General features: G+C 38.3%; 3 protein-coding genes and 2 long non-coding RNA genes across 15 annotated transcripts in view; 1 reads left to right on the forward strand and 4 right to left on the reverse strand.

Annotated features, from left to right (window-relative positions):
- Positions 1 to 9,798: 9,798 nt before the first annotated feature.
- Positions 9,799 to 22,506, reverse strand: LOC105677849 (uncharacterized). 8 transcript variants are annotated; one of them, XR_010889887.1, is made up of 6 exons: positions 22,293 to 22,506; positions 19,831 to 21,380; positions 18,772 to 19,748; positions 16,913 to 17,251; positions 10,306 to 14,435; positions 9,799 to 10,037 (listed from the first exon to the last, which is right to left on the reverse strand). It is a non-coding gene; the product is annotated as an uncharacterized lncRNA (long non-coding RNA). The 8 variants fall into 8 exon arrangements; XR_010889893.1 differs by lacking the exon at positions 9,799 to 10,037 and having other exon boundaries at positions 10,098 to 10,956; positions 14,173 to 14,435; positions 22,293 to 22,500; XR_010889890.1 differs by lacking the exon at positions 9,799 to 10,037 and adding an exon at positions 17,361 to 18,050 and having other exon boundaries at positions 13,451 to 14,435; positions 22,293 to 22,501.
- Positions 22,507 to 22,729: 223 nt separating this feature from the next.
- LOC105677837 (uncharacterized) lies at positions 22,730 to 29,792 on the forward strand. The gene is made up of 5 exons (XM_012376707.2): positions 22,730 to 22,987; positions 23,193 to 23,364; positions 27,480 to 27,730; positions 27,856 to 28,433; positions 28,511 to 29,792. Exons 3-5 carry the CDS (start codon positions 27,489 to 27,491, stop codon positions 28,984 to 28,986), a joined length of 1,296 nt encoding a protein of 431 aa, XP_012232130.2. The 5' UTR covers positions 22,730 to 22,987; positions 23,193 to 23,364; positions 27,480 to 27,488; the 3' UTR covers positions 28,987 to 29,792.
- Pvf1 (PDGF- and VEGF-related factor 1) lies at positions 23,387 to 33,906 on the reverse strand. Of its 3 annotated transcripts, none has more exons than XM_012376706.2 (9): positions 33,742 to 33,900; positions 33,479 to 33,603; positions 32,966 to 33,377; positions 32,546 to 32,804; positions 29,882 to 29,996; positions 26,943 to 27,154; positions 26,724 to 26,822; positions 24,991 to 25,175; positions 23,387 to 24,420 (listed from the first exon to the last, which is right to left on the reverse strand). In XM_012376706.2, the coding sequence occupies exons 3-9, from the start codon at positions 32,971 to 32,973 to the stop codon at positions 24,258 to 24,260; spliced, it is 1,041 nt and encodes a 346-aa protein (XP_012232129.1). In that variant the 5' UTR covers positions 32,974 to 33,377; positions 33,479 to 33,603; positions 33,742 to 33,900; the 3' UTR covers positions 23,387 to 24,257. The 3 variants fall into 3 exon arrangements, 1 of the variants encoding a protein (XP_012232129.1); XR_001101614.2 differs by having other exon boundaries at positions 24,247 to 24,420; positions 24,914 to 25,175; positions 33,742 to 33,905; XR_010889884.1 differs by having other exon boundaries at positions 24,320 to 24,730; positions 24,832 to 25,175; positions 33,742 to 33,906.
- A 2,750-nt stretch (positions 33,907 to 36,656) lies between these two features.
- On the reverse strand, positions 36,657 to 42,314 carry LOC105677815 (uncharacterized). The gene is made up of 3 exons (XR_001101607.2): positions 41,860 to 42,314; positions 38,194 to 39,425; positions 36,657 to 37,769 (listed from the first exon to the last, which is right to left on the reverse strand). It is a non-coding gene; the product is annotated as an uncharacterized lncRNA (long non-coding RNA).
- A 19,862-nt stretch (positions 42,315 to 62,176) lies between these two features.
- Positions 62,177 to 72,089, reverse strand: part of LOC105677811 (paired box protein Pax-2-like) — a 17,799-nt gene continuing 7,886 nt past the window's right edge. Inside the window, exons 2-6 of one of the 2 annotated variants that reach the window (XM_012376678.2) lie at positions 70,646 to 70,822; positions 65,804 to 65,944; positions 64,610 to 65,008; positions 63,883 to 64,067; positions 62,177 to 63,706 (exon numbers count right to left, since the gene is read on the reverse strand). In XM_012376678.2, the coding sequence (XP_012232101.2) occupies positions 63,140 to 63,706; positions 63,883 to 64,067; positions 64,610 to 65,008; positions 65,804 to 65,944; positions 70,646 to 70,822 (1,469 nt within the window). In that variant the 3' untranslated portion in view covers positions 62,177 to 63,139. The remainder of the gene's footprint in view (positions 63,707 to 63,882; positions 64,068 to 64,609; positions 65,009 to 65,803; positions 65,945 to 70,645; positions 70,823 to 72,089) is intronic. The other variant, XM_067353780.1, reaches the window with a different exon arrangement.

A 72,089-nucleotide genomic window follows, 5' to 3' on the forward strand; every position in this document is an offset into this window, starting at 1 on the left:
AAAATAACAATTAAAATTTGAAAAAAAAAAAAAAAAAAAAAAACATTTTTATGGAAGCTGATTGATCTGAGAAACATCAAGCATATTTTGAGACTCTTAAAATAGAGAAACACATAAAAATTAAGTGTGCAATTTGTCAAAGTGTAAAATTAAATATGCAATTTGTCATATATGTATATAACTTATATATGTGTATTTTTTCCTTATTTTAATTGTTATTTTCTCAAATCACAGCCATAAAATCCGATTGAAATTTACAGAAATTACGTATAGCACATTAAACATTTTGTACATTTATTTTCAAAAATTTCTCTGTATATACAGCGAGGTAACAAGATCTTAAGATTTTATTGAACAGAATGAGCATGTGTGTTTATTTATTACAAACGTTTTATAAGATTGGGCGACAGTTACTGGTTTTCAATGTTTATATAGACATCGCGATAAAACCTAATCTGACGTGTATGTATGTACATACAGACTTGTTATCAGCTTTTTCTTATCGACTTAGCACGAGGCAGTGTCGAGCTGTTCCGCCAAAACGGGAAGTTTACTTCAGTGAAAAAAAAATCACTTCGAATATTCGCATATTTATCAAAACCATAGCGAGAGAATTTAGAAAATTCTATCCATTTTATTAACAAAATTTATAAGCAAATGCATAATTACAAGCAGAATTTATTCATTAGTGATTACTGATATTTTTCAAGATCTTGCATATTGTATGCACATTTTCTTTTTCTGCTTGCGAATGCACTGCACGAATTCTTGAAGAACTGATTGATGCAGATAAAATAATGAATAACCGGTAGAATTTCATCTTCTTGTAGCATTCAAGAATGTTCACTCAAAAAAATGATCTTGCAATAATAGCTAAAATTTTCTAGGTGTAAAAAATTAACTAAAACAGATAAATGATTAGCAACTGTTGTGATATTGCATATGTAATTACTTAATAAGTTTAGATGACAGAAACAGAATATATATCTGTATTGTTTGTGAACTTGAAAAAGAAAGTTTCTCTAAAGCGCCTATCTATATAAGATCAATCACGTGTTAGATCATGCAATGAATAACATTTAGCAATGGTACCTAAATTTTTCAGAAGCTATTGCTAGAACATTACTGCTATAAATTCTGTATGTGACAAACAATGTTTTCACAGATACGAAAAATAGCGATACATTCTTGTTGCGATATTTAGAAATCTAACTACATCAGCGAAATATTTTTTTGAGTGTTTGCAGTCCGTCTAACTATTCTACTGATTCGAAATTGCATAAGTTACAATATAGCTGCGGCTCACAAATTACTACTATTCTTTTTTATATATGTTCCATCGTAAATAATAATCAAGCCAGAAAATGTAAAAAAACGAGTAGCAATAACACACGTGAGAAGATGAGCAAGAGAAGAATGGCGAGAAAAAAAGGACGGAATACTCAGTTTCTCTCGCGTCTTTACGGGCGGTTTTATTAACGCAGAATCTGAGAACGCTGGGGGATCATCTCGCCGCGCGCACATTGAATTGTAGTTTCTTTCGAGAGTTGCGCGAGGTTAGGAGATTGCATTCCTCGAAGTAATTTCGGTCCAAGGCCCCGCTAAGGTTTCCTCCTCTCTCGATTCGCTTCGCTAGTCGCTGCATCGTGCCTGCGATGCCTCTTACGCCGGTACGAAATTGAAGCCATGAATTGCAAAACGACGCAGGACCGATTTTTAACGTGGCATGAGTGATTGGCATCATTTTGCTGATCTCACTCAGAGAAAATTCCCTTTTAACAGCCGGAAAAATAAGATGATTACAATTTCGGAGCGAGATTCATTTCTGTCACCGCAACAATGTTGCGAGCGGAATTCTATTGGAGGGATCGAAACATCTCTTTAATTGCGTAATTGCAGGGAACGAACGCGCGGACCGAAAGGTTCGTACACGACAGCGTGCGGCGTTGGAAATTACTCGTCTCTTTCGATTTTCTACCGGCGCACAATTTTCTTGTCATAGCAACGGATGTTGGATTTAAAAAAACCGGCTTGGCCGGTGCTCTCTTAGCAACACGGAAATTCTTGACTATAAAAGTTTCCATTGAGAGTCATCCCGCATAGGTCATAAATCGAGTTGATACGCGCCCAAAAAATTTTTGACCACTGATTTCCAAAGCACAATGTTGCTAGTGTTTGAAAACTCTATTTTGACGCTGTGATTCGACTTTATATTTACATACAATTAGGTAACCAAAAATATACCACGTAACGGATCTATACCTCTATATTCGTCAAGGTGACAGCTTTTAATTATGCAAAGTTATGCTGTTATATCGATATCAATTTGAAACACAATATTCGCTTTCAGAATTTTGAGCAGCTGAATATCTTTTGCATATTTATGAGGATCTATTTTGAATTTAAACGAGGATAAATATTGTAAGAAAAGGTGATCGTAAAATAAGCTATTATTAGCAATAGCATTTTTTAACGTGAAGAAATGGTCCGAATAAGTTGATCTAGAGAACAATGTACTCTGTGGGAAACTATCGGGACGGACAAAACTTTCTACGCCGCTGGCTGGTTGGGATAGGCACTTTGTGGCATGAAGGGAATGGTTTTTGTCCGGTGCAACCCTACGAACGATAGGTCGTTGACCGGGAAATGACCTGCATCTCGAGCTCTGTACCTGTTCATGCGCCACGATGTTGCTAGAGTTGATCAAGTAACGAGGGGGAATTTGAAACGGCGGTGAAGATGAAAAAACAAAGGCGTTTTGTTTGATATGTTTTCGCTTCTAACGTTTCGCAGTTTTGTCAAATTCGTAACACGGTTGACATTTTCTGAGAAACATCTTACATACGCGTTTAGTAATTCGTTACATTCTTGTCTTATTTTTCCTTAAATAAACTGTCTTATTTTTTCTTTCTGCATTGTTTAAACGTATTTTTATGCTAAAAAATTATTTTTCATCGATAAACATAATAATAATAAAAAAACCATCATTTATTTCTAAATGTAGAATCATGAACAAAAATGAATGGTTGGCTTATCAATCATATGTATAGATATCTCGCGGTTGTTTCCAGAGGTGAATGCTCTCTATTCGTACGATAATGATCAAAATAAAACAAAGGAAAAGTAGTGAACAGGATCAAGACCTTGGGCGACTCGTAATAACCGAGGAATGACGTTACTATTAAAATTGCCGCCGACATGTGGAAATGTAGTTTTAAGCCGCGCAGCTGCAATTCGCCTGAGAAGAGCCAACGTCTCTACAAGACGCCGGAACTCGAGCAAGAAACCGCGGGATGGGCGATTTAAAGATAACTATGTATATACGTCGTGAAAAGATACGTTGCCACACGAGTTTCCTACTCGCCTTTTTATCAAAGATATGCGAGATTTTTTCCGCGTTGAAATTAAATTATATGGCGTATCTATTTCAATAATCCGTACCCTGAAGAGTACAAACCGGATTCGACACGCACTTCGAAATCTTGAAGCGTTCATGAAAGTTTTATGAAGCTAAAGTTATAATGTCATAAAATCCGAAATGACTAATTTTTAATACTTAAGTTCAGCTGGTTTTTTTGTATTTATACCGTAAATATGAGTTTATTATTGTACTCGATTTATGTAGCTGTCACATTTAATACTTACTAATAGTCCGTAATGTTAATAAAATTCGGCATATTAAAATTTAGTATAGACGGTTATTAACAGAAAAAAAAGAAGAAAAAACTACAGAAAGTAAACGCGGTATATAAAAGACTTGCCGCAATGAAGAACTCACATCAGAATTTTCTGGTTTATTAAAGCAATTATAATCTTCGCCTCCGCATGCAGTTGCGGTTCTGATTGTAAATTACGAGTTCCGAGTCGGGTAGACGCAATCTACGTGTAACCGAGAGTTAACCGCATCGAAACTAGTAAATTCATTATGGAAGACCATTGTGCGTGCGGTTAAGATACCTGGCCCACATAACGAAACACTTCTCACACTATCATGTGATTAACGTGCCGCAGAAATCACGCGATGTTCGAAATCCATTGCATTACTTATATTTTAATCAAATTGAGAAAATCTACTAGAATTTCTATGCGCCAAACGGTCGACAAAAATCAAAATCATTAAGAGATTCTATTTAAAGATTCTCTGGTGTACATAAAGATAAATCTACCGGTGGGGCGAAAATTTCTTAACCACTTTAATACAAAGTACTACTTATTGACGCAAAAGTGACACTTTTGCCGATAGTATCGCCGAACTGAATAATTTAATGTAACGTTGCACATGCGTGATGCGTGTGTAAGATCCCGCCGTGCTGCCTATTAAACGCACGTACAGCAACTTTGTGGCAGCTTCTTCGACCGGTCCGCCCATACCGGCAGTCACGATAATCGTTAAGTTTATCGAAAACTCCTTGATTAACGAACAGTTGCACCGAAGCGCCACGATCGGGATTATTGTATTTTTCGAAAACGCGATACGATCGTTTGCCTAAATTTGCATAAAGCGCCGCGCTGTCCTTGCGCTATGTTGATTATTGCCCAACAAATAGCACCTTCCCGGAAGACCGAAATTCTCTGATGTTTCATGAATATTCAGCCGCTCATTTTTATACGCCGTTCCATTAATCTACCTGCGCCGCATACTGTCAACATGATTATCGATTAATATACGCCTCGCGAATTTATCTTGATTATAGCACGCGTAAAAGGTTCGATAAGGCGCGCGTATTGCCCCGCGTATCTGCAATAATAAAGTATAAAATCCTGCCGCAGTCGACCTTGCGTTACTTCGCGCTGCGGTATGCGCCTACAGTAGTGGTATCAAAATATACACCCTGTGCCACGACCAGATTATCCGCACCATCGCGACGATAATTCGTAACTGGTTTGTCCGCGTACGGTTGCAATATAAGTGCAGCGCGAAGGTAAATTACACCGATATTCCTCCTAGACTTGCTATAACGATCGGCATAAGTGGCACCGGCGCTGCATCGGCATCCGTAGCACGCTTTAATCACATACGCATACGCGCGCGTGCGGGACGATAATCCCGCGGGATTCGATCTTTTTCTGCCATCGGCGCGAAGTCGAGACACGTATCGTCTCAGAATGATTGTGGTCGTGTGATAGATATGCAATCACGCAGTGTTATGTTCGTGATATTATTAATCGAACTCGATATTATCAAGAACGTCGGTTAAGTGCTTATAAAGTGCTCATAAAGAATAAAAATAAATAAATAAAAATAAATATGATGTTGTTTTGTATTTTATTACTATATAAGATATCTAAAAATTATAACTCGTTCGAAAAATTATCGTTATTCGTTAAAAAAAATACAGAAAATGAATATAATTAAAAAATCCGTGGTTACAATCGATTAAAAAACAAGTTTCTACGAAGTTTCAAATATCAAAAAAGATTTAAAAAAAAAAGAAATACTATACTCGTTATTGTAACTGTCAATCTAATAAGCAGAAAAACAGGGAGCTCCAATTAATGTCTTGCCAGTAACGTACGATAGTGCATAAATCACGAGAGACCCTAATCTAAATATGTGCACACAAGGTTTCCTCTTGCAAGATACAGATACATCTGGGCGACCGTGAAAACGAGTGCAGCTGATCATCCCGGGGGCTTCGATCCCGATCCGCCCCCGGCGAGAGAAGCTCGACCCGTATCACCATTTTTAGTCACGATCGGGAGGAGATCCTTGCGATGCATGAACGTTTCTCCTCCGGCTAAAGTTATTTTCATAGCGAGTACATTTATCATTCAAAACGCAAATGTTCGTTTCTTAGAAGAAGAGATATTGTCTCTTTGTATGATCATCAAATTAGTAATTCGGTGATCCAATTTAGTGATTGTATTATAGGTTTTTTTTTAAACTAAACATCTAAAATATCCAATATGTATCTAATATCACTATTTAAATTCTAAATTAAAAATATCAATTTATTACTTATTAGATTTTTCATTCTGTTATATTATATTCATATATTATTCATTTATTCAGCTGATAAATATATACAAGAATATACTAATATTGTAGCATATAAGTAAAAAATATTGCATTGCAAATATTTTTAACTTTTAAAATGCATCAACATTGGTTAAGTGCTAAATAAAGTTTAGACTTTTTGCTTGACAAAGTTAAACCTTTAGAAAATATGTTATCCTAACTTTAAACTGACATAACTTTTATTAATCCAATTTGATTATATGCATATAAAACATTTTTTTAATATACTGCTTGACGATTTCAATATGTTAGATATTTATTACTAGTAGCTCTCGACTAAACCTTGTTTATAAACACCATAGCAGAGGCACGCAGTCTCATAACAATGCAAACTGTCCCGGCAAAGAAAAAACTCGATACATGGAATTGTGCAAGAAACGGAGTTCGGCGAAATACAATTTCGTAAACATGCGTATCGTAAACAACTCACGACGACGACCTCATGTCTATCGCGTTTCTAGCAAGGGGCATTTCTAGGAACTGCTACTGATTTTATGTATTCAATTTATTAAACTTGATCATCGTGCTATTCAAACTCATCAGATTAATTGTATTTAACCACAATTTGCATCATCAATCTCATAATTATTATTATTAAATTATTAAAAAATTAAAAGTGTGTTAAATATATGCGATCTCAATTTGTTTAATAATTTCGCGACATATACTATTCAACGTACACTTTGGAAAAATTGCAATAATATATAATAGATCCATGACACACACGTGTGAATTCCAAAATAATTATTGCATTATAATCATGCAAATTACGTATCTTATTTAGATTTTTAATTTCTTCTTAAAATTGTTTTATACAATTTAAGAATATTTATAGGTATATCAGTTGTAAAAAATTTGAATTTATAAGAGAGAAAAATATATTTTTGTTCCCAGAACAAATTCTACGCTGTGCGAAAAATTAAGAAATAATTAAAAAGCTTTCACTTACCGTTACCGGAATATCGCAGATGACCAGCACTGCCTCTCCAGATTAATCCTGCTGTATCCTGCTGGTTTGTAGTAATCATTAATAATGGTTCTCGATGCTTTTTCATTCACTCACAGTACATGATTACACTCGCGAATAACGCAAAACGCGCGAAATAATACAGCACTTCCGTTATTTCAATGAACTTGAATCGATATCGATTATAAAAAACATGTGTAATTACAATCCGATTATAAGTCGATTAAAATAATCGCCCGTAAACTAATTCGGCACTCCCGACAATAGTGAATATTTGCGTATTCGTAAACAAATCCAACGGAATATGTGATTAACATCAATCACAACACAACCCGATTGAACGATACATTAATTACAAACGTAAATTTATTCGGCACTCACGACTTATTACACTTAACACGTTTTCAACATTATCGTGGCGAACTCGGATGCCGATCGTAAGTAAACGAAATAATCTGTCTTGATTCACATCAGTTGTGTTCTTTGGTGCTCCTCGATTTTCCTTGATAACATCGCTTGTCGGATGAACAAACACTAGTAACACGCAATACTCAGAACACGTATATTCGGAAATAAGTCTTTTCGACGAAACACAAAGCGACGGGCTTGGATTACGAATAATCGAGAGACGCGGCTAATCATGATAGTGTAGAAAATAATACGAGACGACCACCCACGAATTTAATATCGCTCGAGATTTTCATTCGTACGTGGAACTAGTACGAAAGGAGTAAAAAACGCGTGTGAAATAATCGGCTACACACCGGCAACCTACGATACGAACTAACCAGTTGTACCAAAACTTGATCATGTACCTAAGTTCACGCTTTCACTCAACGCGGAAAAATTCCGAATAAAATTCAAAGCGATGAGCACAAATTATGAATCACCGACAAATGTATTAACCATTGTACGAATCAAATAAAACCGAGACGATTGCCTATCGCCTAGATTCAATAGACGCGATACCCGTTCGTACGCAGAATTCACCGTGGAACAAAACTCGGTAGTAAAAAAATCAAAAATCATGGCGGACATAAATGTCGATTTTTTGCAAGTATCGAGAAATGAAACTATCTATCTTGATTCATCCATTGCGACGGATTTCGGATATTCCTAGATGGTTACGCTCGCGAAATTACTCATCGAATGAGCAAACACTACAAAATACGTGAAATATGTATACCCGAAAACAAATCTCTTCGACGAATCTCTTCGGCGAAGCGACGAGCTCCGATTACGAATGTCGAGAGACGCGGTTCGTCGCGTAGGCCAAATAATACATCGAGACGACCGCCCACCGTCATATTTGACAATCACGAAACTCATACGTACGCGAAATTCGCTCGGGAGGTAAAACGGGAGACACGACGAACGACCGCAATTCGATTTTACACTGACGATCCGTAACGCAAACTGACAAACGTTGATTTCGAAATTTGGTCACGTGAGAAGCATAACTTCGTGCGTTCGCGAAAAAATTGCTTAGCCGCGCTATGCCTTATTGAGATATGACGAATATCGAAATTCGCATTAACTACGATTGTGTGATCCAACTGATATGATCGCGCATTGTTAGATATCGTACTTCCAATATTTGTTTACTGAATTAGCTCGGAACTGACGAAAATACACGCGAGAACATAAAGCGATCGCAATACAACAAGTAAAACATCAACATAACGGACGCGAACGATCTCTCGACAAATATCATAGGCAAGCAAGATTACCTGTCTTGATTCATCCATCGTGATGTACCAACGCGATTGTCCGTTGCTAGATTCGATGATCCCGAGATTCATTCGTACGCGGAATTCACTTGGGAAGGGTAAAAAAACGCGATGAACGCGAGGCGGTTGCAATTCGACTGTACACCAACGATCCGTGACGCGAACTGATTGGTAATTTCGAAACTTGATCAAGTGCCTAATTTCATACGTTTGCAAAACGCGCGAAAATTCTTTAGCCGCGCGACATCTATTGAGACATGAATATCGCGATACGCATTAATTACGATTGCGTTATGCAACAGATAGATTAAGATAATCACATTCGTTATTAGATTCAATACTTGTAACACTTATTATTTTTACGCGCGGAGACGGATAACAAGACACGAACGGTTATTTTAGGTTACATGATGACCAACTGACAATGCGAAGAGAATAGAAGTGTCAATATTCAGTCAGGTGTCCCACCTGACTTAATACGGTTCAAAAGGCGGTCAATTTAAATATTAATGAGAATATTAAAATCATTGAGATAGCTAAATTAAATTAAAAGGTTGAATTATATACTCATATTCAGACTTATATTCACTTGACGTTTACCCTTAACAAGTCGCAGCTCGTAAAATGTGCAGCATAGATTTTACTCCGAAATAAAAATCCGATATGAACATTGACGATAAATTATATGATAAATTAATGTCATAATTACAATAATTTTAAGAATATTTGGAAAATTACTTGAACAATTTTGCGTGCTCTTGTAAACTCTTGTAAAAAAGTCATTCGATCTATCTTTATATTCATGGCATATTTATAGCTACAGATTAGAAGATTCTTGTTATCATGCCGTTATCTGTCACTAAAAGTCTATAAACTTCTAGGTTTACCTTAATGACACTGTTGTTGCTAAGAGATCATATTATATCCATTTCATAATCAAAGCTATAATTACCTGCCTAAAAGAAAGAAAATAATGTACTAAAAAATATACCATAGAAATACTAACTTTTGGTATTTGCTCCGCTTTTCTTTTTTTTTATTAACTCTAAACATATCTAAAGTTGAATAAGCAAGAATTCTTAAGAAAACTATTAATATGAAAATTCTTTAGTTGTACCAAATAATTATGCTTCCATACATTATACCATATACGTGCCTCATCGTAGGATTATCATTCTTGTTTTTTGAATTGGTGCCAACAGCATTAACGGGCTACAACTGGTTGTGAACTGTCGACGAGATTATCGCTGTTGCTGAAGTCATCCAAGTTATTCTGAGAATATTTTATGCGTTTTTTATGCGTTGTATTATTGAAATATACCTGTAAAAATTCTATGGGTTATTATAAATGTCATATCAAGAAATAAAAACATTACATCATTATATAAAATATATCAGTTATATTAAGCAAAACATTTTAAATACTGTTTACAAATATGTGTTCAATAATAATTTTATTATATCCTACAAACATTATTTTTTCGTTATATACTAAATAATTGATCTCAGTTTATCAATATTAACTCTTCCTATAGATCATAATTTTCTTTAAACAATAATTGTTTCAAATTTTTTTAAAGAAAGCTTACTTTTCCTATAATTTCCTTCAAATTTTTTCAAAATAGAACAATTATTTTAATTCCAAAAATTTTACTTTGCCCAAAAGACACATGTTACATCTTTGAGAAATAAAAAGTTAGGAGAGAGATAATAGTAGTGGTGATGAGGGCAGAGAAATATTCTTTTCAGGCTGATTAACATTTCGTGCCACTTCATATATTTAAAATGCAAATCCATATGTCAAATAAATCTCTGGTATTCAGTTCGAGCAAAAATCTACGAAAGAGAAAAGGAGAGAGTTTTTGTTCTCTTTTTTTTCTGCTTCTACGATGTGCCTTCAAATCCTGCATTATTTGTTTCTTCGCCCAGAAACGTCGCTATTTCCTACATCAGACGTTGTCAAGCGATATAATCGATTTAACGGGTCGGTTTGATTGGCAGTGGAAGGTACAATCGACTCTGTAATTTTTACTGCGCAGGTTGTTACATAAGTCTCTCATTTAAATATTAATCACTTCTTCAGACAACTGATTCTTTTCAAGACACAGTCAATAGAATGCACGCCATTCACATCTATAATTATTGTCCCAAAAAGTATGTAATCAAAATGATTTATTCTACGTACACCTTTAATGTGTTTTTTTCACAATGATTCATCTTCCCGGTTGTACCGCAATTTACTGAAACAAAAAAAATTGCTCAATTGATTGCTCTGCGAACTTATTGACAGGTACATTCAATTAAATATTTCTTAAAAATCTTTCTCGAAGAATATGAAGAGGCACTGTGTCGAGGACTCTAAGTTCGCCCACGCGACTTGTGACCTTTCTGCAAAAATGCGAGCGAGTGACATCATTATTCTGGCATACTGCTAGCCGATACGACTGACCGGAGCTCTCGCACAGGGTTATGCGCTCGAGCCTCGCGTGTCTATAGGTACGTGTACACACGAGTGTCTTTTTACGAAAGAGAGAGGTCGTGTCCGCATGCATAAGCCCGCTCGATCTTGCCCGTGGCCTTTACGACGTGTAAATCACGAATCCGAGACGCCAACGATCCCTCGTCTCGTATACGACCGCGCTGTTAAAATGTCCTTCACGATTTTACGATGCAAACAGGGGTCTTTTCAGGATACGGTGAATTGAATCAAACGAGCCTGATTCTTTAACTTTAGAAGACGCTTAAGCGGCGCGCATACGAGCCGCAATTCCCCGGGGATGTGCAGTTTCAGTTGAAAGGGTGCAAATATGCATACGGAACGATCACTCAATAAGTAATACGGGGAAACCGCAGTAAACAGTTTACGTTCTTACGAAGAGTCGTAACGGATAAATCATTGCTTTCTTTTCCAAAACGCGCACAACAATTGGCAACATTCTGATCAACGCGAATTAATCTACTGTGTAAAGTAACATTAATCAATTATTCTAAAATATTCCTAAATTTGTACAATTATATATGTGCCAATACTCATTAGTATAGCTCATTAGTATATAAAATATTGAATAAAAGTTATTTATCAACTTAACGTAAAATCTTCCGAGCAAAAAATGATTAATTTAAAAAAGTGATTATTAATAATTATCTGCTCGAAAGAGAATGTCTGGAATAATATAATCCTCTCTAACTGAAATATTTTAAGGCACAAAATACTTTCGCCCAGCAAAACATATTTTTATAGACGAAGGCGCGAACGACGCGAGAAAAAGCGAGCAACGCGAGAGACCTCGAGGGTGAGTGGCGAGACGAACACGAGGACGGGCTCAGGAGAAAGCATAGGGAAATAAAGCAAAACAACCCCGCGAGACGGGTAGACGGTGGCAGGACGTAAGCGTGCTGCGGTAGCCTCGAATCCTTTCGCGGCAAAAGGCGATTACGTCAAATCATCCCGTGCAACGATTCGCGCAGCGATTGCCGCAGTTCGTGCACGACCGCGGCCAAAGATGTGTGACTCGTATGTGAGAAAAATTGCCATGGACTTCTTAGCTTTTAAATTCTTCCAAGACCTAGAGCTAATCCCGACTCGGTTCCATAAAGCTCCTTTATGGCCGTGCATTATCTTAAAAGCCGGATATCTCCCACAAATGTCTCAAAACGCGAAACGAATTAATATCTCGACGGTGGTTTAAAAGATCTTTCATTCGCTACTGCGCTATAAAGTTTTAGATAAGCTTCGGGGAGATTTTGTTTCGCAGACAGAAAGGCTGGATTACCGGATTACGACTTAAAGTCATAACCGCTTTAAAATTTAAATTTAATCTTGAAGAAAATATCTATTGTGGATAATAAATGCAATAGACATCTTATCACATTCCACATAAGAGTAATATAAGCAGTTTGTATGTAAAAAAAATTGAAAATACTTTCTATCTTGAAAAAAAGGGAGATCTCATAAAATAATATCGCATTATGAAATAATGAATACATCGTGAATGTTTTCGAATTAATCAGAGGGGCGAGGATACCGTCTCGTTTGAGTGAAACTGTGGAAGGAAGATTTCGACGATTTTAATCTCTCCTGATGTCCCGCTTCGCTCATCCCCCACTTTCTCCCTCTTCCTCAAGTCGTAAGCCTCTCCCTCCCCTCACGCGACTTTTTCTTTAATCTTCTTCTTTTTCTTCGCCCTCCCGCTCCTCTCTTCCTCTTTTTTACTTCCTCCCCCTTCCTCTTCCCTCCTTCTTTTTGCCCATGTCTTCCGAATGCTATTACATGCGGTTGCTACCGCGGAGAGCACAACTACTGATCAGCTCTACCCAGAAGATGTGGAACGGGAGGAACTTACAATTAGGCAATTTAAATCAACCGTTCCGATCCCCACGGTGACGCCAATTACCATATTTCATATTACCCACGGACGAAGGAATAAAGGAGGCTACACACGGCTCTACACCACGCTGGATTATGAAATAAATCTTCGCGCGCGGTGCGCGCATGCGGCAGAAATATCTCCTGTTGCGGAAAATAAATCTATCGTCATTAACTGGATTACAGAGAATTATCACGAGGCGATTATATCAGATACGCGAAAGACCTATTCGCAAGCCCTCGTGATATCTACAGAATGCGGCCTACCTACAGAATGCGAAACCACAACACAAATGGGGCGAAGATTTATGTTACAAGCCCAGTTTTATTTTTTAATAAAAAATTATTTTTTTCTAGTTATATCACGATTTCGTCTGTATTCTATGTATTCTATTAACTTATACAGTTGTACTCGCTTTTTCTTAACACTATGCTTAAAATCGTTAACGCAAGCAATGACTTGATACATACGATAAACAAGTCTTAGCTAAACAAAAAATTGCTTGCCGCTTCTAATGAGATTTTGATTAACGCAAAACGCACATCTAACAAATTGAGAATTAGCCGTGTTTGCAGGTGACAGCGCATAGATTGGCACGGATTAGTAAATGCGCGCGAACCGTTGACAAAACAGCCTGAGCTTTCGTCGGAGGGGGACCTTGACATCCGCTGGTTATCAGCTTTACTCGGCGCATCGCTATATCTGCGCTACGGCAGGACACGCCAACGCCATAGTGATAGGATTGATCGAGGTGTTTACAAAACAACTTAGCGTTCAAATATTTTAAATTTTTTTTAAGATTAATTCGCTCTGATACGTTAAATGCTTCTAAATATTTCACAAACTAAAACGACAGAAATCATCCCAAGTGTAAAGGAATTGAGAACAAAATAATTTGTTAAGGAAATTATTAACATGTAGTCGGTGGATGAAATAAATGTAAGGTTTTTTCGTAGATTGTTAGGGATCTAATGACAAGTTCCGGAAAGATGCTATAAAATACTTCGTCCCATTGCTATGACTGCGCTTGCACGCGAGAAAAGTGGTTGCGCACGCTATCGTACTATGTCTTACTGTACTGTACATTACCGCATCGTACGGTAGAAGCGACGCCGAGCACAGCATACGATGAGAAGAACAGGATGGACGAGGATAACGTAGGAGTCAGAAGGAGAGAGCAACACAACGTGCGCGGTTTTGCCTCTTTTGCCAGTTCTGCCTTTTTTTTTCGTCCTCTCTTCTTCGCCTCTCCTGCTCTTCGCTGGTCCAGGGATGTATCATTAATCGACGATGAGCAAAGATCGTTGCGTCGTGTTGTGTGTATACACTATATCTTGATAATTTCACGCAATCTGTAAAATAAAATAATAATAAAATATCGATTCTGAATTTTGCTCTGAAGAAAATATATCAAAAATATTGTCAAAGTTGTCAAAAATTGTTTTATTCTAAATAGATGCGTGATTCGATTTTCGATCCAACTGCTTTATTTTTTATGTGATGTCAAATGTTCAGTGCATAATAACAAATGTTACTTCTGTAGAACAAAAGAGGATTAAACTTGAAGAGTATCCTATAAATTGTGTTACTTAGAAGTCACTGAACTACCGCAGCAGTAGCACTAGTAAACAGTAGCGTAAATAAAGGATGCGAATAGTGATTACAATACGTGTTCAGTTTTCTAGAGATAAGGAATTATCAAATCAAACGATACGATACTATCAAGCAGTATCGAGGAAATTTAACGTGATCCACATTTAGCTAGCAACAATATAAATTTGATGAACATTATCTCCTAGAAAGTAATAATATTTTTTATACGTATTAGTACATATTCGGTTCGCATAGCATTTTGCAGTGTCCTGAAGAAAAAGTCTGCAATAAATTTCAACTCTTTTGAAATTAATGTCATTTCCAGTTCCGTAAGTTTACGATATTGTATCTTCGGGCGTGATTTCTCTTAGTCAATTTCCGAGAAGCGTCGCCGTTAATACGAACTGTAGATGATGCACGAGGCACGACAGCTTCCACCTTACATCCCTGCCACCTCCTCCCTTCATCCATCCTCGCCTCTTCTTTGTGCACTCCCTCATTCCCTTCTGCATCGCCCCGAAGGGCCGATCTTCTCGTCTTTTTCCCCTTCGGGCCCCTCTCGTTCGGTTTGCTCGCTTTGTACAGCGTCACGGCTACTTTTGTTGCTCATCGCACTGCTTCTTTTTCTCTTGCTGCGTCCTCCCCCTTTCACCCTCCTTCCCTCCTTCACTTCTCTCTCTTTGTCCCTCCGGCTGCGCTCGGTTTCTCTTCGCTCCAAGATTTGTTCCTCCTTTTTCTTCTTCTCCTTCTTGCCTGCCCTTCGTTCCCCGCTCCAAACTGGTCCACTTGCTTCTTTTGTTTTCGTCGAGTGAACGAGACGCCGAGAACGACGGAGAGTGCGCGCGAAAGAGAGATAGACGAAATAAGAGAGAGAGAAATTACGAGCGAAGGGGGAAAGCGTTGCAACGACGGAGAGGAGTTTCGAAAGAGAGAAAGAAGAGAAGCACACTTGAGCGAAGCGTGTCCCGACACGCGAGATGCAGGATCGAATTCGACCGTCGGATCCGGATCCACGAAATTCACGATCTCTTGGATCATTCTCATCTTGAAGTCTTCTCCTCCCCTTTCTTTGCCACTCTTCGTCAATGCCCTTTTCTCTCGTTTTTGTATCGATTTAATGTTAGCAGGAAAAAACATTGTCAAAACAAAAATACTATGACTCGTAAAATCTAGTTTCGCCGAAAAACGCGTCGTTTTGATGCATTAATTATATTTGAAAAGGGATCTGCGAAATTACTATGCACTACAAGCGTGCATAACAGGAAGGGAGCAACGAGACCTGCGTGACTTAATGCGCGAAATGCTACTGAGACACGTGTGAATATGCGGCGGAAGTCGCTCGTTAAATATACGAATTTTCCTTTTTTTTATTCTTGTTTATCTTGCAAACTGCGCATCTATTTTTTTTCAACATTGTTACTTTTTCACAGAAATCTTCGCTCGAAGAAAGTTATTAAATCCGTTTTTACTTTTTCCCATTAAAAAGCTTCTTCGTATTACTTCTCGCGTTGCTGCTCTGAAATATGATATGTGGCGTAGTTGAGAACTTAATACAAGTTTCTTAACCACGCGTTCTTTCCCCAAGTGTGCACTGCGAGGCTTACAAAATACGAATATAGCAGCACGCGTAAAGCGAGATTCGATGAAGCTGTGAGTGGGCTGTGCGAAGACTTGTAGAAATGTGACGAAGGCGGGACAAGAAGAAAGAGCGGCCACTTATCTCGCAAACGCGTCGGCTTTCCATAGGGCAGCACGGATATGCACTCATAATTCTACGAGAGATCATCAATGTCATCGACGGCGGTCGAAGCCAGACAGCCGATCGAGAGAAAGTCAAAATGAACAATAGTTTCGTCGGATAAAAGCTCAGTGTATTCATTGATTGTGAAAAAAGAAGGAATGATAAGAAGGTGACATGCTGAAGCACGTTTGAACTCGCGCGTGCACGCTGTTTCCGCGTAGAATACGAAGATAAAAGCACATAACAGTACGATTCTTTAAACGCAGCGAAATTGCAGACAGATTTTAACTGCTATACAATGTATAGCATACAAATATAAAAAAATATATGACTGAGATCTCTGATTAGTTGCAATATTTCGCTTTTAAAAGTTTGAATAGTCTTCAATAAAATGCATTCGCAATATGAGCGCTGAGTTTCAAGATGCTTTTATATGTCGTTTCATTTTCTGATTTATTTCTTAGAGACAGTTGATTTACTACTCTATATACTCACTCTTTCATATTATTCTCAATAGCGTTTCACGCTCGTTTCCATACAATCCATGCAAAGGTGCCTAACATCAGGTTCTTCGCCGTCTTCGAAATAGTAAAAGCGAGCATTACGCTTGCGGACATGTGGTAATTTACAGCTGGTGTGTATGAGGCATGTATAGTTCGTAAACAGCAGGTTTCTTTATGCCGCTCTCCTCTCGGCATACAGGTATTTACTCCTCGCTGCCCTCGGTCTAACGTCTTTTTCCAATTTTTGCGCAATCAGCAGGGGCCGCTTTTTATCCTTGTTGTACTTCATCTTTTTTCGCGTGTCCTCTTTTGTGCGCCGAGATACACAGTCCTACACAAGAAAATTAAATTCTGTACAACATAAAAATAGCTCATAAAATATTATTTGTCGTCAAATATTTTCCTATGCAAAATTAAAAATTTTTATAAAATATCTTTACTTTTGTACACGCTAACAGTATATAACATTTTTATTTAGGGTGGTTATTTTCAATATTAACCCTTTAATCATATAACATTTATGATAATTTAATTCAATATTAGCATTCTTTGTGAAAGGACGATGTTCAAACTATTGACTTTCTCGTCCGTTCGTAGAAAGAAAAAGTGGACCGCGTAGTTCAGAAGTCATCACACGTGGTCATCTTCGGTATACATGCTTGCTCGCGCACAGGCATGCATACACAGCGTTTCTTTTCTTTCTCTTTCTCGGTCGTTATTATTATTCCAGCGGTAATCCGCTTCGAATCCTGACATAAACGATCGATTTGTTCTTGTTGCGTTACTCTGTGTATCCATTTGCGTTTCTCATTTTTCATCTCCCTTTCGACTCGCCTTTGCAAGGTGTTCATTATGCGTCTTGCAATTTTTGTGACATAATTAGCTCGTTTCGATTCCGATTTGCTTATCTATGAAATCGTCTCATGTCTTACGTCTTATATCTCCTTTTTCATTTTTACATGAATTATTGTTGGATTGTATTTAATTCCGTTAATGCGCGCTTCCGCGGTATAATAAAAATGTATTTTATCTGTCACGATCTACAATTCATGTAGCCCGTCGAAACGAATCGTAAACGCTCACAATCTTTCCCGACGCACGTATCGCAGTTTCCTGTTGCATAAGCCCATCTATGAATAAAAACCTGAATAGGTATGCGAGTATGTGGGCGCGATAAAATCGTGCCCGAGAAATCGATAACTAGATTAAAAGCTTGATCTGACAAAATTTGACAATAAAATTCTAAATAGGGGACACTAAACAGTCAGAACGCAGATATTATCATTATTAAAAATGTGTGGCAATGATCCATAATATTGACATTCTGATAGCACAAGAATCATTTTCCAAAGAAATCATATTTATCTCTCTGTATATCTTTGTATTAAAATTTATATAAAAAAAAATGCAGTACTTGTCTCGGTTAAAACAGACTAGGAAATTGTCGATACAGATTTTCAGATTAACATAAAACTTTTTGATAACGAGATAAAGTTTTGCAAGACATCGTGCGTAAACTTTTACAGAAAAAATTCTTGTCCGCTTACGCTTATGGAAGTTACATGGTATCTTTACGGAGATTATCATAAATTTCAAACTGTTAAATATTAAAATCTCATTGAATTTAAAATCTTTAAGATGAATGTAATGATGCGTGATGTGTGTCATTCTCAGAATAGTAAAAATATACGTTTTATTATTTGAATTAAATAAAAAAAATTAATTTCGATAAACATATAATTTCAATCAATGTCAAGACATTATTTTCTTCCTTCAAACGAATTATAATACCTCTTATGTATCATAATGGATGCATTTTCCCTGATCTGACTTTAAGCGGTGACCACATACCGTGCTTGTACCCTCTCGTTTGAGCCTCGCTGATGGCTTATCAGTCCGTATCTTGTACAAACACGTTCCACCTGGTCTCGGACAGTCACGGCCCACGCCATTTTCTACTGGCGCTGCCCACGTTGTTTCGTAACGTTTCACGAGACCACTTTATCTCATACGCTCCGTCTTTCATCTTGCCTTCTCCCTTCCCTCTCTGTCGATAGATGGGCCCGATGCTTCTGTACACTGGTAACCGGGAGCCGATACCGGTGTAATTTCGGTGAAGGCAACTTTTTACGCGAGTTGATATGAGCCCCATTTCTGCTGTTATATTTATACCGAGCAATTTATCTTACTACCATAATCCATGAAAACAACATTCTATCAAATCTTTCACGAAGCTTTGAGGCTACAAATAAACGTGTCCTTTTTATTTTCATACAATAGATTTCATCGAGCGAGTTAAAGAAACTCAGGTAATTTTTTTTGGGGATAGAAAGAGTCACTGATTACAGTGTTCCCAATACAGACTTTTTTCGCTGGCCTAATTTAGGTTTCAAATCGAGCAGAAAATTTTATTTCAACGATGATGATAGATGTCTATCGAATTGAGTAACTGATTATAGTATTTTTAGCTGATTAGCTCGCACCATCTTTTTGATTGTAAAATTCGCGCAAAATTTATCAAGTTGTTTCAGACCCATGAGTTTTTTAAATTTTGATTTCAAGTATACTTTACCGAGCCCATCGACGCGATGCAGGCTCAATAATTAAAAATTTTGTTTACATATAATGAATAATAATAATATTGTCTATAATAATAATTTTAAAAGTACTTAACAAAGGTTTCACACGTGAAACATCCGTTTTAGCCAGTTTCTCAACAGTCAGGATTAGTGCTAATCTTTTCATTGCAGTAGGCTTCTACAAATCCTTTTTCATCCGGCGTCCCCGAGGTAAGATGATCGGGTTATTTTGTATGTGGGGAATTTCGTCTGTAAAACGAACCATGTCCGTAATCCGGGCTTACGGCCTACGAGATGCCTCTGGACGTGCTTTAATATGATTTAAACCCACCGCCGTGCTGGCTACCGTGTTACGATCGTTCGGACTTCTCTCGTCGGGCTTTCTCTGTCGTGGGTCATCCGTGCGGTAGCAGTCCTTGAAGAGAGGCCTGAAAACAGAAGAGAGAGAAAGAGAGAGCGAGAGAGAATCGAAAGATACCTACACGCGTGCGTACACGCAAGAAAGTGGCGTAAAATACGCAGGCGAGGCACGAGTTTTTACCGGCACTTAGCCGACCGATCGCCTTTAAATTTTATGCGTTACCCTCTTCGTAAAGGAAACGAAAGCACCGTTGTAACATCAAAAATTAATTCGCAGTTAAATATTAAGTACAAATGTTGTTTACGCCAAGAACTTATTGGCAAAAATATTAAACCAACAATAAGAATATACAACTGAATGTTGTTCAATCTATTAAATTCGATACTTTTTTCTCTCTAAAATATATTTGAATAATTTGAATGATATTTTGAGATAAATATTAGGAAATTTAAATTTAAATTCATGCAACGTTTACTGCCAAGATGAATCTTTCCGGAATCTTATCTGAGCGAAATAAAAAAAAATGTAACATTGCGCGTTGCGTACGTCGGCGTCTCGTTTGAAGCGATTCGCCGAGACGAGAGGAAGATCCGCAGTTACGAGGACAGTCGGCATTGTGCACCTCGTTTCTGGTCCTTCGTCCTCCGCTCGTAACCCGTCCGTTCCCTCGTCCCCCTGGTCGCTTTGAGGAAGCCGCCACGGTGCAAGAGAGCGGGCACGAGGCAACGCACACACCAGGTACCTCACTGCGGGGCCTACGCCACGGCAAAAGTGACAAGGCCCTGGCAATTATAACGGATGGCGCAAAAAAATGGCGCCGCGGTACGGATGGTCGGTTGGGCCGACCGGCCGAGTTGGCTACCGTTTCTCTTCCCCTTTCGCCGACAACCTTTAAGCGTGTGTATCAGGGAACCCCGATGATTAATCGCGGGTATCACGGCGAATCTCGACTGCCGTTTCGTAGACGCCCGAATTTGTTCGGCAGCAAGATGAAGTAACAACATATACCACTTTGCGCTAGTAAATGAATGCATTAAACTTATACATATACATTCAACAGAAATACAAGTCAGAGAGCAATTAATAATTTTCATATTAATATTTTGGTATAGTATATAAATCATGAAATATCTATTAGATTGATTTATTTCAATATAATTACTTTTAGTATTAATAAGTTATATATTTTTTTTGAACAAATAAAATAACTCGCATGAGAACAAAATAACAATTATTTTATTGCATGGATTGGGCTTTAAATATAATTAATTTGTACTTTTAAAGAAATTCTTCGCTACTGTACCTGTACTGTACTGTGAGTAAGTGGCCAAGACATAATCATAATGAAGAAACAAAGTTCGTGTCCTTATCGCTGAATCATGAATGCGAATCAATTATGCGCAGTAAATATATCCGAAATTCAAGCCTGTAATCAGCGCAAGCAGCACGGGCCGGCCCTAAAGCCTTTAATTACAAAATCACCATTTAACCATCCTGTTGATCAACTTGCTTTTTGGCTTCTGTGAAATTTCAAAGATGTTGTAAATAATAAGAGATAACTTTGTGACACAGAGTAGTAATTTAATCATTGTGCAGTGTCATTAATTAGTTCTTGCATAATAAAATAAAGAATATTGTAAAATTAGATTAGACAACATTAAATAATGTAAGCAGTTTATAGCAAACTTTTTTTGTATTTATTAATTTTAAATGTGTATATGTATATTGCACATATGCACCTACATTTTAGCATATCTATATCTACAATATATATTATACACACACACACACACACACATATATATATATATATATATATATATATATATATATTTAGCGTGTTAAAATATGTATTATATAAATTTATATAAAATGTTTAATTTTTTATTATAAATTTATACACATATTTTATATTAAAAATTTAAGGATTTGTTCTAACCTATTGTTTTAGCCCGTATTATATACATACATATAAATATACGTCAATATATTGCTGATATATGCAAGATTATTAAAATATTTACATAGTAAACCTAAATTTGCTTGAGTTCACTCATCAAAGTTTAATAAAATGAGATATTACACAATTAAATTTTAAGTACTTTTTGTTGCATCTATAAATTATACTCACAATCAAGCATTATTTTGATCATGGTGCACCATCTAGTGCAGCAATCACGAAAACGTTATGGTATTTTGATCAAGAACTTAAGAGATAACTCAACAGATGACTCTTACTGCCTTAGAACGTACTTTCTAACCTTTCCAATTTAGTGGATAAGATTTTACCAAATGTTAATAAAGACTGATGTAATGAATAAAATGCAATTTTTAATGTAAAATTTACACTAAAACTCTTACTAAAATTATATATACGCAATAAAATTTGAGAGCAACAATGTTCATTGTGTATCGTTTTAAATCGATATTACCTATTTACTTTCCTCGATAAACCGCATGTACGAGTACAAACAATATTGGGAAAGGAAAAAGGAATGTGACCTTTCAAATAAACGTTGAAGACGTTCATTTCAACTTTCCTACATCAGCGAGAACCAAAGTAGACCAAAGCAAGGACGGTTACTACGACAGTCACTACCTTGTCAAAAACGCAATTTTTTTTGTTTAATTAAATAAAAATTTAAAATTTTTTTTATAAAAATATAAATATTATAATATTATAATTTTTATTGTTCCAAAATTATTAGATATTATCGTTGATATATCAGAATTAATCTTGACATAAGCATGTGCTTGTTAATGTCGTACATTATGGCTGCACAATGTTGATTGCTTTCCCGCCCAATTTCTCAGCAGCATCAGGTCTGTTCTTTATAGCTGAACTGGCTGCATTAGTTCAGAGTTTATCTTTCTTCTTCCAATGTGGAAGGAAGAAGATAAACTCTGAACTAGTGCAGCCAGTTCAGCTATAAAGAACAGACTTAAGAACAGACCTAATAGAGAGACACAAATATCAGTGGATGACATTTACAGATTTCACAAGTCGTAGATTGATAAACACTCGACAACAGCATACAGTATCACTATGATATAATGGAAGAGAATTATAAGAAACGATTCAAGATTACAAACGAATCAAATCTTTCAGATATTGCAGATTCTATTGGTAAGTTATATATAAATTTTTTCTTGCATCAATTTTCTGTGAATTTGTTACTAGAAGAAAGAAAAATATAAGATAAATTTAGAAAGAACTATTGTATCATATCTTGTAGATTACTAAAGAATTTATTATTAAGAATTTAGAACTATGTGGTACACTATTAAAAGGCATAGTTTTATATACTAAAATATAACCTTTCTTTTTTCAGATCACATAGCTCAGTCTATTGAGTCCATAAGCGAGGTCCATAGGAACATATTAAGAATTAACAGGGCCGTTGTCACATATCTGAATAAAACTGAAAAACTTCAAAAGGAAAGCTTGCACAAGACGAAAGAATAAGAACGTATCTATAATATATCCATAAGGAGCGATAATTGGTACAATTGTATTTGTCCAACATTATTTGTTTAAAATTAAGAACTTTATTTATTAATATGACGAATTTTGATATAAATACTTATAATTATAGGTATAATTAACAAACATATGTCTTACAATTAATGTTTTAGATGTTATATCATGAATTTATTGTCATGTCTATCATATGTGATAGATTGAATCAAATAATGACCAATTTTTGTAGTCATTGTGACAATGAATTTTACATGACATAAATAACATTGTCAAGTATTTATAGCCTGTATAGAACTTGATGTTTTTGCAATGTTGGGACAACGTCCAAATGTTCACAGAAAGTGATGTTAAAAAGTCGACATTTTATGTACTACTTATGTACTTAATCTGAAAATTTAGATGTTATATGGAAGTCATACAATGTTTCACCGTGTTTCAGCATTGAATAAACGTTCATATAATGTTGTGAACAACGTTGTGTAAACTTTTTGTTTTATACAGGAAATGATTATTTTTTTACTATATCACAATATTACTTGACCTTATCTAAACATCATACATAATAGTTTAACAAGACGATACCTTGAAACTAGGAAAGCTAATATCATTCTATAATTTAAAAGTAAAAAGATCAAATGTAATGTTATGAATGCAGTATTGTTTTTTTACTTTTTAAACTGCAGAGTAGCATTACTTGTTACTGTTTTATGCAAACGCATCAATTTGAAAGTTACAGATTTCACAATGTATTTGACATTTTAAGTGAAATTGCAACAACTCAAGGAATAAGATTTGTTGTTCCAGTTTCAAGGCATCAATTAATGAAAGTTTCGCCTATGTAACAAAAAAACTAGCACAGTGACTGTGGATAGGTTTTAGCAGTCTTGTAATTTGTGTGTCCTTGTCTAAATCCTTGTCACTTGTATTCTGGATCCTCCTTGGGTTTTCTTCTTGGATCCGATGGGTCCAATGGGACTATTACAGGCGGTACATTTGCTGGTCGACGGTTAGAGAAATTATAATTAGAACCTTTTGTGGTTGTAAATCTGTTCATTGGCCTAGACATTATCGGTCCACAACTGAAACACATTTGCGCAATTAAGTACAAATAATTGTGAATTAAATACCGTAATTTTATGTCAAATTATGTAAACCAAAGGATATAAAACGTTTATACATATACAGATTTTTATAAAGTTCTAGCGTTTTAGCATTATTAAATAAGCCTTTAAAGTTGCAGTTGTTAGTAAGATGCAAACATCCCACCTTTGATGTTATACTATAGATGTTAGTTAAGCATTTATATCATATAAGCAGAAGGAAGTCTTTGTTTTGCTGTTGTGCATTATCTTGTTCGATGAAAAACGTCAAACAGAATAGAGAGGAAAACTGGAAATAATTTTGCTCGCATACAAATATTGAACAAAACATGAAAGAGAGTACAATAGAAGATGTGATATAGATTCAGGTGTGGAACACAAGAGTAATACTTGCAAAAACTCGCACAAAACGAAGCCGGCCGAAATGAGTAATACTTCGGTGAATAGATCGGTGCGTTCGTGCTTAGCTTACAAGTCGTGATTAAGTAGAGTGCAGTAAGAAAGACGTCTTATTCCTCTAGCAGATTCCCCTATTCTGTCCGTTCACACCTGCACGTGTTGTGATTGAAGTAGTATCCGGTGCTACACGGCTCGACGATCTTGCACGAGCAGGCGCAGAGTTCTGAGTTCCAAATCTTCGTATCATTGCCTTTTCGGCACTTTTCCGCCTCGTCGATGTTGTTGCAGACGCATTTGCAGCCGTTTGCCTCGTAATACTGCTTATCGTTGCAATGCTAAAACACATAAAGTGACATGGTATGAATCATCAGCGAAAAGAATGTCAACAATGAGCACGTGCTTAGATAAAATTAAATTTTGCTCTTCCACATTGACACACTTTACGCGCGTTTGTGCGTTGCAAGGAAGCGGCAATTGTAGTAATACGTAATTGGCAAATTTGGTTCACTGAGAAACCACCGAACATTTAATCTGATTGTGAATTAAAGATTGTACTGTGTGCTAAGTATTATAAATGTTTTAATATTTACTAAATGCATTTTAAAATTCAAAAATTTTTTACATCTTTCAGATTCTTATATCCGCGATTACATAATATCTCATAATTAAAACGGCAATCTTATACTATATGCGTGAAAGATAAATAAAATAAAACTGCATATGTTGGAGGATGATTCATGCTTCTGGATCGCTTATCACTTCTATTTCTACTAGGTGCGCAACTAAGTTTCCGGGTTTTTTTTATCAATGCAATATGGAAAATTTCAAGAGAAATACAAAAAACGGTTTATTCAAAATATCGTCCCTCGCTAGCTACACATTTTTGCCATCTCTCTGGCAATACATGAATACCGCGACGATAAAACGACGCGTCTTTGAATCGAAACCATTCATCCAACCAATTCTGCACTTCTTCGAAATTGGCCAAGTGTAGCCCAGCCAAGCCATGCGCCATCGACCGGAACAAGTGATAATCGGAAGGGGCCAGGTCTGGTGAATACAGCGGGTGCGGTAGCAGATCCCATTTCAGCGTTTTGATGGTGTCCTGGACGATGGAAGTGCGATGGCACGGAGCGTTGTCGTGCTGCAATATTACTCGTTCGTGTCTCGTGTCCCATTCTGGCCGTTTTTCGAGCAATGCATGGTTCAAATTTATCAGTTGTTGTTGTCTTGTGTTTGCGTATCATTTTCATCCAATAACGCTTGCAGATCGGCGTCCTCAAATGTTTTTGGTCTTCCGGAGCGCTCCTTGTCCTCAGTGTCGAAATCGCCACTTCTGAAGCGTTTAAACCAATCTTTACAGGTAGTTTTCGATGGTGCATGTTTGCCGTAGGCTTTCTTAAGCAAACGACCTGCTTCAGCTGCATTTTCTTTCAAGTTGAAGCAGAAAAGCAAAGCTTCCCGCAAATGCTGTTTAGTTGGCACAAAACTCGACATCTTTATTGTTAGAAAAAAAATTTTTGCGTTGCGATATGTGTTGGTATTATAACTGGTTATTGTTGACAGATGTCCAAGTTAATAAAAAAACACAACTTTAGACATGTATATCGACTACATGTATCGTTAGCGCCATTCATGTGTGAAACCCGGAAACTTAGTTGCGCACCTAGTAATGTCTTTTCGAGCATTGCTAGAATACTTGGGAGCGGAGCTCTTTTCAATCGACTGACTGGCTGACGTAATTCGAGCGACCACACACGTACATGTCGCGTGAGAAACAATACAACGAGACGATGCGTGAGGTGTGAAACTCGCAAACCGCGCGGCCTGGTTAAGCAGGAAGGCGCCGATTATCCGCCAATTATCGGTTGTTGTCAAATTACCTCCTCCTTGATTCTGCAGTTGCATTTGCACTTAGTGTGCTCCTCCAGCGGCACGATTTGTCGGCCTTTGTAATTCAGTGACACCGACGACACGATCACCTTAAAACAACAACACGGATAAAAAAGATGTTTAACAATTACTGCTTTCTTTCGAGTTGGTTGCTCGTAATGATAGGCGCGTTTTCATTCGTATTTTTCAACTCGATGACGATCGATTACCTCAAAGTTTCGGATCTCCATCGCTGTTGGTTGGCACGAGAGCAGAGAGCTACCACAACATCCGCCGCATCTTTTGATTCGTGTGCAAGACGGGAAGATAATCGTCGTAGGATCGTCGTCCAGCTTTAAAGAAACAGGTTGCAGCTCGGGCATGCATCTGGCCGGCGCTGGTCTTATCGCACTAGATCGTTCCTCGCCTTCGCCGAATCTACCTGAAAGAATTTTCGTTTGTATTGTGCATTGTTGAATTTAGTTGAACAATTTTCATTTACGTGCTGTTAAACGTATTATAACATCCGGGTTGCATAATTTAGTGTTTTATAATGAGTAGAAAATTTTGACAATTTGTTGGCAAAATATTACCAAGTAAAAGATATTTTTGTCTTTTTTTTTACGTGAACATTCTGTATTATTAGAAGAATTCGGATAAGATAACGATAAACATTTTTGTTTGTTAATTTTATGCTGTAATAAATTACGTTATTAAAACAAGTAATTGAAAGATATTAAAGCGATATTATTTTCTTTACTTTTCAGAACGCAAACATGACCGACAAACGTGCCCAAGCAATCTCAGTTGCAAACCATTATTTTATACTGGCCGATGGCATGGTTTCTGATTTAGAGAATTATTTTGCAGATGATGTGATATTCATATGGTTCGGCCGGAAGATTATGGGAAAGAAAAACGTAGTTGATTTTCTTTTGTCTAATGAAATAAAATCTTTTCATTCGTTTCCCAACATTATGCCAATCTCGGGCATTGCTTGGGATGAGCAGCCGAATGAGTAAGAATATTAAAATTTACATTAATTGTATAATTATCAATGCATCATATTTAGCAGTAAATTGTCTTGGAAATGTAACACTTTTCTACATTAGATATCTAAAGACGATTTCATTCTCTATGTAGGGAGGAAGAAGAACAATCTTCGGATCAGAGTAATGATAGTCCGGAAGTAAAACTTGAAACCCACACGAGCAATTGTTCTGGCGAAGCACTGGCTGGATATTTGCACGAGACTGAAATGTCAATGACCTGTGAGAATGCGATAGATTCTAAGCAGGAAAGTGATAAAAGAAATACTTCCATTGAGAAAAACTATGATACAGACAGATTTGATATTGAAACATATATAAACGAATTAAAAATACCGAGCGATATGTATTACGACTACACGGATGTCGATACTAATATAAAAAATCAAAATCAAGTTAGTGCGAATGCAATCGCCGAGACGGATGATCAGAGTTATGATCTTAACGAATACGATCTCCGTAATCTTTTCGAGCCCGAGATTACGTCTCAGGCCTTCGTCCAGAACGTACACATACATAACATTAATAGGATAAAATTGGAAGAGGAAATGGCACCAACTATCAAAGCCATCAACAGAGAGTGTAGTCAAGGAGACGGATCTGAAGCTAACACGATCAAGTACCTGGAGACGAATGGAGAAATAAAATTTGTACAAAAATGCGCATCAGAAGGTAGTGTCAGAAAAAAATTCCATTTTGAAAGCAAATTAAATTATGCATTAGTGAAATATATATTAATTTATTTTTAGATTCTTTCTCATGTTATCATTGGTCAAGAATGTCGAAGCAGAAAGACTGGACGCGGAAATGCAAACTCCAAATTGCGTATTCGCTTCTGACTGATAACAAATTGCCGACAATTGTGAAAAAAACTACTGAAAAATCCTGTGTTACACCGAAAGAAACTCATTTTGTTTGTGAACCAAACCTTTACACTGCAGCTCACCATAGTGCACATAATACACAAGAAAATAACAGAATGCCAAGTTTAGAAGAGGTAATGCAAATTGACACGCAATCAATACTGAACAGAGATTATTATTTTAATGGTTACTTAAGACCTATAAATTTTGTAAAAGATCGCGAGAATTTTTTGAAATCTTTCGAAGAGGAAATGAAGCCACGTTCTTCCGTGCAGTACGTGGAAAATAAATTGGTTTTTAATTGTCCAAATAAAAAATCATTCAAAGTTATATATCAAATTCACATGATCGTTTATAAATAAGTTGAAAATAATGATAATTAACCGTATAAGAATCGACGCAGGTTGAATCTATATATTACAAATTTACAACTGAATGGTCTAACTAGTGTTCGGTCGAACTATTCAGTACTGCCAGATGAATTAATCGACCGGAAACGCTTCGGCGAATTTGTAACAATGTATTTGTATTCGCAACAATGAGAAACTTTTCTGCGCTGATCAACTTTACAATTTGTAGCAAAATGACGTCAGAAAACGACAAAATAACGTCCATATGACGTCATGGACAATTACAAAGTTAAAAACATTTTAAACTTGTAAGAGATCATATTTTTTATATTGTCATATTCATTATCATGTCAAAAATTATATTATCATATAATTTTTATTTCATCATATTTTATCATTTTATATTATCATATAATTTTTATTGTCAATTATTGCATATCGTTGCCACAAAAGCATCCAAATGCACAAGATCCATGTAAACTTATGGCTTAGTCTCAGTCTACAGTGATAACTACCTAGTGTAAATAATAAAATAAAACACACCGTGACTTAATTTATGTTCCTGGTTCGAAGTAAAATATTGATTTTATTACGGCCGCAGTGGTTTTATTTGCTTTCTCGACAAACTATTAGTATTTTTACGATAGTCTCAAACTGTGTATGTGACTACGCGATATTGTTACATAATTAACAACATATTTCCAGACCTGTTCCTATGATTATATGACAATATATTTCCTAGTTATAATAATAAGTTATGATACTAATAGATTTTTTTATATCTTTATTTAATAAAAGTAGAATTTGCAATAAATAAATTTGATTTGTCTTTTTTTTTATGTTACAATCGGTTTTCCTCAAGGTTACTATTTATTTATTATTCGTACGTAATAAAGATGCAACTTACTGGGACTGATGAAGAAAGGGTCTATTTTTTGGTTCCCTGGAACACCTTGAAGTAACTGCAGGAATTCATCCGTTGTTTCTATGGAATTTAATCTAGCTGCTAAACTGAGCGGTACCTGGAAAGATGATCAAAGATTGTTGTTACATTGTGTATATGTAGTAATTGCTATATCTAATATGTATGCGTATCTTTGTTCGAAAATAATCTTATCGAAATCGATAAGGATTAGTCATAGATGCAATCGTGGGATTAATATACGTAAATGCGCAGAAAAGTCGAAGTTATAATTTGTTAACTTTCATTTTTTTTCGAAATGTGCTGAAAGTAAAAAATTTCTTGTTAATATCTTTAATTCACAATCAATTAAATATGAAGAAATTTTTATCGAGGAAATAATTATTATTTATGATATTAATAGTTTGCGGTTAGCGATTTTCCTGTACAAGATTATCCCGGAAAATGTAACGCAAGTAAAGACAGATTTAAAATAAAAATTTCTTATATTTATTTCGATTCTAGGCGCAGCATGACGAATTCTTGAGAATAGAAACAGAGATGATAAGTTTTAATGGATTGTAAGTGCTAGGATATAATTACAAGTTTCTTTCTATACAATCTCGATCTTCGATACAATCTCATAAATGTTGAATAAATAAAAAATTAAGTTCTTCGACTAGGGTATTCCCGTAAACTATGAATCATCCTGTTCGATCGCGGATACTTGCATGACTAAGTAGAAAATCATCTTGACAAAATGAAAGTCGGTCAATAGCCGATCCATATTACACATTAGAAAATTTTTCTTCGGTAACAAAATTTGCACGTTTTTTTTAATTACATTATTTTACATTCTCAGCGTCTAAAATAAAACAAGTTTTATGTGTACTTCTGTTCTTAAGTGATATAGAATAATTTTAATTTTTTATAATGAAAAATTAAATGTCAGAAAAATAAATAAAACTTTCATTCTGTTATATATCTTATATATAATTTGTTATTGTGTAATTTAACTCGTGAATAACTTTCTATTTTTAATTATTTATTAATTTAATACGTAACAACTGATTGCTTGATATTTTTGTTAAGGGAAAGTGAAGTTGATCGATGACGGAATCTATAGATAACAGATGATATCATATGTTTGCAACATTATTTATAGTTACTTTTATAGTTGTTGATAGCCACTGCTTTGAATGGGTGTAAAATCGCTTCTAGCTTCAATATCACGATTAGAACAGGTTCTCAAGATCACTATTATAGCACATCAAAAAAGGAGCAAACAACTTACAGCTATGTAACGAGTGACTCGAGAGTCTAGTATTCGCATCAGTTATGTTAAACTATCACTAATAGCCAATATTAAGTGTGTTCATTAAATTGTATATTAATTTCAAAGAAGAAACTTGACTCATCTGCGCTTTGTAAGATTGCGGAAAATAATTACAATATATGTACGTTTTCATACAATATGCAATGCGCTGGAAACACTATTGCTTCTTTAATTTTCGAGCAAATATTTCTTCAGGTGACACGAGCACAAATGCAGTCTCGTGGGATTTGGAAAACAGGTTGCTCGCAGTCTTACGATTTGCATAATCGAGAGATATTTTATGCACCGAAGATATGCTTTCTAGGAACCATAATCTTTCGTACGAGAAATTGTGGTACTCTGAATGAATCTGTTTTATTTTTGACTTTCGACCGATTATTTTGCGGGAAAAATGAGAAGAATAAAGAATGAGCGACATCGTGAAAACGACCGTGATTCTCGTTTTTCCTTTACTCGAAAGCGACTCTTGGAATTGCTGGCTCCGACCTTGCCAGGTAGCAAGGCTGTCTTGGGTTTAGAGCCGTTATGTTTTATTAATCATAGCCTCGATTTCGCTACCGATTACGAGTCAATCCTGATGACAATATTATAATTATCTGATGACAATATTACATTAGCTAATAATTAATTACAGACATAAACATTTCTACTAAACATGTTTACCGAGTTATTTCTTTAGTTATACGTAAACTTATCTCACGTTATATTTTTGCGCTTTTAAATTTACCCTATCATTATTTTGTAATTTTGTTCTTGGTTACAGAATAACGTTTGTATTATAAAGAAATAACAACATAATTACTGATCAGTGACGAGCTATTTGATCACATATTTGCACAATTGTATGACGTATGATAGGTTTTACATCGAGTCGCGAACAGCGTGTCGAGAATCATAAACATGTCGCACGCGCACTGCAATTATTTCACCAGAAATATGTCCTCGACATTGATAAATTCGGCCTTTAACGTTATTTCGACCTTTGCAGAAAGTAAATCTTGAAAACGAAAGTGTTGCGCGTTCATCGTTGTTAGTTTAAAACCGTTCTGCTGTTTTTGCAACCAATTGGATAAAATAAAATATTAGAGATTAGACGTGAGATTTCGGTGTTTCTATTGAGAGTGTAGCAAAAGTGGATATTTTGCTAATATAATATATTCATTATTTTAAATTGCAACAATTATTGTCTGTTAGCTTTCAGATTTTTAACTTTTCAGCGCACTTTGATTGATGGAAGGCTAAATATTGGATAACTAAATTTAAATTAATTTATATTTTGAATAGAAAATATGTTAATTTAATTCAAGAATCAGGATCAACGTATACCAATTTACCGGTGAATCGTTGTCATCTGCGGAGCCCTCCGTGGGTTCATTAACAGATCTGCTCCTCGATCTCGAGTTTATTGGTCCAGGGAAGACTATGCCATCCGGATTGCCATGAAACTGACTGCTAACTTGTCCCATAAATTCATTGCAGATGATCGCAAAAATGAATATTTTCGCGCCAAAGTATAGCAGCTGACTACCAGATGATGTATTGCGTTGTCGCGATTGCATTTCTATGATAATTTTATTCTGCGATTTCTTCACTCTGCACAAACACAAAAAATTCAATAAAAACACGATGGATATTACGTTGTTTCAATTATTATTATTTGGCTATTATTAGTAATTATTTAATCGTTTCACAACTAAGCTATGGGTCGATTTTTTGCTCCGTAAAAGTAACGATAAGCATGCGACGACACACACCTGAGCATACCAAGTCCCCGTACCGCGATCGACTGATGAAACGAACACGTCCCGTGCGTATTTCATGCCTCGCATGGACAAGCGAGTGTGTGGTGCGCGCCGCGAATGCACTCACACGAATCACAGCAGAGATAAGCCACGATATCAACGTTAAAAAAATTTTTTTACAATATTCATTTTTACAATATTCAACAGTCTTATCGCAAAAATTGTATCAGAAAGCACGATTCAAAGATAATCGTATTAATCATGATCTGTAATAATCTAAAAGCCAATTCTACAAATTTTCTTATAATTAAAAAAACGCATGAAATAAAATAGCAACAAGTTCATTACTCGTAATCGTGCTTTAACTACGTAGTATATTTACATGTGTGCTCTTATACAAGTAAATCCTCCTGATATTATTACTCTGAAAAAAAAAATAAGCTTTGAAAAAAAGATAAATTCAATAAATTCTTAAAATTTGAATTAAACATTAAAAATTGAAAGAAAAAGATTAAACGTTTATACCTGTTGCTGTATTTATGTGTCAATCTTATCAGAATAACGAACTCTAAACATAAACTTCTTTTTTGTGATGTTTTAATCAATCGTTTTAATCAAATTTATAAATATTGTAAAATATTTCGAATCATCTACAAAAAGTATATTTATAAAAATATTGCTTTTACATCAATCTAAAATAAACAAATGTAGTTTTTTAAATATTGAGCAGCTTATTGTTAGTGTATGCAAATATTTAAATTTCCATATAAAAATTAACTTAACCTAACCTATTCTGAGATTACTTTCCATAACACTTTTCATAACCTCAAGGTAACAATTTGCAAGACTTAATTATATAATGACGTAGAGAAACTAGCCACTTATGTAAAGTACAAGACCATCAAGTGCTTTTATAAAATGATTGATGCACTTGTTAATATCGTTTCGAAATAAAATCACACATTTGAAGTACACATAAACAAGAAATAAAAACACAAAATGATGGTTACAGTGCCATCTATACGAAAGTAAATAAATTATTTTTGATTATCTTGCGTATATGATTTACTTATTTTCATGCAGATAGCGCTAATGTTATATATTTAAAAAACATTGCGAATACATTTGTGATCTTTATTCAATGCATTTATCACATTGCTTAACAATAAACTTTGCGTTTAAAAGTTATTGTGAGTATTTTACAAAATATTAATTGTCCATGTTAAACATTGTGTACACACAGTGTTATACACGAATACATAATTTTCTTCTATTTCTACATATTTGGAGTCAATCACATCTTCTTTCATTTAGAGGTTATCTTGAACTGCACATACCTTGCTAAATATATACATTTTGTCTTTTTATAATTATCTATGGCTTAGTTTACACCAATTGTTTAATACGCGTATCAAGTACTAAATTTGTTTCTTCGATAGGTATAAATCGTTTAGTGTAAAATCTACACCAATCAAAGAAGCAGATTTAATACTTGGTACGCGTACTAAACAATCGGTGTAAACTAAGCCAATGTTGATTGTATTGTTTAAAAATTTACCTTATCTTAATTATTTTTATTATTTATTAAAGCATTTCAAATATTATTTCTCCGCTAAACAAGTGCTAGACAATTACAACTTTTATTATTTATTGTTTTTAATAATAGATACGTTTTATATTGGACTCGGTTTATTAAATAAATTAGTGCAATTAATTTACTATTTCGTTTATTTCATATATGTATTAAAATATTCTAAACTGTATCTTTATTTTTTTATGTTTCAAGAATGGCAATACTGTTTTCAGGATGAATTGCGATCAGTTGGGATTACGTCGCAAAATTACATTCAAGTTGTTCCGTATTTTTCGTGGTTATTGTTGTAAATCTCGCTTTAAAATGTATTGTGAGTATTTTGTAAAATATCAAACGTTTATGTTAAACATTGTTGTTATATGCGAATATTGCAATTTCGGTAGCTTGTTTTACGTGCTCGGAATTAATCAAAATTTTCTTTGTTTTAGGTTAAAGTTAATTAAAGATAGAATGGGTACATTATCATTATCAGGTATGTACATTTTATTCTTTTCATATATAATTAGCTATGTTGTTTGCATTGTTTACAATAATTTACTTTATTATTTTTAACATTTTATTAAAGTATTTCAAATATTATGTCGCCGCTAAAGAAGTATTGCATAATTTATTTCTTCTCTACTGTTTCATTATTTTTAATATTATATCTAATATTGAAAAACTGCTTATTAAATAAGTTAGTGCAATTAATTTAATATTTTAACTATTTTTAACATGTGCTAAAATATTTCAAATTCGATAATTAATATGTGTGGTTACGCGCGCTATACATTAACCATACGTTTTCCATATTTCAATATTGGCAGTATTGCTTTTTGATAGATTTCACAGTTATAGAACGCGTCATTGGCGTTCGCGTCGCGGCCATTGAAATGTTGTAGTGAAACCGCTCCGTTTTTATTTTAATTATTACTATTTAAGAATTAATTTCGCACTTAACGTATTAACTATTGGTGTGTGTTCGTATCATATACTAGTCTTGTGATTTCGACATAGTGTGTCAGTACACGTTTGTAAGCTCAAAATCGGCTTTATATATTTCACATCATTTTCTCACTGAGTGCAACAAGAATGCGATTCAAGCACAATCATCATCGGGTACGTTATTTTGTCGTTCTGCAATTAATTGCATCTATATTTCTTTATTTGAATGGCTGTAGATAAATAACTCGATGTTATTTTTTTGTTTCGGCGCTTTTTATGCATTGACTAGATTTTATCAAAGTCATAATTTTATTAAGTCGAATTTTTATTAAAATATAGTTACCATTATTTTCTAAGATATCCAGATTAATATTAAAAATATACGGTTTTTGTGTCGCGTTTTATTTATGGAAAATTCAGGAAAGGTAACATATTCACAAAATTATTTTGTTTTTAACATTTTACCTAACCTAATCTAACAATAAGTAATCAAAATTAAATAATATATAAGGCTCAGCAGATTATTAAAATCAATTAACATCAATAGGAGCGTAAAGAGCCATAATGCTGGTTAGTCGTGCGAAGGTTAAGATATATTTATTAAATTGTTTACATCAAACGTTTCGATCTGCCATCAGGCCTTCTTCAGTGTACAATAGTAAAAATACAAATAAAACAGAAAATTCGCTCACAAAATTCAAGACAGTGTGAAAGATGTGGAAGACATAAAAAACATCCTTTCCACCCGATTGTGGTTTAGTAGAAAAAATCAGAATTGAATTGAATTCATGTTAAAACGCTGGTCCAAGTAGAGGACGAGGTGGAAAACAGAGAACAGATAGTCTTATCGTTTTGAAAGTCAAGCTCTTAATGATTGACTAAGAGACTTTTGAAAGTCTTCAAAATGATAAGACTATCTGTTCTTTGTTTTCCACCTCGTCCTCTCTATTTGGACCAGCGTTTTAACATGAATTCAATTCAATTCTGATTTTTTCTACTAAACCACAATCGGGTGGAAAGGATGTTTTTTATGTCTTCCACATTTTTCACACTGTCTTGAATTTTGCGAGCGAATTTTCTGTTTTATTTATATTTTTACTATTGTACACTGAAGAAGGCCTGATGGCGGATCGAAACGTTTGATGTACAACAATTTAATGAATATACAATTTAATGAATACAAACAATTTAATGAATATATCTTAACCTTCGCACGACTAACCAGCATTATGGCTCTTTACGCTCCTATTGATGTTAATTGATTTTAATAAGTAATCAATTTCCATGGAGTCAACTTTGATATAAACGATTGTTGGTAATGTTGTGTTACTGTCGATATGACCGACAATTGATTATATCCAAATTCTTAAATTATCTACCGAGCTTACAAATTAAAATTTTTTGAAAAATGCGATGTAATAGCATCTTATCGACATTGTAAGATAACTGCAAAAGGTAAATATTGAATTAAATTAAAAAATTGAATAAATTTAGATATGAAATCAACAATTCTCCCATAAGATAAATGTTAACAATGTTGGGGCAACAATTATATTTTTTTTATATCAAGTTAGTTAAAAATTTTGATTTTTATATATTTTAATAATATTATTTAATATTTTGAAATGTAGAAGTATGTCTCAAAAATGCATAATCCAATTTTAATTAATTTATTATTGAAAAGATAATAAAAAAATTTTTTTAAAGAATATTAATATATTAAGCAATATAATTATTAAATTTTTGAGAACAGTATAGTATCAATTTCATAATTTTGATCTGCTATTATTTAAAGATAAATATAACATAAATAATTAGCAAATTCTTTAACATTTTTATTATGCAAAATATTTTTTTATCAAATAGTAAAACGCACACAATACTTACTATTATTGCTACCTATGTCTTATTTATGATCAGTTATCTTATATATGAATACTGTACATATATATTTATATATGAAAAGGATAGGAATAATAAGATAAACTATTTTTTAATTTTTTATTTTTAAACATTATTTATTAATGTAATTATTTTTAACTATTATTAGAATAATAGTTAACAAAAATATTGATGTGACATATATGAGTTTCAAAAACATTTTAAATGCATACATTTCATAGATGATAATTATTAAAATCTCTTAATATAATATGGTTTTTCGTGCAATGCATATTAATATATGTTTCCAAGCCATAAAATGTATTTGCATTATAGAAAAGATGAACATTTTGTAATTATTCTCAGTATGAATAGTATCTTTGAAAAAATATGTCCCACGTTGTTGCTCACATTATTCTAGAATTTAAAAAAAAATAATTCGTTATTAATTTATTTTTATTTATAGTAATAATTGAGAAATATAAAATGCTTGTTATTCTTTTTAAAACATTTTTATTTTTAAATAGAAATAGACTTTGACGCAAAAAATACGGAAAAAACACTTTTGTCGAAAGATAAAAGAGACAGATCTAAAAATAAATTTTGTTGGACATACAAAATTTATAGAACACTCGATCTTGGTTAATAGATCGTTAAAACTTTTTTGCTACGATATGAAATAGATCGAGTGCTCTATTGATAAATTTTGATTGGCCAATTTTATTTTCAGACTTGTATCTGAAACAATTTTTACATCTTTCAGCAAGTGTTCTTTTCATGTAAGAAAGAAAAAAACACGAAAAAAAACAAATATTTTTTAACATAAAAATGAAATATTTACCTTTAGCAAAGAGAAATGTTGTATAACTTCAAAGTTTTAAAATTTTCCTGCATCCTCCAGTGCGAACAGGCCTATAGCCTGGTGGACATTTCGGTTTCGTTTCTGATTGATTTCTTTTAGGAAAAGTTACTGGCTGTCCCTTGCACGAAAATAATAACATAATTGACACAAGGATTAGTAGAATCAAATGCGCTGGCGCCATTATTGCGGACAATATTCAATCTTTCAATTAGTTTCTAATTTTTAATTAGATAAATGATGAATGAAATTAAATAAACTCGCGTTTCTCTATTTCTGACACTTGCAACATTAAAATGTTAATAACGACTGGCTCAAATAATAATGGGAGCGCAAGTGTTTATATACTTTGATCCGATAAGTGCGGTTTCCTGTCTCCTTCCATTTGGCACCGTTAATTTGCGGTTGAAATCATTCCCTGATTGCTTACGCATGAGCTTTTATCCGACACTTCCGTAACATGATAAATTATTGAGAATGATTGCGCGCCTCGCATTTGAAGTTTTATATGCACATTATATGAATTAACCTTTATTCATGAGTCAGTGGGAATACGGGTGACAAGAAAAAGATATAAATGTATTAGTACATTTCTCTTCTATCTTTCATAATACATATATGACAATTTTATAGATACATATTTAGTATACAAATATTAATTATTCGTATCAAATATCTTATTACAACAATTATATGCGATGGTATTCTACTTTATACATGTTAAAAGCTAATAACTAATTTCAATTATTTTTGTTAGAGAAAGAAATTCAATTTTAATTTAACCTATTTGAATAATAAAATATTAACTAATTTTTAATATATAATATTATATTAAATATTTTTAATATTTAATTAATATTTAATATATTATATAATGTATGATTTTGGTATTTCATATTTTACTTTGGTTTCAATTGTATCCGCTTGATACAAAGTCAAAATTTATTTTTAATCTGTGACGATAGGCAATCTGGCGCGACAAAATATTATGTTGATTAGATCTTAATCCATATCTTAATTAATTCGAAGGAATTCCACAGTTGACAATCCGGTCTTATGCCGATCTTATATATTTCGTTAATCAATTAGATATCTCTCATATAAATCTATAATCCCTGTTGATTATTTCCGATCTTCAGAATAATTTTCTTGTTTTTCTTCCTTTTCGAGAATGCCATAGTTCATAGATAGCTGTCTAATCATTTACGAAAATTCTGCAACAAAAATCAAGAATGTCCTGTCAATGCATTATGTGTACAACATTACATATACAATTAATTATCAAAGGTTTTACACACGGGTTTTACACACAAACAGAAATATCAAAAGTGAGAACTACACAGTACACGCGGAAATAGAATGACCGTTACAAGTAAAAACTTAAGCAATTTATTGTATATTTAAGTCTGACGGGTATAAAGGGATCGATATGAGGTGATGATTGTGTGTGTTGATGGCACTGATGTACTGGAATATTCGATGATGCTAGCGACTTCCGGCAAAGAAAATAAACTTCAAAGCGTATGCTTCATTGGAATTATAAGTTTACGTCATGCCGCGTCAACTAGACATAAATGCGGACGCGCTTGACGTCAGTGCATCATAAAAGTCGAGTATTATTGATAAGTAGACGGATACTCAGAAAAAATAAAGATTTAAAAAATTGGGTAATAGACATAATTTAATGCAAATTTATAGCATTATTCCGTAAACATGTATTAATAAACAAATTTTTGTTTATTATTATTTACTTATAACGAAGATAAATTCTGCGTCTGTGATGAAAAAATATTGCGTTACTACATAAAACTCATATAACATAAATATAAAGACATTTTTTGTATAACGAAAAAAAGACGCTTTCTCACCTAAATGACGCTTCTACAGCGATTTCCAACTTTGACCTTGTCCGGCGAACATTGTATAGGGACATTAATTATTGATCCCGCTTCGATTTTGTAGTTATCGAAGCGCACGAAGCGCTTTTCCTCCCGCGATACGCTCGAGTCGGTTGCGCGCGTGCTCGACGTCGACAGGAAGAAAAATAACGCTATCGCGAATATTATAGCCAGCGAAAACCTCATGGTGGTGTATGATTGCAATATACAGTGCAATATATAGTGTGCAATCAACGGTTGAAGCCGCGTTCAGATTTTGCCTCTTGGCGACTTGTTCTGCAATCACAACGCGTTTTCGATCCGTTTAAAGTAATTGCAGATTCACAGTTGTCACGAATACTGTTTTTTATGTTAATGACCTTTTCGAGAAGTCAAATGTACAAACCACTCAATGAGAAATCACGCAACACACGCGTAATTATTCGTAATCTCTACACATTTCGGCTATGGAGAATTGTAGAAGATTTTCAATGCAGATTTTCGATCTCTTCGCGTGAACAAAATATGACTGACGGCCGTGGTGCGATTAACGACACTTCGTAGCATACTAATGTTCACGCTTTAAAAATACTGTCCCAGAATTATTATCAGCATCCAGTCCACGGCAGAGTTCATTACTCATGACGTTAAACGTCTCGTTTTGAATTTCATCGGATGAGCGTACGTGATGGAAGCGTGAATGATACGCGGAACTCAGATTCGACACGTATCACGATTCGGACGGCTGACTCGAGTCTCGCATTTTTCGTGTGAAAATTGTATGACCGCCGAGTAGTGTGTGCGATCGAGTCGCTGAGAAACTGGCGACGATTGATTTCTATTCGACGACGTCGCCGCCGCCGCCGCCTCGAACGCGTACAGACCACTCGGAAACGGACGAACGGGCTAATTAAAATCGACCTTGTACTCAAACCGGCTTAAAAGGTTGCTTTATCTGCGACGCAGAGTAGCGCGAAGACGCCAGCCGGGAACTTTATCAGTCGGCGTGTACGGAATTTTTCATCGATTCGAAATTGCGATACCAGGAACTGCGTGATAAAATCCTGAACTTGGCTCGCGACTACGCTATTAATCGGTATATTGTCGATTTGCTAAAAATATAAGCGAGGTTAACGACCCGTTTTATTCGAACGATAAAACCAATTTTCCCAGAAAATTGACCGTAAGAACATAATATACCGAGTAAGATATCTAGAGTATAGCACATTGATTTCTGTTAAAATTATTAACTTTAGTCGGAAATTTATTGAAGAAAACTCTCGTCTATTTCATTTGAAAGTTTTCTCGATAACCTTTAATGACACTTGAGATGAGTGTGGGGAATATCTTTATTGCTATGCACGATTATCTTATGCGATAATGATTATAAATCACTTCTTGAAATAGACGCACACATAATCTAATAGTTTCAAGCTTATGCTTCTTAAAAGCTACGCAGTTAATAATAAAAATTAATTCTGCATTGTTTGCTTTTTTCGAAAGATTACTTTTTCATCAGTTGTGTTGTAATATTTTAGATCTTCTATAAAAAGTAGTTAAATTCAATTAAAAACTATTAATATTAAATAATGATTAAATAATAATAAATTAATATTATTAATTATACATATAAAAAGTACACAAAAAATAAATTAAATAAAATTAACACAAGAATTCAAGCAGAATAAAAAAAAAAAAAAAAAAAAAAAAAAAACTAGAAATTAACTTGCAACACTGTAACACATTTATTATACTCAAAACAAACGTATACCTTGCTTATTATTTCTGGCATTTATTCACCACACCGTTCTACACTTGCCACGTCTATCGATCTGTTGGCCCGGCTGACAGTGAACTTTACTTCTCCGAGGTACGAATATTATCCTGCTCTGCATTGTAATCTCCGGTTTACTCGATGTAGTATTATCATTCTTGTTAGAGGTAAAAATTTGCTGCCTGTTATTTTCCGACTGTATTATCTTGTTAATGGACGTCGTCATATTTGAGAAAGACCACCCCGTGGCGAGGCTAACGAAGATCACTAGTATGAGAACCGTGTAGAATGCGCGCATCTTTCTCGAATACTAACAACGCGTACGGTGTTTAAGCTGGTTTAAATCTTAACAGTTCCGATAACCCAGCGATGACATTCATGATTTCAGCGTCAGATGATTTTTTTGTCGTTCAGAAAAATTTCATGGTCAATGTTTAGTACACGAATGTTTAGTATATTGTGCGATGATCTTATGTACATTTTCGTCATATGCCAGTAACAATGCGAAATACATCTTACAGTTATCCACGTATGCTAGAAATCACACACAAAGTACACTTTGTTTTATCTATGAACATTCTCAACAATTTTCGGTGATATTTTTAATGTAGTTAACTATCTGTATTATTCCGGGAAAATAATTATAAATTATTATTTTCTTTTTAAAGTTGAAGAATTTGTGAAAAACTTGTTTTAGTCAAAGTTTATGTTTGCGGTGTTATCTCTGTGCGAGTTATCTATAAGTTATAGTATATGTTATAAATATGAATCAATAGCATAAACAAAAGTGTTTAAAAAACTAATATTCGAAGAATATCATAACAAAATTATGATATTTCGAAGAATATACTATATTTGTGCATGGAAAATATTTATCAAAGAAATATTTTTTCTGTTGATAACCTTCGATTGAGTTAACATAAAATTTGTCAATACATTGATGCTTATTATAACGCAACAAAGTACTTATTACGGTTCTCGTTTTAATCAAATTCCTCGGGGAATGCCAAGCATTAATGGACTTATAACTCACTACAGATTGTCTGCCAACGTCATACAGATTACTTTATCAGAGCACATGGGAGCACGTTTTGTAGTCGTTGGAATTTCCATCACGTTTCTCGTTTGATATATATATATATATATATAAATCCCCGAATTAAATTAAGGATGTATTATATATTAATATCAATGCAATGTTTTGCAAGGTCGATGTGATACGTTTTTCCAGAATTACGTTTTTTTATAGAAATCAATATATATATATATATATATACATGATTCTTTCAGAGTTTTGAAATCAATCTCATAACTGCTGTAGTTGAAACTTATATTTTATTGTTTCTCATAAAATTATTTATAACTATATATTATGGTCGTCAAAATATAATTAAAAATAGTTTTATATTATTAACGTTTTAGATTTATATTATAATTAAAAATACAGATTATAAATTTGCTAGAAAATTTTTAAATTTATTATTATTGTGCAAATCTAGTAGAATGCACGAATACATTAATATAATGTTATTGTGCAATAGTAGAGTCTAGAGATGAATGCTTTATTTTGCATTTCAATTAATTAAAGCAGTCGGTGGCGCCATCCATTGCTGCAGACAGTAAGATTAAAATGGATACATTGTAAGGCCGCGTGATAAATAAATTTCATAAAATATACATATATCGTACAATGATGGCCCCAAAATTCTATATCAATAATTTTACATATAAAAAGCTTATTATTATTTTTTAAAGAATTGTTGTGCTATATTGAAGTGTGATTTATATTGAATTGGACAAATCACTGAAAATTAAATCTAGATTATGCATCTGCTTAGCTGTCAAAAAAGAAAAAATGATCAAGTTAGCGCTAAAATTAGCAACAAAATTCCGCGATAAACTGAAGGAGCCCGCTTATCGGTGGCATGCGTCTCCGGTGTCTTTTAAGTAGATCCCATACTCGATCAATGACAGTTTATCCCTGCGGGTATGGGCGTCAATAATGCTTTACGTGCGGATCATGTAGATACGATTTCTCACATGTATACATCAATTTTCGACATGCTTTGTCCCTTAATACTTCCAGCACATGTGACGTATTCGCACTTTTTTTATACGTAATTTTTCTTATATCTCACGTGCAATTAAAGATGTATACATTGAAATTTTTTTGTACAAGCGCTATAGCGCTCATACTTAGTGAATTTATAAATTCTTTTTAAGGCATAACAAATTTCAAGCGCTAATCAGATAGCTCTTAATATTTTGCAGGAGATTAATTTTAGGAATAAATATAATTGGATATGGATTGGGCGATTGTCGTTATTTTTTGTGAAATCTATAATCTGCGTTGATTGTAACACGATATGATGACTTTGAAATTTTTGAACAGGTGTTAAATTTCTTTTTAAGATAGAATTAAAGCATAAAAATTCCTCGTGTCATTTCAAAATGTGTCATTTCGTAAAAAAATATATATAAGATTTTTTTGGCAAATATAAAAGTGGCACGAGTAATCGTTATGCTATTTAATTTTGTCTTAACAAGGCGAATACTTGCTAAATAAATAGGAAGGCAGCTCTTCGCGGGCAGCTTGTATTTCGGTTACCGGGGATGATAAGCACATATGCGTGCCGCGAACTTTCCGCGAAGGATCTCTCAGCGTTCTCTCTTTCACATTCGCGAGATGGTTTCCCACGAGCGAAGTCGAACGCACGGTCTAGAAAGGCAATAACCAAAGATGATTAAGATATAGTCATTTTGCTCCTCGTTGCCTTGCTCTCCCCAGCGGTCCGGCTTGTCGTGCCGGCACGAATGCAAACGCGCAGCGCGGTCGCTAAACATACAATTATTGGTTATTGGTAGCCTCGATTCGGAGGATAATTCTTCCCTCTTTTTCACATTAGAGTCACGGGCCGACCCAGCTGCTCGAAACGTCACGCTGGTGAAAGGATTATGTTCCCATTATGTGCGACCATTTCGCACGACAAAGCGCGTTGCAAAATAATTTGGCCACTAAGTATCTTCGTCTATCCGAACAAATTCAAATTGATAAATTAAACGATGTCCGACATACCTTCCGTTTTTTACTCTACTGTAGCATTGTATTATAATCATCGCGCCTTACAGATTTCAGAAATAATGATATTTTCTTAATTTAATTGTAATTTGATTTATTTCTGAGATCAGTTTATATATATTAGAAAATATTATGGAGTACCTAGTTAGCCGTGAAACCTCCGCGCGTAGTTCGTATGTAAAATAACGGCGTGTATATCGATCCCTTCCGCTCTAAGTTTGCCTTTCAGCCACGTAATATGCTGTGTATAGAAACCACTCCGATCCTAGGTACGGTTAATATCAGGATGACCATTATCGCGAGTCTCAAGGGTTAAGAAACGGTGTTCGGCGATTCTCGATAATCCTTCGCGCAGTCCGTACTCAAGCGAGCAATTTATTCGCGACTTTAATGATACGGGGCGCGACATCGCAGAACATCCTGATACGCTCGACTGACTCGACAAGAAAATTAACGCGCGACGTAATCCAGCCATAACATCGCGATGTTAAGCCATATATCGAAGCCGCTTTGCTTGCCGTCCGAGAGTCTTTATAGTCCGCAGCGCGACAGTTGTCAATGAGAACAAAATTAGTATGTTTCTTACCTTACATTTCTTACCTCTTTGTGCAACTGAAAACATCATAATTAATGATTACTATTTCTCGCGACATTACTTCCTATCAGCAGGTCTGTGCACTGCAAATGACGAAGATAATAATAAATTATATTGATATAAATCTGAAATAAAAAGAACGTTAAGTAAGAATTATTGATTAAGCAGCTTCTTACATCTCGTGTGTTTGCTTCTACTTTTCAATTCTCTGAAATAATAAAAATCTGTAAAGTTTTATTCGCGGAAACTTAGATATCACTGTGTGTTGAAACGGATTGTGTGAAATCCTAATAATACGACAGAAACGCCGTTAAGAAGGAGAATGCCTCTCGTGAATCGGCTTCGGCATTGGGAAATTCCGCGTGCCGCGAAGCCGCGTGTGCTCGCACACGCGTGCACACGAGGGTCGGCCGTATGAAGTTACGGACGGACGGGCAGGCGAGGCGAGGCAAGCGGGCAGGTAGGATCGATTTAAAAAGTAAATGACTGACGGACTGAGGTCGCCTACCAGGCAATTCCAGTAGCGGGCAATTGCGTGCAAGAAATTACTTGCCAATGTTGACTGGCACGCAAAGCTCGGAGCGAACGCGAACGCTGAAGGATGGCATGGCGGAGAGGTAACGTCGGCCGCCGCCGCCTTCTCTTCTTCTTCGTCTTCCTTCGGACCTCGACGATCCCGTCACCGCACATGCGAGCCTGTCGACCGCGAACAATCCATGCGACTCTTCTCGAATTCGTGCTCGCCTCTTAGACACCAGTCGAGTCCCCCGGAGATCTCGACGTCACGCGGAGTCTAGCTTCCGTGCTTCTTTTTAGCATCTTTCTCAAAGCTCGTTGATATAATCGTCCAATCGTTCAGTGATGCTTAAAGAGATTTTGTGGCAAAACGTTGCAATTTTTTCATTGTTACAGAAATTTAGTTAAACAGAAATCCGTTTGTCAATTAACGATTGATATGAATATAATATCAACTTTTGCTTCTGACTTCAAATGAGCGCAGCAAAATTCCTGTCATCTTCTTATTGATTGCGTATTAATCCGAAAATATGGCGAAATATTTTACTGTTAATTAATGGTTTAACGTTTTTAATGATTTTTATTATATTTAAAAATTTCAGGTTTCGTCAGCCTGGGCACCACTGCGAGTCGTCCTGAATTTGCGCAGCTTCTCAGAAGGCATCCAATCGGTGAGTAGATATTATGCTAATGCGTTAAGTGGGACCAAATATATATATTTCGGAACCATTGTTCTTTTACTTCTGTTTCCTTCCTCTTGTGCTGGCGGTCGTTTAAGTCATTCCATTATAAACTAGCGAATTGTGCATCGGTTATCCGGATTCCTCGTTCGCGATGGCGGCACTCGAATGGTGGTGAGCTCAACACTTTTCTCGCTACCGTTTCACGGGGATCTGCCTCCGCGTACGTTTGTTTTACGGTCCGATGAATTTCTTCACGGAACTTCTCGGAACTTTAAAGTATTAGTTGCCGTCCTCGGTATTATGACGTCAAGTTTCTCGGTCCACTTTGGAATTCGAACGTTCGCCCGGGCGATGGCTTTTCGTGCCCAAAATAAGATACACGCAACGAGAATGTTGTAACAAAAAACTGTGTTTCACATTTATCACATATTGTTGCGTTCTGAGAAATTAATAAATTTTCTTTATTTTATTTATTTTCGTGCAAATTTGGGGTTAAATAAATGACGCTATGATCTCTTTGGACGAAAAAAGGTATTGAGAGGGACAACGTCGTAAAATTAGGCGACTGGACAAGGCAAGCGAGACACAACGTTATACGTAGCCCCATAAAATTAGCCCGATATCGACCCGACAGATAATTCCTCGGTTACGACAAATTTTATGCCGGGCAATCAGCAACCGCGGGCAGTTTCGCGCTACAAGGCCCCGCCTTGGAAAACAAAGAGTCCGCACGGCGCCGAAAAGAAAAGTTTATAACATTTCTTATCAGATTTTCGTGCCAATTTCGCGCGCGCGAGTATAACAAACAATGATTTAGGGGATTTGCAGTGCGAAGTGAAGAAATGCTTATCGAAGAGGAATGCCTCTCGTTCTCCAAACGGATCATTAATTATCGCCTTGTTACTCGAGAGAAACCAAATCCCACGGAAAAGAATTATATAATATTCATATAATATATTATAATAGTAATAATGTGAATAAGATTTTATTATATACTTAATGTATAATGAAAATCGGGGATGTTTTCAAACGCTTTATCTAAATTGAACTAAACTTTATTAAAATCGATGATTGATTATCGCGCAGATTCAAAGGAACCGGTCGATTATTAATGGAGTACGAGCGGCTCGCTCCGATTTGTCCCGGATTCCAATGGGCTATGAGCGAGCGAACCGTTCGCTCGTACAATGTGAAACGTGCGCGCCTCTGACGATCTTGAAAATTGATCCGCGATGCCGTGGGGTAGGAAGAGGGAAAATGAAAGAAAGAAAGAGAGGACAGCTGCTCGTAACAATTATATCCACATAACACACGGCCGGTTATTCCTCTCCGCGCTTAAAACCAGTCGCGAAGTTCGCAGCCCGGAGTATCCCGAAGAATTATGCCGTTGCACCGACACCGACTGATTTTACGACGCACCGTTGAGCTCGTATCTAGCACGTCGCAACCTTATTTTACGATGTTGCCCCTCTTAACGCCTCCTTAACTTCAAACATCGCCAGCGCACGGCCGAGCATGTCTGAATGTTTTATACGCATTTGCACACCCGTGAGATTTTCCCGTGCATAAGTACACTGAAAGCACGCGCAAAGAAACAAATGTGCCTCGACTCGCGAGTTTATCGTGTCGCCATTGTCATAAAGAATAGCAAGAAGAATGCAAAAAAGATTGTATATAATTAATGATAATGTTAAGTTGCAATTTTCACGTGTAATAGGAAAACTGCGGACGATAAAAAAAGACCGGATTGATAAATACGGTAGATTAGCGCGCAATGATAAATTACTTTCGATTTTATCGCGGCAGTTAATTCACCCGCGATTGATGTGTAGAATGCGTTAGAATAAGTAGCTGTAAAGTATACCTTCCTCCTTAAGAGCTAAAGAGCTGACTTCGTCAGAAATGGATATGTCGATTAATCGAAACACCTCTGCAACCGCGCGACTTAAAGCTCATTACGCGTATAAGGAAACCGGACGATGCTGCACGCGTGCACCGATTAATTCGCATTTACGCCGCTTGGTAGCTGCCGTAATACGCGTTTATGGAGCAAGTTAAGTTCTCAGCTTGACTGGGCAGCAAATTACGCGCAAAATCCGTTACCGCGAAACGCGCTTTGCCGTTAAAAAGCAATTAGCATATCAATCGCGCGTAATATTACTATTGTTTATTTGGCATTGAAAATCACGTATAATGAAATAATGAAGTTTAGACAAAAACTCTAACATTTTGTATCAAGCAGTTCAAAGCAAAAAAAATAAATATTAACTCGTAATGTCTGAAGATTCGAGCAGTTTGAATCGTAAAGAAAATTAGCGTAAAAATACTTTGCATTGGAATAAGAAAACAAATAAAATAAGAGAAAATAAAAAAGTTAGAAAGAAAATGAGAAAATATAATTGATTGAAAGAATAAGAGAGAATAAATGTTAAATATTTAATATGAAATAATTTTATAATGTTTAAAATATATATTGCTAGCCAGACAAATCAACAGATATATTAAACGTTACTAAATTTTATAAATATCCATTTATCACATACTTTTTATGGTGTTGAGTATTCATATATTATTCTTATATTCATTAAGATTTGAATTACTCGAATTGCTCAACAAATAAATGATAAATTATTTACCTCAACATTGTTCTGCCGATGTCTGATGTCTTACGGGCCTCCTTCTCTCAGTGATGCATCGATGGCTGCTCCTTTTTATGGCATTCACTCGCGAAAATACAATTAGTTACGCGAGCAATAATTATGAAGATAAGACGCACGGCCTTACCGATGTTACGACACACGAACAATCATACAATCGCGCGCGGAATAAAATATTTGAGCCGCTATTCAAAGATTTAATCGTACGAACAATAAGTCAGCAATTATTCGTAGGAAATATAATCTCGTAATATTTGTTGTAATTGCGTAATATGAAAGGTAATTATACGGAGCAATTTCCGCTGCAGTCTACCCCCGTTTGAGTGAATGGTAGCAAACTGATAGCGCGTAAACAACGTTTTTATATCACGATGTAAGTCACAAAAATAAAAATGCAATCATCGCGTTGCGCGTTGAAAAAATTTCGAGTTAGTTTGTGACACGATGTTAATATTTTTTGTGATTCAATTATAAGACGCGGCGTACGCACTTCGTTATCTGCGCGCTATTACCTTGTTATCATTTGCTATCACAACACACTAAAGCAAAATAGCCGGCAACGAAAATCCTTTCGTATTATTGCCTCTTAAATTGTGATTACGATAAATAATTTACTTGTTTGTATAATTAATTAGCTCTTAACTGGTTATAAGCGGTTAGTATTCTAGAAAATATTACGCGATTGTAATTAATTGCATTTTTATAAGTGAAAGAGCAGTATCGACTGCTAAAAGAAGGAAAAGACCGTGGAGGATATCTGGTTTCGGTGGAGCAACTTTCAAGTAAATAATTTATCACTTATTTATTATTTGTTAATAAAGACGTCACAATAATAAAAGATTAAGGATAATTGACACCTTTTCAAATTTTTACAAAGTAACAGGATTCGAATCTAGCGAATACAATTATGAGACAAGTGTTGCAATTTTTGACACTGCAAAGCGAAACTTTGACAGCTTGTTATTTATCGTTAGTCGACTTCAGTTTTTGCCACATTAGATTTAATACTATTTCTCACGAATTAATCCGCCGTGTCCGCCGGGTTAATTCGCATCGCGGACCAAAAAGCGAAGCCCGTAAGTCCATAATCGAATAACTCGCGGGAGAACCTATATTCAACAATAGTATCGTCGGCTCGTGAAGGATCGCCCTAGTCACCGTTCTCGCTACCGTACGGCGAACATCCCATATCCGTATCAGAGGGCGATCTGGACTCTCGAGCGCGCCCGGGATAGAATGAAGAAAGTCTCATCCCGGGTGAGAGCGCGTCGGGAAGGGGAAAGTAATTAAAGAATTAATTAAACGGAGGCTTACTCAGCTAAGTTCAGCCATCGATCAAGGCTAACCATGGCGGGCTCTTGTTTGGCGCTGACAAAAAACACCGCTACCGAAATCATAGGGACCCCATTGTGTCCGGTGAGCCGCGCCGTGGCTCCCGAGAGGGCCGCTCTCGAAAGACGACGCGAGGGCCCCGCGATCAGCACACCGAGGCGGGATCGCGGCGGTCAGTGCCGGGGCCCGCTCACGAGGTAGGACGTTAGAGATGGCAGGAATGCAGCTCGCGTGCTCCATCCCTGTCGGTACAAATTAGAGTAAAAATCATGAAGCAGGATCGTGGCAAATAACTTGCGCAGCGGGAGATCTCCCCCAGCGCGGGCCAAAGGAACGAACAATGCCTTCAGCTCTCATCTCCCTTAGCTCGCGCTCCACCGTTCCTCCTCGTCGAAGCCCGCTCTCACTCCCTTTCTCTCTTCGTCCGACTCTCCCTGCGCCTCGCTCGTTCTCGGTCCAGGTTGTGGATGCTGCGGGAGTCACCGGGGGCAGATATCCATATTGGAGAAAAGGAAATAAAAATTGAGCTTCGTACGAGAATATAATCAGGGACGACGTTTCGTTTCTCATATACGAGTCATAAACCGACTCTCTTTCTCTCTTTCTCTCTCTCTCTCTCTCTCTCTCTCTCTCTCTCTCTCTCTCTCTCTCTCTTTGTTTTGTCCTCTTGCTCGCTCGCTCGCTACCGTTTTCCTTTCTTGCACTTCGTATCCTCGTATCTATACTCAATTGCGTTAATGCATATTCGTTGTCATTCATATTTCGTTTCGCTAGTAACATAAACAATTGAAAAGCTGCCGGGCCTTGGTGAACAACCTTTCGAACAAATTGGCCACGACAACTTGTCTGACATCACACGACCCTGTGCTTATTTAAGGCCTATTTTCAGCTGACAACCCGCCCATTTTCGTCTCGCGCTATTGACAGCTTTCGTACCTGTAATGAATCCTGTAGAGCGACTCGCATGATCGCAATAATTATGCTTCTTCGTCCGTAATTTTCAGGTAACAGTATCGAGCGTCTGGAGAGAATCAGGTTAACCGCGAGAAATACATGTCCTTCGGTCGATTACGCCAAGTTTTAATATAAATTACGCGTGAAATTACGAACTTCGAAGTGTTAAGACTCGCAAATAAAAATATTTTTATTATAATTATTATAATATCGATTAAAATATTTTTATCTTCTTAAAGTTCAACTTTATTAAAAGAACAACACTCATTACAATATTTAGGTATATCTGCCAATGTCTTTCGACAATTAAAATTGTTTAGAGCATTATAATTATGCAAAATATGTATTTTCGCGCATCGCTATTGTGGTATTGTAATCCTTAACCGATAGCGAAAATCGCTCACTCGCATTTCGTTCGCGCAGGAAAACCGCAAGCGCAAATTGCTTCGCTGCGTCTCGCAGAAAATTGCGCGCCGCGTTTGCGTCTCCGGATAATTTCTTCCTCCATTCCAAATTATCGTGTCGATGCTCCCGAGAGCCGCGTCGTCACGCAACAGCATGTAAATACGCTCATACTCGGGGAGAGAGGGTGAGAGAGAGAGAGGGAGAGAAAGAGGAGAGATTCCCTCCCGCTCGCCGGGAGTACAAAAGCCGCCAGCGCCCCGGAGAACAAACGGAGCTGGCGAATAAATTGGTCGAGGCGTCCGGGCTGACCGGTAGCACCCGACAGCTTCTCACTTTGGGGCTCGTCCATTTTCGACGGTCTGACGAGCCGAAGCGAAAGCCTGTCGGCCATTAATAATTGTTCGTAATAATGGGGCGGCGGGGAAGGGGCGGGAGGACGGGCGGCTGCACCACCGCGGCGCGCAGAACGGGGAGGTGGGGTGGAAAAAGAAACGATCGCGGGACAGGTAACGAGCCTGACCGATTCACGTTGCATCGTTGTCGTTGTTGTTGTTGTTGTTGTTATTGTTGCTGCTGCTGCTGCTGCTGCTGCTGCTGCCGTTGCTGCCGCTGCTCGCCGTTGCTGTCAGGAGGCAAGCGGGAGGCGGTGGTAGCGCGGTGTCGATCTTACGCCGGAGGCCACCCCCGCTGCGTTCCTAATAAACCCACTTGCTAGCGGGATAATGGCTCCACGGTGACTCCACACTTCTGACGAAGGAGCGAGACGAGGCGAGAAATGGAGGGAGGGAGGGAGGAAGAGAGAAAGAGAGAGAGAGAGAGAGAGAGAGCAAGAGGGAATGGGTAGCGGCGAAATGGAGAACACCTTCGACATCGAGACGTTGGCTACCATATCGAGCAGGAAAAAGGAAGGAGATGATGGCGAAGCCGAGCATTAGCAATCGACTCGGAGTATGCTTTGTAGCGATTGCTTCTTCCGAGAAGCAGTTGCTACGAGACGGATCGCTTGCTCACGAGGCGTTACTTCTGACGCGTCCGTTTTATTTCGCGAGGGTCGGAGGGGGAGGGGAGGGGGGGGGGAGAGCGGTCCTTAGTCTCGCGAATGGGATGTTAAATGTCACGTCAGTCTACTTACGTTTAAATCGCCACAATGTAACGACGCGGGCAATAAACGTTAGTTATTGCCGCAGCTACTTGCTGTTTTTCAGTTAAACGGTCTCGCGCCCTTATACGTATCAGAAGTTGTCTTATTTCCATAAATAACATCTTAACTGCTCGATCCACATATCGATTCTGTGCGCAATCGCGTCGCTATTCATTCAAATAATGATTGCATTTTTTGTCCCGCTATCAGTATATTTTTCTTTTTCAACGAACAACAAATAACAAACAGAAATGTAAATTAGCCGCGATGTAGTGTGTAACCTGTAGCAGCCATCAGTAAAGAATTACATCTCCTGCGAGGAATCGTTAGATCCTATTCGGATGACTCAGCGTCCTTATAAATCGACTCGCACGCAGCTCGCTCCTTAATAGCCAATTACTTTGTGCCCTCGTATAATTAGGTCTTTTTCCGATCCTTGACTCTCAAAAGCTTTAATCTTCTTCCTATCTCGGGTGATCCCTCACGCCTTCACAGTCCGCCTGCGATCTTCAATCGTCAGAATGCGCGATAGCGCAACCGTTGAAAACGATCTCTGAAATCAGATTTCCAATTAACGCACGAAAACAATGTAACCTAGTGATGCACATTTAGGTCGATTATACAAAAACGCTTTGCACAAGTATTACCTCAATTTTTTATATAAAAATTTTATCGTCAAATAATATTTATTATATAATTACGGAGATATGAATAAAATAGATTTAAAAAGTCGGTGTTTTTAATGAGATAAATTTCAACCGTTTTACGCGTATATTATATTTTTCTTCGAAATTTTCCAAATCACACATTGGTCGTCATACATCCGGCTTTAACGACAAACGCGCTAAAGAAGCTTGAAAATTCGAGTCACGAGCATGATTGTGGTAATCCATGACGGCAATCAGTCAGCTCACACCAGTGTTTGTGGTAGATCGGACGGTGTGTCGCGCTGTATGAGGGATCGTTCCGATTTGCATCCCTCGTGCGGGGAATAATGCATAAGAGCCGACATTTGAATCTGCTCGAACCGAGGTGACGATATCGGCGCATCAATTCTATCGGCGCGATCAACTCTATCATTTCCTGTAATCAATGATTTTGGAGCCCTTTTATTTCCGAACGATGCGTTACGTAACAAAAGAAATTATTTCATTAGAATTATTTTCAACGCTAACAAGCTCTTTTTCCCCGCGTTAAGAAAGCAAGCAGCTTGTATGGACGATCGTCGATATCGATTCTGTGAAATGGAAACGACGAGAAACCTCCGTGCATACAGCGAGACCTATAATATAGAGCGGTATTTAATATGTGCGTTATCGCAGGGTAAGTGTGGGCGGTAGCCTACTCAGCCGCCTCAGTGTCCTTGTAGCAAGTTCACATGGTCGGTGGCGCTTTTTACCCATTGCAAGCTGCCGTAGTTAGCCAGCGCGTCGCCGTCTGCTTGGCGCTTTATATTGCACGATATTCCTTATTAAACGCACCTCGTTTAGCAGACAGAAAGATACCTTAGTCAATTAAATCAAATTTTCCTTTACGATATTGAGGCGTCCGTAGCTTTTAATTTATCAGCTGAACAAATAAAACAGTATTTAAAAATTAAGTTTTACAAAAACAATAATGCAATTATCTTTCAATTAATTTCAGTGGACTTTTAGAATTTTGAGGAAAATTTGTTTTATTACGATACACGCGAACGAGGCCTTTTTTTCGGAACGCGCGAGCAGCTCTCACTTCGAAAACGTGAAACACGGTAAGGGCAGGCGCGACCACAAGGCTGCATTTACGTTCGAGTTCTCGTAGAGGATAATTTGATGCGACAGGGATCGAATGATCTTGCGGTAAACGATAGTAGTACGATTTGTCAATCGGTCAGCAAGTAAAAGAGCTCGCTCAATCTTGTCCTTTTCTCTCTGCCTCTCTCTCTCTCTCTCTCTCTCTCTCTCTCTCTCTTTCTCTCATTCGTACTCTTTCTCCCGCTCGATACGAATTCTTCTAAGCTAACGATAGTATCAGTGTCATTAGGCAACCGGGCGCTCTATCGGACGGAGACTTATTGAGAAAATTTATGGCGGAAACTCGTGACTTCCCATTTGTGTCTCGGTTCTCGAGATTTCTTTCTAACGCCGCTGTTGTTACAAATCGCCTTCTGTCAGGTAGTTACTTGTACTTTATACTCGCTTTTCGAGAGACACCCGACTTTCTCCGCGGCGATCGCGCAGTCACAAAATTTACGTTCTTTGACTTATGTGTGTAATCGCGCGTCGACTTTATGTTTCGATATCTCGCGCATTACTTTTATCACTTGTCCGCTTATTCGTTGCTCCTCAGCGCGTCTCTGAGCAGCGTCATCGACAAAATGATAATTCGTATGCCGATCGACGAGATCAAGGCAATAATGGCGCGCTCGACGTTGTAAGAAAATTAAGACGCGAGACTAGATTATCTCAGGGATTTGCGTCTGTGGCAGATTTAATTGATTACAAATTGGTGGCGGATTCGCGCTCTCCGTTCGCACCCGGCCTTTCATTCCACGGGAATTTCGTATTCACGACCTTCCGTTATCTCACCGTGCGCGCCGCGCCGCCTCGGCGCAACCTTGTTTTTCAGCAGATAAATTAAATCGTCCTTTTTACTCCGGACCTCGTTACATTTTAACCGCTCTCCGTTCACGCCGCTTCTCTCACTTGGTTTTTTTCTTCTTTTTTCCTCTCTTTTTCTCATTCTCGGCCACTTCATTCGCGCCGTGACATCACGGTACCTTATATGAGCCGCGTGTATCCTCTCACTCCGATCCGCCGCCGGACAAATTCCCCGCAATCAATTTTCAGCGCGCTTATCACTCCCAATTCGATATTTTATCGTCGCCGAGACCGAGCGCGCGGCCGAAGTCGCAGTCCGGTTCTGGTTTGCATTCCAGCGAATCAAGCACCGATTCGTACGCGCTACGTGATAACGCAATTTGAGCGTACCCAGTGATAACGCAATCATTTGTATGCCGAGCGTCGGCACGACGGTAATCGGCGCGATCTCGTGGCGAGGATGAAAGAGAACGGTGGGACTCTTTCTCTCGCGGGACATTCCTCGGTTAGGCGTATCCGCGGGCAGGCGTCTAATTGATCACAAATACAAAAGAGTAGCAGCCACTGCATGCGTGTCCCTCGATCGCTTCCATGGAAACATGCTAATAGCGACTCTCGATAATAAGTTAGCGTTACGATAGTCGTTCTATGCGCGCGACCGCGTTCTTAGGCGTCTCCGTGAACGCGATCACGCTCGACGATTCCCTAAGTGAGAAAGGACAAGACGTAGCGAGATGTCGAGCAAAGGGAAGAACAAGAAGAAGAAGAAGAAGAAGAAGAAGAAGAAGATGCAGCAGGATTGAGGGGGGGGTGGGGGACAGGGTGAGATGACGAAATAATAAAAAAGGAAGAGGCACGGAGAAGGCACGGAGATACGCGCGGAGAGGGATAAGGAGCAGAAAAATCGACCGAGACGCGTAAGGGAAGCGAGAGAGCGAGGGACGAGGCAACGAAAGACAACGAGAGTAGGTGCCGGGAGGAAGAGGGGAGAAAGGGGGACGATACGAAGGGAGACTCGATCTGACCGTGCTTTATACGCCGATGCATTGGGAGATGTCGGCGGCGACGGTGGTGGTGGTGGTGGCGGCGGCCGTCGGTGGAGAGAACGCGAGAAGAGTGGAGGGAGACTCGGCAGGAGGGAGGGAAGGGGTTAGTAGCTCTTGTAACGCTATCGACCCTGTCGCTGTACATCACGTCGACACCATCCTAGTCCGCTCATTTCAGATCGCGGGAGTAGTAGGAGTCGGCTTCTGCGCCATTACTCCGGTCGCCGGTCCTACGTACGCACGCACACGTACGCGAGCGTGGGCTATGTAGACGCGGGGCTGCACGCGAACGTGCGAGAAGGGCCGCGGGGACACGCCGAGGGGCGGCGGACACGGCGAACGTGCGTGTATTATATCCTGGGAGCGCGCTCCTTCGCAGATGCGACACCGATTGCGCGAAATAGCGCGATATCTGACGGTAATATCGGCGAAATTTATGCGGTAAACGATAGCGAAGAGCTTGCGACGTTTTCAGCGGCTTCCAAGTCGGTTCGTTTCGGTCCGCTCCGAAGTGTGCGATCCGAGTAAAGTCCGAATAAAATCGATAGTTTCGACCCTGCGAGATCTCGAAGTATGAGATTTTATGATTTCATGCACACGCATCAAACGGAGATCGAGTATACTCGCGGATCTTCGCGCGATACTCTCACGATAACAGTATACCTACTATTCTCTGGATAAGGAAATAATGATAGATAAACTATGATAATATATTATGACAATAGAGAATTTTAGAGGCACTTTTGTTGCACGTGTAAAATTCGCGTCGGAGTATATCTGTTTTGCAGAAATTTTCACATTATTAGAGATAGTCTCATGCATATATTATTCTCATTTCGAAGATACTTTACGATACTTTACGAATTAGATTTCCGACAATGATTTAAAGTGCCGTTTTACAAGCATGTTTTCCGCGGAAGATCGTTATTAATAATTTAGATACGAGGATCGAAGTGGTGCGTGCAGTGCACCTGCTGTTAGTGAATGAAGTGTATTAAAATTTATTTTCTAGAAAATTATTCCAAAGTGCGCACGACAAGAAGTTGCTACGTTCGGCTGATTACCCGTTTATTATTTCACTTGCTCTTCCGTCACGAAATTATCAACAGCGATTTACGCATGCGAGAGACAAAGTTATGCTTTTACAAGATTGCGTACTATAATATCAATACGTTAATAGATATATTTCAAATTTTCTATATGCATACTCCGAAAATTGCTCAGTCAATAAAGAAATATGTTTTATACTTTTTATTTAGAATGAAGAACCGTCTGACGGGTTAAACTCTTTCCTTTCTTCCTCTTTCCGAGAACCTGTATTTAATGTGATATATTTATAATTTGCCGTGTATTCACGCGCGTTTATTTTCCTTATCTCACGGAATCATTATAAGGTACAGAGGCGGAAGCGTCATCCGGCGTACTCAGCCGTGAATTCCTCTCGGTCGCATTCTATGCTTGCGGCCTGTCGAGTCATAAGCGTGATGCACGCGACCGCGAGCTCGCTGCCCAATCATTCGCTCTATTTCCTTCTCTTTCGTACCGAAAACCCGGGAGTCGTTTTCGGACGGTGCCGCGCGCCAGCGCGGACGCGGTCGTCGTGGGTTAACCCGGCGGAGCGTGAAACGTGCGAGAACGTCTGTTTCTGGTGGGATATCTCCCGACCATTTCCATTTAATTGATCGTCCTGAAACGTTGGCACGTATATGTGCTCCGTGGATCGAAGGCGATACCAGGACGGCGGTTTCAATGGGCAGTGGACGAGCCAATTAGCTCCGTTCCAATGCTCAGGTACTCTGCTCTCTCGCCCTCCCTTTCTCCACTTCCCTCCACTTTCCTCGCTCTTTCTTCTCCGCTATTCCTCTTTTTACACGTCCTTCTGATATTATTTCTTCCTGTGTTCACCTCGTTTGTTTTCTCTCTTCATCGCTCCATCGCCGACCTAAGTCCTTGATCTCTCGCTTCTCTCCTCCTTTCTCTCTTTCTCGCTCCTTCGATCTCTCCTCCCGAGCCAAACTCCCGGTCTATATGCGACCTGGAAGGCTTCCGGGCTGAAGCGGGACATTACGGGCCCCTCTCTCTCGCCTCTCTCGAGACACGGGAACACAGAAAACCGGGGTCCTATCTTATCCGCGGGGAAGTTTATAGCCCAGTCGACTCTAATTGGGCGAGAAATCATCGGGCACTCCTTTTCTCCGTCCGCACGCTCAAAAAGACTCTCACTAATTCACGATTTCTCGCGTATTATTGCCGGACCGAATCTTTTCGTCCTTCTGTCAAACACCTTCTCCTTCTTCCTCCTGGATCCTTGGCAACGAGCGAACATCATTCTAAGAGAACTCGACACTTGCGAAGTATCTTACATTGATGGGTGGTTATGCCGAGCTGTCTTTGTATATTTAAATATTTTCACACTTTGTGAGGAATTATGAAGCTATAATAAGTTAAGAAAGAAGAGGAAGAAATTGAAAAGAATTATCATATTAGGATGCAGGGATCGTAAAAAAATCGATCGGCTGACTCGATTATACGCGCTTATTGTTCGCCATCAATTGCTCGTTTAACGACTTTTACATATCTAAAAGAATATTTTATATAATTTACATAAGCGATTTAACAAAGTATCTTGTTTGCTATGTGCTAAAAATCCGCGTGCCGAACTACTTTAATCCCATCTTAAAAGAAAAAAAAAACAAAATTATCTTAAACAGAATTCTTGCAGAGCAGTTGTTGGCGCGCATAAATATTTTGCTTCATTGCGTTCAGTCAGTGCGTGATCTTGCCGATTAAGGAGGAAGCATTTGCATTTGTTTACTTTTTATCGGGCGTTCGAATATTTTCTCACGGATGCGAACACCGATGGAAGTTTGCAGCTTAATGCAGTTTACGAGAACGGCTGCGCCTGTCGCGTAATCCTTTCGCGTCCTAATTCTCGTTAACATCCGAATATATCAGCTTTTAAGCGCGCGGACTGCGCACGGTTACGCCTTGGCGAGCGGGTAACGAACGGGACGGCGATTTGGAGCGAGCACGCGATTTACCGCGCGCGCGAAAAGGTGCGCTACTCTCGGCCAGGCAATATCTCATTGAGCAAAGGAGGAGGTGACTTTAACGTCGGTCCTCCTCCCTCCCCCTCGCAACCCGCTCTCGTGAGCAATCGCGGCTGTACGAGACGAGTCCCGACGTGCTCGCTCGAGAGAGTAAGATCGTTAATCTTGCCGCGCAACCGATCGGACGCAGATAGTAATTGTTACGTTCTGCTTTCCCGTGGTCGACCCATCCGTTCGAGCGTGTCCGACGTGAGCCTCCTCCAACACCTGAAGACTCGTCCCGTCCCGTTCTCGCGCGTCTCCGCGTTCCATTTCCCACCTCTGTCCTTCCACGTGCGAGCGCTCTCTTTTCTTTGCGTCGGGAGTCGCCGACCGATCCTCACCCACCACCGGTGTTAACGCCTTCGGCGAGTCTGTTGGCACTACAATGCCGCCGATATCTGTTCGCCACTCTTCTGCCGACTGTTTGTGTTGGGTCTCTTCGGCTCGCACGTAGCGATGGCAAGTGAATGAAATCGCACGCGCGCGCGGAGGTTAATTCGGCTAGAATAGTTTTAGAATAACGACGATTCGCAAGAGTAAGAGAGAAACTGTTAGTTGAAAAGTGTTTAAAGTTTACATAAAATTTTTTTGATATTTTAAATTTTGATACGCATCGTTGTTGCGTGTCAGTAGTTTAGTGGGTGAAACCGTAAGGGCCCTTACCCGCAATAAGGACACCGCCGCGATCGCTATCCTTTATTCGGGATTTCTGGTTTCATTATTGGGGATCCTCCACCTGTTCCTCCGTCCTTCGGACGGCTCGAATTACACGTACACGCGTGACGGTCGCCCCAAAATCCGCAAGCAGCATATACCACGAAGAGGCAGCCCGATGTCTCGTGGTTTCTCATGGCGATCGTCCTTCGTGCCTTTTATACGAGGTTGTCAAAGTCGTTTCATTCAAGCGCAAATAGATCCACGTCGCCGTGTACGGCCGCAAAAGGAGCAAACATGCGCGTGAAAAGGTGCATCGATTCGTCGTGTTAACGCCATTAACGAGTCCGTTCGTATTACATGCCCGGCGACGCGACTCCTCGCTCCTTCCTCTTCTCCTCGTCTCGCTTCTCCTCGCCGGTCCTTCCCCTCGGTTAGCGCGCCCGATGTCCGCCCTCCCCCGTCCTACCGTGCGCGTATCCCACCGGCTCGTGGAGCCGAGCGTGGCCATAAATTCGCCGCTCGCGCTGACCGTTGACGCGGGCCACGATATCCGAAATGTCGGCGGATCCAATGTTTTCGTGCTCTCAACGGCAACAAGCGATTCCGTCTGCATCCGTGGCGGAGAGTGTCGCCCGGCGAAACCAGTTTCGCGCGCAGATTCCTTATTTGCGAGCCCGACGAAACCGTAGATTCGAGTTAATCGTCGATGAGCCTTCCTTCGCTCTCGCGCTTTTTCCTCCCCTCTTTCCCGCGCATCCCTTTGGACCGGCAACTCGGATACGCGCGGTCGCAGGAGCGCATGTGTCATCGTCCGCCTGAGAATGAATTTGTCCCAGCAGCGATCGCGCCGCCGCCGAGTGGAATTGATGAATCTCACACGGCGAGAGTAGAGTAAAATTTTTCATGAAAATCTCTCCAAGTGAGAAAACGTGTTCACGTCGACGAATATTCTCGCGGCAAATAATTTACGTATTTCGCGGAGCGAGTGAAGGGATAAGAGAGTCAGTTTTTAATTTTCAGGCAGTCAAATGACATCCGGCAAACTTGTATTGCGGTTTATGGAATGTTAAGTAGCAGATAGCTATTGGCAATTTCTTGTACGTGCTCGTTTCTCTTTCTTTCTATGTTGATAAAGCGGCAATTTAAGCGGATACACGGTCGCGATTATGGAGAATATTCGCGAGCAGTTTAATAAAAGATAAGTACGGGAAATATTAGACCTCGGGCGCGCGATCCGTAGCGAAATAACGTTAGTAGATATGCGGAAATACGTTTCACCAAGGTTAATTGTCGTATAAATCGAAAGGTATCTAGGGTTGCTTACAATATTGATTACTTTACGAATTGATGTATAGTCCGCAGCAGCTTTAATGTAAATCAGCAATAGTGTATAGACCGTAGGACAAACAACGATTAAATTCAATATTCGAGAAAAAATGTGCAGCTTACCTGGTTTTTAGCTTTATCGTTAAAACAATGTTCGAGAAAATAAGCAGTTGAGAAAGATATAATTTATTCCGTCGTTTCTTGTTTCATGACTAAAGGATTGGGAGGAAATTGATTCGACGAATGAAAGCGTTGGATGTTTATGTAAATTTATTTCAGTATAACATATTTTATTGTGCGGATATTTGACGGCTCGCCGAAAATATTTGTCCGTTGGAGAATAGTTGGAATGAAAATTTGGAAGTTTTTTTTTTTTTTCTTACACAAGAGAGGTGTTGTGACGGATATTCACAGAAACGGACAGTTCGTACAGGATTATTTGTGTTTTCGCTTACTTCTATTTGAAATACCTAGATAACGCACACCCCTAACTCATAATGATTCGCTAGGACTAGTTCCGAATGAGCTCGGACAACCTCACCGCTCTCCCCTGCTCGCGATATATTTCATTCTCGATTCGCACGAGCGGCCCCTCAGGTAGATTTGAGCGAACTAACAGCGTTTGCATCTGTCACGCGATCGATCGTCTATCTAATCAACAATAATAATTACAGTGACATTGCGTTATAATATTACACAGCTCTCGCCACATTTAACCGTAATTGTAAGAAATCGTTCGTAATAAGTAGTTCCATAAGTATTATAGACAACCAATAGAGAAGAGCCGAGCCCGATAATAACGAGAAGAGAGAAAATATTAAATACATAGTGCCGCATCTGACACTCGTCGACGATGATCGTTCGCTGCTGATGCGGCACGTTATCGGTCCATTTCCACTTTGTCACTCGCGTTTCAATCGAACAACATCGATGTTCCAGATCGACATTCCCGCCTTAGTTGATTTAGCAATTTTCTCGCGGTTTATTTATATCTTCCGCGGATCTTTCGAGCACCAATAAAGTGAAAAAACATTTTCATCTTCGCACTTACACTCCGAACACTAGCAATTATCGATTCGTGCAATTTACAGAATTATTTTCCAATAAATAAAGAAACAACGCGATCACTCGATAGATTTTTTTCCGACTTTGACATCACTGCGAATTTAATCGCCACGTCGATCGAAACCCAAAAACTGAGATATCACATCTCGCTCAACGATCGTGCTTGGTCAGTTCCAATGGTTGTTGATCAGTCCAGTGATCCCTCCAAGCGACTGGCGGCGACGACGGCACGTCCTGATCGGAATCTTGAACGTCAATCTCCTCGTCCTCGTCCTCGTCCTGATCATAGCGTATCCTGTGCGCCGATCCCGGCCTCGGACCGAGACCAGCTCCGTGCCGCTGTTCATACGCGGGACTGGTCGGTCTCGAGAGTCCGGACGAGTCGTCGCCCACCAGCTGGCTGATCATCCGGAAGGCGCTGGGCTTCCTCTCCGGTTGCTTCGACACCGACTCGAGCCTGTCGATCCTCTCGGATCTGTCGAGATTCGCGTCTCTGGAATTGGTGACCGCGCGAAACGCGCTACTTTCGCCGCCCATGCCGGCGATGGAGCAGCTGGACGTACGCTGGCCGATTTCCATAGCGGACGTAGCGGAGTGCGGTTGCTGCTGCGGCGGCTGCGGCTGCGGCGGTGGCGGTGGAGGCGGTGGTGGCGAACGCTTTAAGAGGTTCATGCGCTGGTGACGACGCCACTTTGCCCGTCTGTTGGAAAACCAAACCTAAGAGTCACGAGTTAGGTCGTTAGAACGCTCGTGATCAAGTCGGATTCGGGGGATTCGGGAATGGCGCCGCACTTCCACGCAGGGCCTCTTCCAACCTCGATAAGACCGTCGAATTAGACCCTGCGTCGTCGCGTCGGCTCTTTATCTTTTATCTGTGATTGGTAGATCCTCACCTGAACGCGCGCTTCCGAGAGTGACGTTTTCGAGGCGAGGCGCTCGCGCGTGGACACGCAAGGGTAGTGCGATCTCTCGAACTCTTTTTCGAGCTCCTCGAGCTGTTCCGGGCTGAAAGTCGTACGATTGCGTCGGAACTTTGGCTGCTCCGAACCGTCCAAGCTTCCGTCGTCTCCGTCGCCGTCTACACATCACATAAGCTCGTTTTTATCGGCTGTATCTCTGAATACAACCCGTTTGCAATAACATATTCTTTTGCATTAACGAACCGACTTATATTACTGTGAGATTTCAAAATCAACGTAAAACTGAGAAGTTAGCAAAATTTGATAGAAACTTGTATAGAGCATTATATATTATTGATTCAAATATATTTCAGTTCTTTTACAAGAAATACGAAAAATCGATTCCCGCATTGTTTATCAAAAAAATTTGATGCGCTTTGATAAAATAATTTTAGATCCTTATTTTATTCAGATGCATCGATTTTTTTGTTAAACTTATTTGTTCAATTTTTATCCATGTTTTAATGATTGTATGAAATATTCAGTTCTAAGTTTCAGAATTTAGTTTATTTAAACGAAACAGTCTTTGTGGAGCAGGTGAAAAGTATAAATTCTATACGTCTGTAGAATCAAGTAGAATATTTTTTTAAATCGAGCAAATTTCACATTGTGAGCCGCGCGTGACGTCGAAGGGTGACAACGAGCGTGCGTTCTCTGTCACCTTGTAAATATCCTCGAGCGATCGCGTCGGCGGCGTGAAGCGCGTGCTCGGTGGTGCCCGCGGCGGAAGCGGACGCGGCCGCGGCCGCAGCGGCTGCTGCACCAGGACTCAAGGACGGTGGCAAGAGCAGAGCGGATGCGGCGGCGCCGGAGATACCGCTGGCCAGAGGCGGCAGCATCCACGGGTGCCCGGCCGCTCCTGGTGCCGGCCAGCCCGCCGGCAGATGGTGACTCGTCGTTGGATGTTGATGCGAGTTGAAGTACGGATGCGGTCCGGCGGCCGCGTACAAGCCGTAGCCGGCGGCCCGCGCGAATTCCGCGGCCGCGCGCTCCGCCGCGCGATTCCGCAATATCCGATTGATGCTGCTGACCGACGGCGCCGTCGCGTTACTGCAAACCCCTAAAACACAAGCCGGACAATTGTCGACGTTTCTGTCAACGCGAATGCCGTGCCCGACGTCGCGGAAGAGCTATTGAACTTTGACACACAATGCGAACGCGACGAGGAACTCACTATATATAAAGTTACTTTTGCAATATTGTTTGGAACTCGTTGCAAAGTTGTTTTTCGCATTTGTGCAACTGTTCTATTATTATCGTTAATATGTTATAAGTGCGGCACAACTTCCGACGCTATAACGTGGAATTTTTGGAGTGAAAGCATTGCATATAGCAAGGGCATATTGAAATTTACTGACGATTGTGTGTTCGTGTCGGCACGAAGAACAGTATGTGTGTCAAGAAGTAAGGTCGCAGGAACGCGTTTCTTAATTCTTTCGCTAAATTATACGTTACTCATACGTGCGTCTGTAATCACGGGCGGTTTGCACTCGCATGGCTTACGGAGGACGAGCATAATTAAGTAAGGAACACGCTAGTTTATGCATCGCGCTGACGAAGACTTGACGTTATGACTAAGCGCGTTCTAGGATACTGCGAAAAATCTTAGGCAATGTCAATGTTAGTCAAATCAGTTGGCTTATCTTGAAACGTTTATGCTTCGCGATTATTGCGATATCATATTCACTCTTCGTAAAGTGAGATAATCATTAATTTGCGGCTTATCGTCATTTTCGTCGTAAGCTTCTTCTTAAGCGCAGCTTGGTTCATAAATTCATTCAATTTATCTGTATTTGACGTTTGGTCGCGCCTTTCGATACGTGTCGATTCGGCGAAAGCGATATTATTATCTTACCTTCGGAGATTAGCCTCTCCCGAATTTCCCAAGCGAAGATGGTCGGATTCTCCCTTTTATATTGCTCGATCTTGGCGACGACAGCCGGCGTCGCTACTTTCGGCTTACTGCCACCGATCAGACCCGGCGGGCGCAGCGTACCTGGAACATGATAAAACGGGCTTCAAGGACGCGGTGCATTGGCAAAAGTCCTGGGTCCCCCGATAAAATCGCTCGTAAATGGCGCCGCGGCATGGCGCATTTATATTTTGCACCCTATTCGGCAGCTCGATCACGCCAAAAATCGCGATGCTCGTCGTAATTCTCGAAAATCACGCGATGCATGCGCCTCGGAATCCCAATATCCTCCACAGGCATGCTTTTAATGTGAACAGAATGGTAATTGCAATATTATACGTCGCTGTTTGCTATCAAATAGAATCCATTCCAAGGACTTGCAAACGCAAATAATTGCGCGCGGATGACTACAAATGGTCAAAACGTTTCTATTCGATGTTATATATTTTATATGTCGAAGTTTCTCAATCTTTTCAAACGGATATAAAAAAATATCGTGACGTAGCAGCGAACGTAAGTCTTGAATACAAATGGTAGCATATAATATTACAAAAGTCATGGCAATATTATAGTACGATGGTTAAGATTGCGTGTTACCGCAAACGGATATCAATCCTATCTTTGTATCTGGGCAGATTCAGGATGCAGCGATTAGGACACAGCACGAAGATATCTTACGTAACATACATCGTGATATAAGAAAATTATCCGCACACGTGTAACCATTGCGCGTTAGCTTGTGATAATCCGAGTGCATTTAGCTTCGTTATACCTCGTGCATCGTAAGTGTCTATTTAAGAAGTTTGCTTAATTTCGCGCTTGGATTGACGCCACTTAAAAATTAATATCGGTAAAAATTATATAGCAATTTTCTCCATGATTTTTTTAAACGCATAAAAATATTATGTATGGATAAAATATTAAAATCGATAAGCAAGCAAGAATGCAACACGCGTTTCGAGCCTAATGCTGCTATATTTCAAAGAAACTGAACTTATAATTTGCTACTAAAGTCATGTGGAAGACAATGAATAACACAACATTCAATTAGTCATGAATTAATTAGTACCTACGCGAGTGAACATTCAAATGTACAATAGCCTGGTAAGCATAAGTACGAACAAGGCTATGCACATCATCGATTGAATTGTAGAAAAACGTACAAGAAGAACAGATCTTCAATCAATTAAGTGTTATACGTTTTATAAATTATACCATTATAAAATGGCCACTTCAACGTGATCTGTGGGTAATTTAAAAAAATTAAGAATATTTATGACTATAATAATTCTACTTACATTTTATCTACATATTTCTGTCGAATAAGATGTTAATTTTATTATATTATTTTAAAATCTATAAAAAGTACAGAATTTTCATACTATTTTTTTAACTCTAAGTTTTTTTATATACTTAATATTGTAATATAATAATTTTGTTTCAATACGGTTGATCCCAGCGCAGCATCGATGCATTGTACGACATCAATACAATTGTGACAATTTTAATAGATTTTGTGACGATTTAAACTGGTTGCAGTCGGAAATATGCAATATAAAATTCCTATTTTTCCTTATTAAAGATACCCACATTTGAGATACGTTGTTTTTGTCCCGCTTCTCGCGAGCGGCGAGTAGAGTGGAAGCGAAGAAACGAAAGTCACGTTCGCGTGCTAACATCAACGTCAACCATCGAGCGTAAAGGGTCCCATCGTGGCTCGCCTTCCGACCCCAATTACGCGCGGATTCATCGTGGAAGGACGTATGCCGCGCCGATGTGCATGCATCATTCGTGATTCGCGTTCTGTCGCGGCCACCGGGTCTTCGTGGTCTTCAGAAGCGGGAGAAACGGGCGAGAAATCGTCCGTCAATCCGGCGGACGATGTCAAGAAAGAGAAAGAGAGAGAGAGAAAGAGAGAAAGAAAGACCGCGAGCAGTAATGGAAACCAGAGGCGCAGGCAGACTTGAGCAATTATCGGTCGTTACGTACTATTATTAATAACAATAATGACGGCTAAACCCGGCAGGGTATCGCGTGCGCTCCCACGGATGAAGTGCGTGCTGGGTATATAAACGATGTACCCACCTAATAGGTATCCATGCCGCGAGCAAATTCCTTGCCCCGACCTGCTCTCTCTCTCTCTCTCTCTTTCTCCCCCTCGCCCCTGTCTTTCTCTCTTTTTTCACCCTTCATTTTCTGTCTTTTCTTCCCTATATCTATCCATCTTTTCCTACCTCTCGTCGATCTCTTCCTACCCCGGTCTTTCATTGCTGCTCGCTCTCGGTTTGCTCCCGGTTTGCTTCTGTGCACGTGTGCGTGCGTACGTAAAATTTTTGAGCGGATCGCCGTTTTTAATAAAAGAAACCGCACGAAGCCAATTTCGTTAGCCGGTTAGGTCGCTCGCGATCGCGGCGGATGGATGTCAGTCAGTCCGTGGTGTGGTTACAGGCGTTGTTACGGGGCGAGAAGAGTGCATTCAGCGCGCGTCGCATGCGTGTATTCACGAGCGAGGTGATCTCTTTTATGAATTCATAATGACGGATTATAGCGTAATTACATGGCGGGCGAATATAAAGAGCGTTGCGATAGAAACTACAAGTAAACAGAAACACCTTCGACATTGTCCTCTCGATTGCCGTCTAGTTATCCTAAAATCTATATCGCGACACTGACAAGTTGAACTTTATTTACAACAGGCTGAGAATTTCGGTTATTTATCGCGTGATTCCTCTTTGAAGCGAAGTTAAAAAGCCGAAGCGGTGATCTTTAAAGACGCGAAAATCGATACAATTGAATTATATTTTTGGTTCACAAGGCGCTTAAACGGAGGATAACTTCATTTTATTCGTTCTCGACGGTGCGATATTGCGTATCGCCACTTTTCTCCCATTCGTTAAACTCGCGGATCATTGAGCGGACGATTTGCTCGCGCCGCAAAGCCGGGATTAATTGTTCGCCGTCGTTAAGTAATTGACCGGCCGATTATGGTACATTATATTCACCTCGAGACGCCTAAGGAGCCCGTATCCAGCGGGATGAAGACATTACCGGCGCGCCGCGAGAGAGCGGGTCCTGAACGGTATTTTTACGAGCGGCTCGTAAAGTTAACGAGGACCGCGAAGTAGCAGGCAGGATCTACGAGAAAGAGAGAAACTCCGGCGTTCCACGACGATGCTCGGTGGCTCGTCTCCATTTTTTATTGCTCGCCCCTCGGCGAGCGCGGATCCTGCTTCCCTTTTCTCTCTCTCTACCGTTTCTTCTTCTTCTGCGTCTTCCTCGGCTTCCTCGTCTTTCTCGCCTTTCCTCGAACGCGATCCCGGCCGCCGTTCGCTCATACGAGTATCCGACGATTTCCGATCTTGTTCGGGGTCTAAATTTCCGCGAGTTTCACCACGTTCTCGCGTGCAAGACCGCGCGCTCGCGTGCCCGCCTCGGCGAAAGCGCTCTGGTGTGCATTACCACGCGGAATATGGCGGTCGAAGGCTCTATAAAGAGTGATATGAGTGGCAACGAAAAGCGCAAACGCCGGAAAGGCGCAAGGCGTGGTTTGCCGAGCGAATAACATTCATTTTCGGGACATAATTATATGTAATATAAATGCAAATTTTTATTGTTAAGTAGTGTAAAAAATTTTTTCGAGATCTAATATCCTGTATATCATGTAACACGATGTAACAGTAGGAAATATATGCATAATATACCGATCATACATAAGTTTGGAAAAGACTTAAGTATATGTAACATTTGTCGGAAGTCATCAAAAAGAAATGAGAGTCTCTGAAAGCTCCACATTAGCTCACCGGAATGCAGGGCGGCTAATGATTAGCGCAATCATTGACGAATTACTCGAGCTTGTTGCTGAAGTGCTGAAGTTTAACGCGTGAAAGAAGCGACCATTACACGTTAATCTGTGCGAGCTAACGAGCTTCAAGCGGTCGATGCGTCCCTCACGACGCTTATTACGTCCGACCGCGATGTGTACTCGGCGTTGTTCCCTGTTCTTTGCCTCGAAAACGCTCAAGATATTAACGCGGCATCGTTTGAGGTCGCTGGTGATTGCTACGGATCTCAGCAAAGAAAAGGAAATATCAAGAATTATGTAAATTTCAAATTGGACGGCAAAGAAAAAAAATTGTCAAACTATATCGACAAATACATTGCTGCAAAGTGCAATTTAAGTGAAATTACTAATTCAAATGTTGCATTTTTAAAAGAAAATCGAAAACGTTTTTTTTTTCTACCTGGAAAAAGCTAATGCGGTGACTATTTACATTAATAGCAGTTACTTAAAAATTTTATTTGATAAAATGCGACCATAAAATTTGATAAAATACGACATTGAAATACGAACCTTTCCGTCGCACTAGCAATTTTAACTTTGAGACTTTAGAAACTTCCCTTATGCATCTTCGATACCTATTTTTTTCTCATTTCCAAAGGATCGATGGTATATCACATGACATAGAGTAGCGTTGTATGATTTCTACCTTGACTTCGCATCGAAATTGTATATGTACGTAATGCGTGCAACGCTCAATATTCGCGATAGCTGTACTGGCTGACGAACATAATAGTGATATGTCAACGGAGTGGTTTTCCTAGAGGAATAGGTTCTCGTGTCGGAAATGTCACCCAATAATTTGCATATTTTTATATCGTCAACGATAAGAAATACGCGCGGTATATAATATCGAATGTACGTATTATGAATATCGTAAATGCGTGTCTCTTCGCGCAAAACGACTTCGCGGAAAAGCGCGAGAGAAGTGCGCTACGCAAACTCACCCAAAAGTTTCGTGACGACTGCGCCCTGTTGATTTAAGGACAGTACGTGATTGGCAAGATCGTTATAGTGCCTTAGTGCTCCTAATCCATGTGACAATTCGATTAGGCGCTGCCGCGTCGCACCGCCGTTATTGCCGCTAGCGAACGGACCCGCCGTGCAATTTTGCAAGTTCACCCCTGCAATCAGGAAAAAGTTTTATTGTGATACGTATAATTATAAAATTAACATGATGAATTATTAATAATAATAATTAAGATAAAGTGTCACCTTATCATTTAACAATCATGATTTTATCATCACATTTCTGCAAGACATTTCTGATCAATGAGATTTGAGAGATGAATTTATAGTTCAAGATAATTGCAAGTTTATTCCTTTTTACAAACATTTTTTTACAATTTACGAAGTCAATTGAATACTTCGCTAAATTAATGGTCGCCTGCGTAATCACTGTAACGAAACTGGTCGCGGTCAAATAACTTCACGCGAACTTCAAGCGAATTAATTTAATTTGCTAGAAATAATCTTGTGATTGTGTTATTTATAATTTTTTTTATTAAATTGTTAAAAGCACAATCAGAATACCTATCATTTACATAACGATTAATAATTAATTTATATTTATAGAATTTATCACTTGTAGAAGTAGAAGATGTAAAAACACTTATTACTTTATGCGTAACAAAATTGCCATGTATGCCTTTTTATATCATTTATAACAATATATCGTGTCATACTGCAATAAGCATAATTCTTAGTACAGTATTAATTTTGCCTTCAGTTGTCAACGATTATTCTTGTTCTTAAATAGTTATTGAGACGTCGATCAGTATTATGGAATCGATCTAGAAATTAATTAGTCTAGAATTAAATTGAAATTTAATAAAAAATTAGACTTAATTGCTTATTTTGCATCTGACGCGTGAAATGTGATACCATCGGCTAATAATATATTTGCCAACCGTATTGCATACCAGTTTGCCGAGAATATTAAGATTCGATTTATTATATGCGCATCTGTAGTTGTACGAATCTAAATGAATCATCGGCCAGGTGCGAAGATCCTCGTAAATTTTCGAAATCGTGCACGATTAAACTTTCTCGTGGATTTATAGCTGAATAATCTTCACGACACTTCAACAGGGAAGCAGTGATTTACGATCAGACGCATGATATTATTCGAGATTGCTCGTTGACTTTTAATCTTAAATATCAAAGCAGAGATAATTGTTCACTTAATTTGGCATAATCAAGTAGAATGTTTTGATCAAACCTGTTATGATTATCATGCTAAGCAGGAGATTGACTCGTGGAAAATAATTAGGGGAGAGGAAACCATAATTACAGCATCCAGTAAAATCGCGACGGAGCGAAACAAACATTTAAGCATAAATCGATGCGAGCTTGAGGATAATATGAATTAAATTCAAGATAGATGTTAAT

Source organism: Linepithema humile, chromosome 4 (assembly GCF_040581485.1).
Source record: "Linepithema humile isolate Giens D197 chromosome 4, Lhum_UNIL_v1.0, whole genome shotgun sequence".
Taxonomy (NCBI): domain Eukaryota; kingdom Metazoa; phylum Arthropoda; class Insecta; order Hymenoptera; family Formicidae; genus Linepithema; species Linepithema humile.

Bases quoted from the DNA above. Each gene is read 5' to 3' on its own strand.
- LOC105677837 (XM_012376707.2), top strand. From the start codon at position 27,489: ATGACCGACAAACGTGCCCAAGCAATCTCAGTTGCAAACCATTATTTT. The intron at 27,731-27,855 runs GTAAGAATATTA...TTCTCTATGTAG, and splicing joins TGGGATGAGCAGCCGAATGA to GGAGGAAGAAGAACAATCTT. The intron at 28,434-28,510 runs GTAGTGTCAGAA...ATTTATTTTTAG, and splicing joins ACAAAAATGCGCATCAGAAG to ATTCTTTCTCATGTTATCAT.
- Pvf1 (XM_012376706.2), bottom strand. The intron at 26,823-26,942 runs GTAATCGATCGT...TGTTGTTTTAAG, and splicing joins TGGAGATCCGAAACTTTGAG to GTGATCGTGTCGTCGGTGTC. The intron at 25,176-26,723 runs GTAATTTGACAA...TATGTGTTTTAG, and splicing joins ACTGCAGAATCAAGGAGGAG to CATTGCAACGATAAGCAGTA.